Source organism: Choloepus didactylus, chromosome X (assembly GCF_015220235.1).
Source record: "Choloepus didactylus isolate mChoDid1 chromosome X, mChoDid1.pri, whole genome shotgun sequence".
In the NCBI taxonomy this organism is placed as follows: domain Eukaryota; kingdom Metazoa; phylum Chordata; class Mammalia; order Pilosa; family Megalonychidae; genus Choloepus; species Choloepus didactylus.
The window spans coordinates 172,693,350-172,765,438 of NC_051334.1; the positions used below are offsets into that span (position 1 = coordinate 172,693,350).

Genomic DNA, 72,089 nt, shown 5'->3' on the forward strand with positions numbered 1-72,089 from the left:
CTCTCTATTCAAAGTTCTATGTAATTATGGTGTTTGAATAAACTGACCATACAAGTTAAATTATATAGTGTGCTACAGAAAATATAGGTTTTGCACCACATAAACATCTCTTCCTTTGGTCTCACACAGAAGTTGAAGTTTTAAAACACCATCAATATTGTCCTTTACCCTTTAGTCTGATTTTCCTTAGTCCTAGCCAGATCAGCTTCATTCATATCTCTAATTGAAGTCTGATCTCTTTCTCAGCTTTTATAACAGTTGCAGTAATACTGACATTCATAGCTGCCAAACTCTAGCCCTGAGTCTCAGGTGACACACAGATACCAAAAGTTCCAGAGACTGACCAGGTTATACACAAAGAGCTCAATATCTCAGAATTTAGAGATAACCATTACAACTCAGGAATAGATGTTACTGCTATAAGAACTTACAATCTAGGGAACTTTACAATAAGCCTTCCCCTGATAGCCTATTTTCTAAGATTGAATTCTGAGAGTTTGCACATTATAGTTAGTCCATATTAGTGAGGCATTATTGTATGCATACCCCACAGTTCACTATTCCATTCATCAGTGAATGTACTCTTAGGCCACCTCCGTCAATTGCAAATCGTGAATATTGCTGCCATAAACACCCATGTGCAAATGTCCATTTGTATCCCTGCTCTCAGTTCTTCCAACTATATCCTTAAAAATGGGGCTGCAAGACCTTATGGCAACCCCATATTTAGCTTCTTGTGGATCCAACACACTGCCCTCCAGATGGGCTGCACCATTCTACTTCCCCACCAATGTTGAATAGATACATCCTTTTCTCTGCATTTTCTCCAGCCCTTGCATCCCTCTATTTTCCCCCTGCAATTTTATTGAGATATATTCACATACTATATAATCATCCACAGTGTACAATCAATTGTTCACATTATCATCATATAGTTGTGCATTCATCACCTAATCAGTCCTTGAACACATTCATTACTCCAAAAAAAATAAGTATAATAAAAAATAAAATAAAATAAAAAAGGCAGACAACACCACCACCACCAAGAATCCCATGCCCCTGCCTTATATCCCCCTCTTACGTACATTTAACTTTGGTATATTGCATTTTTAACAATTAATGGAAGCATATTACAATGTTATGTTAACTATTGACTCTAGTTTGCACTGATTGTATTTTTTCCCAATACCATCCCATTTTCAACACCTTGCAAGGTTGACATTCATTTGTTCTCCCCCATGTAAAAACATTCTTATATTTGTACATTTAATCACCATCACTGACCACTCTAGGTTTCACTAAGTTGTACAGTCCCAGGCTTTATCTTCTATCTTTCCTTCTGGTGTCCTACAAGCCCCTAGCTTTCCTCTTTCCACCATACTCACATTTATCTTTGTTCAGTATACTTACAATATTGTGCCACCAACACACAATATTGTGCTATTTCCGGATCTATACAATCAAGCCTGCTGAACATTCTGTAGTCCTTCAGCATCAAATGTCTGATCTCTACCTTCTTTCCATCTCCTAGTAACCAGTGTTCTCAACTTTAACTCTCAAAGTTTGCTCATTAATGTTAGTTCATATTAGTGAGACTATACAGTATCTGTCCTTTTGTTTCTGGCTAATTTTGCTCAACATAACATCCTCAAAGTTCATCCACGTTGTTATATGCTCTGTGACTTTATTCTGTCTTACAGCTGTGTAATATTCCATCATATGTATATACCACAGTTTGTTTTTCCACTTGTCCATTGATGGACATTTGGGCCATGAAGGCCATGTTCTTTTAATCCATTCCTGTGGGTGCAGACCTATTGTAGGTGGGACCTTTGATTAGGTTATTTCAATTGAGATGTGACCTCATTCAAGGTGGATTTTAATCCTCCTATCGGAGTCCTTTATGAGGGGATAAAAGACAGAGATGAAGAGTTGAAATTAAGAGAAACTCACAGAGCAAAGCCCCAGAGAAACTAAGAGAAGACCACAGAAAATAGAAAGGAAGCCACTGAAGCCAGAAGTTGGAAGCAATGAAATGCAGGAGAGAAGGACCAGCAGATGCTGGCCATGTGCCTTCCCATGTGACAGAGGTGTTCCAGATGCCAGCAGCCTTTCTTCAGAGAAGGTATCGCTCTGTTGATGCCTTAATTTGGATATTTTCATGGCCTTACAAATGTAAATTTGTGAGCTAATAAATCCACATTGTAAAAGCCAATCCATTTCTGATATATGCATTCCAGCAGCTTTAGCAAACCAAAACACCCCCCTCAATATTATATTTATTCCTATTTCCCATATACCCATATTGTGTATATATTTCTATATATTCTTCTAGCAGTTTAGTAGTTCAGTTTTTAATGTATATCTCTTTAACCTTCATGGTATTTACTTTTGCATACAGTGTGAGAAACAAGTTGAGGTGGGAGAATTAAAAGCAAAGTTTTAAATATATTAACTTTGAGATGCCTATCAGATATTCAAGGAGAGGAGAGGACAGAGCTAGAGATATACATTTGTGAGTCCTAGTTATATAGAAGATATTTAAAGGTATGGGGCTGGGATCATAAAAGGAGAAATTATAGAATCAGAGGAGAGATCTCAGAACTAATCAATCTCTGAGGCAATCCAAGATTTAGAGGACCAGCAAAGGAGAAGAAAGAACAAGGAGAGTCAGAAAAAAACAGGAGAGGGTGGTGCCATAGAAACCAGGAAAAGAAAATGTTTCAAGAATAAAAGGGAGTGACCAACACTGCTAAATTTCTCTGAGAGTTTCAGTAAGATGAGGATAGAGGAGTATTATTGAATTTAATAACATTGAGGTGATTGCAGACTGTGACAAGAACAGATACATTGGAGTGGTGAAAATGGAAGGCTCACTGGAGTGGGATTAGGAGTGAATACAAAGTTGATAAATAGATTTAGTGACCAACCACGGACAACAATTTCAAGAAGTTTTGCTGTGAAGGGAATCAGAGGAATGGAAATGGAGGTGGGGAGGTGGTTTTTAGATGGAAGATATATGGGGATATTAGAATGATGTTGAAAATGATTCAGTAGAGATGGAGAAATTTAAGCAGGAGAGCAAGGGGGATAATTGAGGTGTAGGATAGACCTCTAACTTTATTCTTTTCCAAATGAAGAGCCAATTGTCTCAATATTGTCAACTGAATAATCCACGTGTTTTCAAATACTGCCTTTTAAAATATAAAATTTCCATGACTTGGGCTTCCAAACCAGTAAGACAGTTTTCAAGTTGTGTCCATTTGCCATTTATCCATTTTATTGACTTATTTCAGCAATTTTGATTTCAATTTGTAAGAACTGTCATTTCTCTGAATACTTCTTTTTCATAGCCGATTAATCTTATTCTGTAGAAGCAATATTCTCTTGGATATATCTCAAGATACTGATTAGAGCTTTTTAAACTTCTCTTCTGTTTTCTACATTAACTTTTCTTTCAGAAGCCGTTGTTTTGCTTCTTCATCTTAGTGTTTCTCTATCATGCTGTTGGTTTTCCTTAAATGTCTGGTAATTGTCTATTCACATGAGAGACTACACTGATCCATTTTGGTTTCTGGCTTGGGGTCCTCAGCAGTTGTGAAGGTCACTCACTATTCACATGGCAGGCCTCCTCTCTGAATGTGACAGAGCCATGCAGGTGAATGGGTGGGGGTGTGCCTACAGGAAGGTTCCTGTTTATGAAGCATGGATAGGGAACAGGCATGCAGTCTGGGTAGCTAGTAGCTCAGAGGTTAGACAAGTGTTTTATTGGATGTATAATGCTTTAGAGAACTTAACTTCTGTGCCAAGATACCTTTCTCCCTTTTGTATCTTCATATCCTCATGGTGGCCCCCAAATTACCTGGGCACCCCCCACTTCTCTCTCCAATACAAAGTCCATGCTAGGTTCCCTTTCCCTGCAAATGAAGAGCTTTATTTAGAAAGTGGTTCTCACTGACTATATAGCCAAGGATGACCCCTACAGCAAGACACTGTGCACAGAGTTGGAGAGTGGCCCAATTGCTCTGGCAGACCTTCAACTAACTTTTAGCTCCATGACTCACTCTAGTTCATAGCCCAGGCTAACTCTGAGCTTTTTCTAGGGCTCTGTTTGGAAGATTGATAATTATTTCTTTAGTATCCTTCTCCTATTTCTGTGTTGAGTGTAGGTTCCACATTATACTTTCCATGCATTTTTTATTGCTTCTGAGAGGTCACATAACATAATGGTTTAGCATGCAGACTCTAGAGTCAGACTGCTTAGCTTGGACAAGCTACTTAACCTCTCTGTGCCTCCATTTACTCATTTTATAAATTGGATAATATTAGTATGTCTTATAGAAGTATTTAAATGGTTTATTACATTGTAATTTGTTTAAAACATGTACCTGGCCCATTAAAAACACTGAATAAATATTAGCCTTTATATTCTTCTAGTCTTCTGGTGATACCTTTTCTGGTTTTTAACAATGCTCCTGGATTTTTTTTCTTATTTTTTATATTTCTTTCTGCATTTTAGTGGGATTTTGGAAGGAAGGTGACATTAAATACATTGGCTTATTCTATCACCTTTAACTGGGAGTGAGCAATCAAAAACAATAAAAATGAACATTCAATGCTGTCAATTTTCTACCTTTTGTACCACATTCTCATGATTTACTTAAACTTAGAATAGCATAGCTATAACTTTAGAGGTTACCTTATAGAGCACCCTCACTTAATAAATGGGCTAAGAAATGAGAAGTTCTCCACAGTTGCAAATCTATGTGGTGGTAGATCCCAGATGAGAGTCAAGGTCTCCTGCTTTCTAATCCAATTCTTCTACCATTAAAAATAAGTAAATGAATAGTATCTACCATATGTACCAAGGTTATAAACTTAATTTTGTCTATTCCCATCCTATGCTCCTTTCCTCCTCTTACAAGAGAAGAACGGTCCCCCCCTCCTATCCAAAGCCAATCCCTTCTTCTGGACTTTGATCCTATCCTCACCTTCCACGTTCTCCCAAATTTTATATTAATAATAGCTTCTGTTTTAGTTTCCAAGTTGCTAAGACAAATATCACACAGTGAGTTGGCTTAGCAATAGGAATTTGTTGGCTCACAGTTTCAGAGGTTAGAAAACTTGCTTCCTTCCAGGCTCAGTAGTGTTCTGGCTGGCCAGCAATCTTTGGGTTCCTTGGCCTTCCTATCATATGGTGATGCCCACTCCTTTCTCCTCAGGGTTCCAGCTGACTGCTGACTGCTGACTGCTGGCTTCTGGCTCCTCCATGTGGCTTTCTCTTTGTAAGGCCTCCAATTATCTGGATTAAGACCCACCCTCATTCAGCTGAGCCACACCTTAACAAAAATAATGTCTTCAAGAGGTCCTATTTGCAAGAGTTCACACCCACAGGAATGAGATTAAGATTAAGAACATGTTTTTCTGGGTTGCATAATTCAATCTACCATACCTTCTTTCTGTGGTATATTCAACCTCTGTGCTTAACTGGATCCTTTCTGTTGTCCTTTAAACATGTCCAAAACTATCCCATTAAGAAAAAGAAACAGCAACCTCACTCCACCTCTCCTACTTTCTCCCCCAGATTCTGCTCTATCTCTCCACTCTTTTTCACCTCCAAGCTTCTGTGAAGTACTCCCTACATTGTCAGTACCCACTTTCTCCATTTCCTCTTCTCCCATTACTCCATCAATAGCTTATGAACTCCAAGCTACTAAATTCAACAGAACTTTTTCAGACATCAGACTCTCTCACATATCAGGGGCATTTGACACAGGTGTCCAAGTCTTTAGCATTCTAGTGCTGGCTGATGGCAATCCTTGGGGTTCCTTGGCTTGTATCTCTGCCTCCCATCACATGGCAATGTCTTCTCCTTTCTGGCCTCTTTGACTTCTGGGTTCTTTTTATAAGGCTTCCAGTAACATGGATTAAGACCCACCCTGATTCACTTGGCCACACATCAACTAAAAATAACATCTTCAAAAGGTCCTATTTACAATGCATTCACACTCCCAGGAGATGCAGGTTAAGATTAACATGTGTCTATTGGGGTACCTAATTCAACCTACTACAGGAAGACAAACTGTAAACAAGTAACTATATGAAGTGGTGAAAAGTGCTGTGAAGACGTATAAAGTGAGGTGATGAGTCAGAGAATTTGAGAGGCTGCCATCTCAAATGGATGGGGTGGTTCCAGAAGTCTTCTTGGAGGAGGTAACTGAACAGAAACCTAAAAGAAGTGAGGGAGTAAGCCATGAGTATGTCTGGAGGATGAGAATTCCAGAAGAGGAAATGGCAAGGGTAAAGACTAAGGGATGTTTAGCCTATTTGAGAAAACACCAGGAAGTCAGTGTGGCTGGAGTGAAGTGAAGGGGAGAATAGTAAGAGATAATGACAGAGAGAGAGGCAGGGGCTCGGCTAGTAGAAGCTTTTAAACAAGTGAGTGACTTGATTTTATTTGTGTTCTAAAATGATCACTGTGGCTCTCTTGGGGTGAATGGATTGAAAAGGAGTTAGAGTGGAAGTAAGGAGTCCAGTTAGGAGGCTACTGTGATCCAGGAGAAATGCTTGGGGCAGGATGAGCATGGTGGAGGTGGTGAGAAAGGATAGATTAGAATGCATTTTATCTTTTTTATTAAAGCAGTTGTAGGTTTACAGAAAAATCCTGCAGAAAGTACAGAGTTCCCATATGCCCCACCCCCATCCACACAGTTTTCCTTATTAATAACACTTTGCCTTTGTGTGGTACTTTTGTTACAATTGATAAAACAATATTATTATAATTATACTACCAACTGTAATTCATCGGTTACATTGGGGTTCACTGTGTGTGTTGTACAGCTCTGCTTCTTTAAAATTTTTATTCTGGTAACATTTACCATCAAACTTTCCCATTCAACCACATTCAAATATACAATTTGGTGGTGTTAATTACACTCACAATTTTGTGTGGAATGCATTATCAAGGTAGAGCTTATAGGACTTGTGGATGTGTTCTTCTAAACCCTCCACTGAGTACTGTGCTGGTTTGTATATATTATGTCCCCCAGAAAAGCCATATTTTTTAATCCAATCTTGTGGGGGATATTGGGATTAGGCTGTTTCCATGGAGATGTGACCCACCCAACTGTGAGTGACACCTTTGGTTAGGGTGTAACCTCTTGATTGAATGTTTCCTGGAAATGTGGCCCCGCCCATTCAGAGTGGGTCTTGATTAGTTCACTGGAGTCCTATAAAAAGAGCTCACAAACAGAAGGACCTCAGAGCAACTGAGAGTGACATTTTGAAGAGGAGCTGCAGCTAAGAGAGGATAAAATGCCCCAAGAGCAACATTTTGGAGAATGCCATTTTGAAACGCAATCTGGGAGCAAGCGGACACCGGCCACATGCCTTCCCAGCTAACAGAGGTTTTCCGGATGCCATTGGCCATCCTCCAGTGAAGGTACCTGATTGCTGATGTGTTACCTTGGACACTTTATGGCTTGAAACTGTAACTGTGTAACCAAATAGCCCCCCTTTATAAAAGCCAATCCATCTCTGGTACTTTGCAAACAGCGGCATTAGCAAACCGGAACAGGTACCCTTCTCACTTAGAGTAAAAGTCAAAAGGCTCAGCATGGTGGAAGAGACCCTGTGTGATCTGGCCCTCTCTCCCTCTCCTGCCCATCTCTCCTCACTCCCTCCTCTCTAGCCACACTGGCCTCCTTGCTGTTCTATCCACAGAAAAAGCAGGATCCTACCTTTTGCATATGATGTTGCCTCTGCAGGTATCCACATGGCTTTCTCCCTCGGGGTTCTACACAAATGTCGTCATATCAGAGAGTCCTTTCTTGACTGCCTTCTATAAATATGCATTCTCCACCCCGGCACTCCTTATTCCCCTTCCTTGCTTAATTTTCCTCATATCACTCATCACCATCTGACCTTGGACTTATAATGTATGTGTGTATGTGTACACACAAACACATAATGTGTCTGTGTGTTTATTCCATGAAGTCAGGGTTTTTTTTCTGTTTTGTTTCTATAGAATGGAACTCCCAGAACTGTGCCTGGAATATAGTAGGTGTTCACTAAATATTGTTGAGTTAATGTGGCTAATCTAGAGAGAGAGAGGCACAAAGTGTGACTACAGGGTTCTGAACCTGAGTGATGGCACCACTTACTGAGGTGAATTTGAAGGTTTTTCAAAACAAAGGATTGGGACTTCCTGCTCCAGACTACCTGCTGGAATCCCTGAACTGCTTCGTCTATTGTGGGATCAGAGAAGTCCTTACTATCTCCAGGACCCACGTAAGCCTGTGACAGGTTCAGAAGCAGAGGACTCTGGGCTCCCCTCCTCTTCCCACGGGGAGAAACGGAGAAACTAGAGACGAGGGAAGAGTGGTAAGAGGTGGGAACGGACTCTCCCTGAGTCATCAGTTTGATCTAAGCCCTGTAATTGATGTTTTAGATGTTATTGACTGTGTATTATTTCTAGGCAAACAATTGGCCTCGAAGCTCAAGAGACAATATCACAAAGTACTTGTATTAAGGTAAAAAGAAAAAGAAGAGCGCGGGGGTGGGGGCGGGGGGAGAAAGGCAGAAAGAGAGGAAAAAGCTACCCATTTTCCTCATTCCTGCCGGTGCCCAACCCGGTTGACTTGCTGGAGTGCATTTTCTGAATTCTTAATAGATAGCTAGCAGGAAACGCCTTGTACAGCCCCAGCTAGAGGGGGAGAAAGTAGCAAGGGGAGGGTACAAAATCCCCAGTTCCTGCCTCTGCAAGCACCGAGCTGCTCTAAAGTGGACTAGGCAGCTCTGACCATCATTAACGCACCCTTCCTGCAACCATAGAATCTTGTTCTGTCTCAGGAGATAGTCGGAAATTAAGGTAGGAGAAGCTGGGGCTTTTTTGTGTGTTGGGGGAGGGCATTGGAAATTCATGTGGGAAGGATTAGGGTGCATCACGTGCTTTGCTCAACTACAAGCACAAACTGGTCCCTTTGGGGCTTTTGTTCCAAGCGATCTTTGCAATAACTCCTCTTACCCTCCACCCCAGCTGCTAAGAATGCTAGGTACCATTTTGCAGAAATGTAGTAAATGGGTCCATGCAGGCAGACTGTGGTGGCGTTGAGGGCAAATTGCTGATTTGGAATTCTGTGTTAAAAGATTTTTGCAGAAGCTTGGACACCATTTCAAGGCCCACTTGGAGCACTTTGTGTCTATATTTTGTGAGTTGGGGAAGTTGCGAACTGTGTGTACATTTTATAAGTTACACTGTTCTGACTGCACAGGTAGTAAACCTTGGCCCCGGGGCATTGTCTGCAAAAGGCTTTTGCTACAGCCAGGCATTAACATAGTAACATCTTCTCCAGGAGAGTCTCACCCTTTCTTCAGTCTCACTCACATCCCTTAGATCCAACTTTGCAGCATCCCTTTCTCCTATGCCAGATCCACCTCGATGATTCAGCGAATAAAGGGACCCAACCCAGAGGCTCATTTGAGGATGAAGCAGCTGAAGCTTCTCCAGCAGTGTAGTGAGATGCAGCTCTGCATAGGAGTAAGCCATGTGACCCGTTCTCAGACTTTTAAAAGCCCTCAACAGTCTCCACTGGGATCAGAGTGCAGCCCAGGGAATCACTTGAGAGCTGGATCCCAAGAAGTAATCCACAGCTTTCTTTTTCAAAGTTTGTCTGTGTGTTTGGGAGGGAAGAGACGGGCAGAAATAGAATATGTGGTTTATTCAGGGTCCCCTGTTTCCCAAGTTCTGAGCCCTTCAAGGTGATGGGGATGAAATGATACCTGTGGCTTTCTCTATCTCTAACCTTTCCTGGCCCTGGCCAGTCAGCCTATGGTCTCTTGGGTCTCTACCCAAGGAGACTAGGAGTGTGCTTCCAGGCCCTAATATTCCAAGCATACACCAGCTCCTTCCCTTATGGCTTCAGGGGGAGTTGCCAAAAGAGATTGCAAGCTGTCTCATGCCTGAGCCTAGAGCAGTAGCCACTGGCAATTCTGAGAGTAAGAGGGTGTGTGCCATAAAGATGCTAACCAGCCCTTGCAGCAGCTGGTAGAGACTTCAAGGAGAAGCCCTGAGGGAGTGGAGTGGGCTAATGTTCTGCCTGTTAGGGGTCCTGGCTTGTAGTCCCCTAGGGATTAGAGGCCACGCTCCAACATTTGACAGATGAAGAGACAGGCCCAGAGAGGGAAAGGGATTACTAGACCCACAGATAGTGGCAAAACAGGGACTTGTCCAAGTCCAGTAAGAGACGAAGGGAAGAGGACAGACTTTGGAGCCAGGGAGTCCTGGATTCAAATCCCAGCTCAGTCACTACCTAGTGGTGTAGCTGGGGCAGTTTATTTCACTTTCTCAAAGCCCCATTTTCCTCACCTATAAAATGGGGATAATAAAACCTACTTGGAGGGTTGTAAAGATTGGAGAAGATATATGTATAGCTTCTGGCACAGAGCAGGTGTTCTGTAAACTGTAGCTTTTTAGAAAAGTGCTGCCCCCACACTTGGAATTTTATAACTCATAACACCTTTGCTTTATTTCTACATCCCCAAGTGTCTGAATATATCATGTGCTTTCTTAATTGTGGGGTAATTTACCTACCATGGAATGCACAGATCTTAATCATACAATTTGATGAGTTTTGCCAAATGTGTACTAATATTTAGTTCACCATCACCCTCATCAAGCTTGGAGGACATTTCCAACACCCCCGGAAGTTTCTTCTTACCCCTTCCCAGTCAATCTCCACCCCACAGGCAACCACTTTGCTGACTTGTATCGCTATAATTTTTTTGTGCCTGTTCCATAAAAGTGGAATTGTACAATATATGGTTTCTGTGTCTGGATACTTTTGCTCAACATACATACTGTTTCTGAGATTCATCCACGTTGTGTGGTTTTCAGTTTAGTCCTTTTCATTGCTGAGTAGTATTCCATTGTATGAATAAGTCACAGCTAGTTTCTTTATTCTCCTGGTGATGGGCATTTGGGTTGTTTCCAGTTTTCAGCTTTTACGAATAAAGCTAATATGAGCATTCTTGTGCGAGTCTTTGTGTGAACATATGATTTAGTTTCTCTTGGCTATATGTACCTAAAAGTGACATTGCCAGGTCATATTGTAAGCATATGTTTAACTTTGTAAGAAACTGCCAAACAGGGCACTGAATTATATATTTGAATGTGATTAAAAGGGGACATTTTAGGTTGTATATATGTTACTAGAATAATTTTTTAAAAACCCATAGGACTATGCAACATAAACAGTGAACCCTAATGTAAGCCATGGACTATAATTAATAGTACAATTATAACAAAATGTGATTTCATCTATTGTAACAAATGGAACCACATCAATACACAGTGGTAATGATAGAGTTGTATCTGGGAACCCTGTATTTGATGCATGCTTTTTTTTTTCTGTAAACTCACAACTTCTCCAATTAAAAAAACCTGTCAAATAATTTTTTCAAAGTAGTTGTTCATATGTTTCTTGAAGTAAGAACACAAGGGATTCCTTTTTGTTGGTAAGGCCTGATTATGCTTAGCATGACTTGTCAACTAGTACAAACAGAATGATGGTGCTCAATTAAAAAGTTCTCTAAACAACATAATCCAGTTATAACTGGAGCTAGGATGATTCTGAAAGGGTCCTCTGCTCCCTGCCAAATTCTTTCCTAATGTCCCCATCATAATCTGTTGACTCTTCTAGGTAGAATCATAAGAGACTAGGCTGCAGAATTCATATACTCTGTCCCCTTCATTTTATCCAAGAGGAATCTGAAGCCCAGAGACCTTGTGGTTCTCCCAAAGATACGCAGCTGGTTTGTTTTGGAGCCAGGAGAAAAACCCAGGTCTTCTCACCTGGTATCATCTGGTATGTTTTTCCTGCATTGTGCTTTCTTTCCATGAAGTGGCATTCGGCCATCATTTACTGAATGCCTACCTTGTGCTAGGTGCTAGGGAAAAAGAAATAAATAACAACTTGTCCCTGTCTACAAGGATCTCATAGGTTGGAGAGGGAGACGGTCTATTAAACTCTAGTCATTTTCATTATATTCACAAGAATGAATAGTTTAAAGATGTATTTAGCCAGAGCACATGGGAGGTTAGATTGGGGAGCCAAAGTTAGAGAAACATTCATACAGGCTATTTCAGCATTAAAGGAAGGCCACAGAATATCTTGAATACCATTGTGTGCCAGGTGGAAAAGCACAGCCTCTGTCCTCAAGGAGCTCAAAAAGTAGGATATGATGATGCCACTGATGGAGGCCAAGGTTAAGGCAATTCATCAAACAGCTACTGAGCATCAACTCTATTACAGGCACTGATCTAAGTGCTGAGGACACAGTGGTGAACAAAGTTTGCAATCTTACAATCTTTCAGGAGCTTTCCTCTAAAGTTGCCACAATATACTTAGTGTTTAGAAAATGTTTTGTGTTTTTTTTTTCTTTTTTTGGTTGAGAATATCTGTCTGGAGGTCTTAGAACTTGTGTTGTTTTTAATTGTTAGTTTTTAAGATGGGGCAGAGGGTGGGTGGGTGCAGGACAGTGTCATACATAGATTAGGGCATCAGGGGAATGCGAGAATTTGATGTGTTTTATTCTGTTGCATGTAAGTGGTCAAGATGGAAATCGGCGCTTATTACCAAAGGTGAAAATTTCAAGTTCCCGCTGGATGGCTTAGGCAAACTCTTGAGGGGAGCCTGTGCCTTTTTCCAAGGGAATCTACACACAGTTCCGGGCTGAGCTTGGCTCATTCGTTTTGGAGGAAGGCACTTCCCAGAAGGCAGGTTACTCTGGTATTTGGCCTTACTGGTTCTTTTTTTGTTTGTCTCATTTCATCATGCTGTTCCAGTCATGCTGCCAGGTAATTCTTCTCATTTGTAAGAAAGGTCCCTATGATATTTCATAGAGCTCTGTCTTATTGTTCCCTGAACATTAATTTGACGAGGCTCCTTGCTGGTCCTTAGACCAGCACAGCATTTTTGTTGAGCTTCATGGAGCAGCTCAGGAGCTTGGTGGCTCCCTGGAGCCTTGGTGAAGGCCTGCACTTGATAGGGAACAAACAGCTTGTCCCCAAGGTCGCTTATCTAAGCCATAACTAAGCCACTTGGAAAACTAGTGTCAGTGACATTTTGCATTTTCTCTGCAGCTCTCACTCGTGTCGCCCACAATGGAAGAAATGAAGAAAACTGGCGTCCGGCTGCCCAAGGGTAGACAAAGACCTATAAAGACTGAATGGAATTCCCGGTGTGTCCTTTTCACCTATTTCCAGGGTGACATCAGCAGTGTAGTGGATGAGCACTTCTCCAGAGCTCTGGGCAATGTTAAGAGTCCCCAGGAATTGAGCCCCTCGAGCCAGAGTGAAGATGTGATCCTGAGGAATGGTAAGCACGCTAGGCGAGAGGAGGCTGGAATTTCTTGTCAGGGCTTTAACTGAAAGACCAGTTCATTGATGTGCTTAGAAGTGCTCACCCTAAGAGCTCCAAAACTGTTCACTATTATCGTCATCATTATTACTATTGGCCTGATGGGACTGGAACACCAAAGAATTCATGATAAGAAAATCATGTCCCATGTAGGTGTTCCCAGCCTCCTCTCAAATGATGGTGGATGATCTGGTGAGCAAGAGCAGGGGTTGGAGGGAGGTAGGGTTTGGGGTGTCCACTGTGCACACTAATTGGTAATTTTTTAAAAAGTAAGCATTCTTACATCTCAAATCAGTTACTTCAAGGGTGCTGTGTCAAAATGTGTACATCAAAATATCCAGGTTTGGAGAAAGCGATAAAAATTGAGCTGGCAGGGCTGCAGTATGACTTTCACTAGACACTTTTACCCTTGTGGGTACCTTTCTCCATGGAAGAATATTTAAAAAGCATATTTTATGACTGCATTGGTATAAAGATGAATTTAACCCAGGCTGCTGGATTCTTTTTTTTTTTTTTATTTTTTTTAGTTTTGCCTGTTTTTGAAATTTATTTAAAGAAAATCATACTATAATTCTAGGAATTCTGCAATTTGTTGCCCAGTATTACATTTTTGAAATTCATCTTTAATAATGTGTGTAGTTCATGTTTTAAATCATATTTTTATTGTAGAATTCCACATCTGTGGATTCATTTTTATATATTCGGTATCATTATTATGTTCATTTTTTCTTTTGATTTAAAAAAAAGTTAAACCCGTTCTGGGAATGCCCAGGAATGACTATGGTCTGTTAATTTCTGATGGGTATAGTAGGAACAAGTTCACAGAAATGTTGCTATATTAGGTTACTTTCTTGGAGTAGAGTAGGAACATGTTGGAAGTAAAGTAGTTATCTTAGGTTAGTTGTCTTTTTCTTACTCCCTTGTTATGGTTTGTTTGAAATGTTTTTTTACTGTATGCTTTTTTAAAATTTTTTTTATATAATTGATTTTAAAAAGTTAATTAAAAAAAAACAATAAAAAATATGCAGAGCCCCCTTGAGGAGCTGGTGGAGAATGCAGGGGTATTGGGCTCCCCCACCTCGATGGTTGCTGATGTGCTCACAGACAGGAGTCTGATGTTTTGATGGATTGAGCCCTCTACCACAGGACTTGCCCTTGGGAAGACTGTCGCTGCAAAGGAGAGGCTAGGCCTCCCTATAATTGTGCCTAAGAGCCTCCTCCCGAATGCCTCTTTGTTGCTCAGATGTGGCCCTCTCTCTCTAGCTAAGCCAACTCGGCAGGTGAAATCACTGCCCTCCCTGCTATATGGGATCTGTCATCCAGGGGAGTAAATCCTCCTGGCAACATGGAATATGACTCCTGGGGAGGAATCTAGATCCAGCATCGTGGGATGGAGAACATCTTCTTGACCAAAAGGGGGATGTGAAAAGAAATGAAATAAGCTTCAGTGGCAGGGAGATTCCAAAAGGAGCCAAGAGGTCACTCTGGTGGGCACTCTTACGCACAATATAGACAACATTTTTTAGGTTCTAATGAATTGGGATAGCTGGCGATAGATACCTGAGACTATCAAACTACAACCCAGAACCCATGAATCTTAAGACGATTGTATAAAAATGTAGCTTATGAGGGGTGACAATGTGATTGGGAAAGCCATAAGGACCACACTCCCCTTTGTCTAGTTTATGGATGGATGAGTAGAAAAATGGGGGAAGAAAAAAGAAAGGCACCCAGTGTTCTTTTTTACTTTAATTATTCTTTTTCACTTTAATTATTATTCTTGTTATTTTTGTGTGTGTGGTAATGAAGGTGTCAGGGATTGATTTTGGTGATGAATGCACAACTATGTAATGGTACTGTGAACAATCAAATGTACGATTTGTTTTGTATGACTGCGTGGTATGTGAATATATCTCAATAAAATGAATATTAAAGAAAAAAAAGTTAAACCATTTTCGTGGGTCCCTAAAAGTATCCATGGGCCCTAGGCACTGTGCCTCCAGTGCCTAACAGGGAAGTTGCCCCCTGCCAGCTGGATGTGAAATGTGCAAATAGACCAGGGTATGGTTGATTTTAATGACTCTTTATTGCTTTTCCCGAGAGCACATGTTGAATGCCTTATTCCCATCGGAGGGCGTGCATCATTCCAAGTGGGGGCACTGTGCAAAGCCAACAAGGGGACTCTGCCTACAGGGGAAGAGCTCACTGGTTTCCAGACACCACCGCTCTGACTTTGCTCTTTGTGTCATGACAGGGAGTTGGTGCGTGTCCGATGTGCTCACCTTTGCAGACTTTACTTCTCTCCTGGAAATTACATTTCCAGTCAGGTGACATGCTTTACTCAGAGAGTCTTTTAGGTTGGGTAAACATGTGAAAGTGTGTGCAGTGGCAGCAGATACAAAAGGAAATGATGTAGAGCTTGTGAAAGTGGGCAGGAGGGTGTGGGTGGAGAATGAGGAGGTGATGTCCAAGAGGGTGTTGAGCAATCAGAGTGGGAGCAGGAATGACTGTGATTGTTTGTCATTTGAGGGATTGACATGTGTTAAGAGCTGAGAAATGTGTTGTATGGGATTCAGAAGATCTCACTGGCTCTTGGAAGGGTCAAAGTCTGATGACTTTGGCTATTTGACTCTTTGATTTCTTATTTCTGAACACATTGGCTTGGATTCCTGTGCCTACCTTGTAAGCACCATCAATCCATGGTCCCTCGCTTCCTCTACTCTACTCACCCGGTAGAACCCAGCCTGAAATAAAACAAACTCTTGGTTGATTGTCTCATTTGTCTGCTTCATTTTGCAGCAAAACTCAAACGTGGTGTTCAGGCACACTATCTCCTCCCATGCTCTCTTGAATCTGTTCCACTCAGGCTTTCATCTTCATCGCTCCTTGAAACTACTCTTAAATAGGTTAGCCAGTGACCTCCATTTTCCAAGTCCAATGGTCCTTCTCTGTCCTTATCTCATTTGACCTACCAGCACCATTTGCTGCAATTGATTGCTCTCTCCTCTTGGAAATGCTCCCTTCACTTGGATTGCATAATATCTCATTCTCTTGGTGTTCTTTCTACCTCGCTGGTTACTATATCTCAGTCTCCTTTGCTGGCTCCTCCTTCTCTCTCCAACTTCTAAATGTACAAAGGCCCCAGGACTCGGGCCTTAGACACTTTCTTTTTTTCTATCTACACTCACTCCCTAGGTGATCTCTTCCAGTCACTTGGTTTTAAATACCATCTATATGCTGATCAATTCCAAATGTATATCTCAAGCCCAGACTGGATTCCAAACCTGTAAATCCAACTTCCCACTTGACACCTTCACTTCACACATCTAATAGGAACCTCAAACCAAACAGGTCCAAACTGAACTCTATATTCCTCTCAGTACCCATCCTGTTCTTCCCACAGTCTCTCCATCTCAATAAATGACAAGTATGCATCCTTCCAATTACTTGGAGTCATGTTTAACTCCTCTCTTTATCTCACACTCCACATCTACCTTCAAAATATATCTAAGATCTGACCACTTCTCCTCACTTCTGCTGGTCCAAGCAGCCATCATCTAGCCTCTGGATTATTGCTGTAGCCTTCTAATTGGTCTCACTGTTTCTGTCCTCACTCCCCTTCAGTCTGTTCACAATCCAGCAGTCAGCAGGATGCCATTAAATGAAAATCAGATCATGTCACTCTTCTATTCAAAACCCTCTAATAACTCCCCATGTCACTTGGGATCAAATCCAAACTTCTTTAATGGAGCCCTGCCTCATCTGGGCCCCTGTAATCTTTCTGATCTCATATTCTACCACTTCCCACCTCATTCACTCCACTCCAGCCTCCTCACTCTTTGTAGAACATTCCAAGTACAATCCTGCCTCAGGCCATTTGTACTTGGTCTCCCCTCTCTCTAGCATACTCTTTCCCCAGGTGTCTGCATGGCTGACCCTTTCTTCATTCAAGTCTCCATACAAATGCCACCTTTTTAGAACAGGGCTTCTCTGAATAGCCTTTCTTTAAAAAATAGAAGCTGTCACCATGTCACTCTCTGTTATCTTACCCTGTTCTATTTTTCTTCTTAGCATTCTTTTCTCCTCCCTCTCTCTAGATTGTGAATTCCATGGGAACAGAGATTTTGGTCTGAAACTACTGCTTTCCAAGTACCTAGCCCAGTGCCTGTAACATGGAAGGCATTCAATAACTATTGGTTAAATGAATGAATGAAAGAATGAATGACATTGTGATTTGGATCACAGGGGGTTGATGTCTGCTACTAATAGGGTCACCCTAGAGAGGGAGTGCAGTAGAGCATACAGCTTTAGAGCCAGACACCTGGGGCAAGGTCAGCTCCACCTCTTACTAACAATGTGACATCTCACCTCACCTCTGCGTGTCAGTTTCCTCATCATGAAAATAGAGTACTATTTAACTTTAGAAGGATGTTTGGGAGGGGTCCATGAGATAATGTGTTTTAAGTGGCACATGGTAAGCACTATGTAGGTGCTAGTTATTTTAGGGGTGGTGGTGGTGGTGCCATTCCCTGACGTGATTTTGCATGGCTATGGTAGAAACGAGGGCTTAAATTCACAGCATTAGGATCACGGAGCAGCAAGCTGCTTCTGTCAGCCTCTAGTTTTCCAGGGGTTTCTTCTGTATGGCAGCTGCACTGTTTCCTATGCCCTCCTACTCAACCCCCCCCACACACACACACACCATATCATTCTGTGAAGCCCCTACCCGCCAAAGGAACTTGGACATGGCCCTGTTTCTTGCCCAAGCCAGCACTAGGGCCACTTTGCAGATGCCACTCTTTCCAGGCCAAAGGGAGAGACAGCTTTCTTTTCTACTCACCTTCTTGATTGTTGTATTTTCCCCGAGAGAATCTCACAAATCACTCAACTGTGAAGATGTTGCCTCCCTCACAGAGCGTGGTGTGGGCTAGATAAATGTCCACTGATTAAGCAAATGAAAGGAATACTGTCTCCCTCAAGGCTTCTCTTATTGCAGCCAAGAGTCAAGTTTCTCTTAAGGCCTGCTACCTTGGGGTGGCGGTGGGGGGTGGGGGGGAGTGGGGGTGGGGGAAGCATGGAACACCCGAGGCATTAGGTGAGATGTGCAGCTTCGAAAATGGTGGGAAATCCATAAAGTGGCCTTTCAGGAGTGACTGTTAGTGGCTTCTCAATCCCAGCAGGTCAATACCAAGCTGCCCAGCACAGCCAAGCCATGCTGCAGAGAACAGGTTCCCATTCATGGGCTCCCAGCTCGACTCGCCTATATTTCAAGGGCATTCTGGGAAGCCAAATATGCAAGGCCCAAACAGAGACCCACGTGGCTAGGAAATGCAATCGAACTTCCTGGTTTCTTGTTTTCCAAGTCAAAAGTTATTTTTTTATTTACTTAGGTATAATTTAGACTGGCTATACTTCAGAAAAGAAAACATAAGTTGCAAGTATCTTTGAATTATCTCCCTTTTAAAAGGATGTTGGAGATTTCAAACTGGTCTTTCACAACTGTTTCTCACCTTTTGGGAGATTCACTGTTCAAGTGGTTTTCTTAAGTTTTAGTTTAAGAATAACATTTTCTAATCAAAAAATGGTTTGTGGTAATTTTTGAAAGTTTAGAAAACAGACAAGAATTCAGGAAACAAAAACCACATGTGTATCTATGCACACATACTAATCTTTACAAGGTAGCATCATTTTGCACATGATGGGTTATAACCTGATTTTTTTTTTTGACTCAATAATAAGTCTCACTCCATGTCATTATGTGTCCTACTAGAGCATCATTTTAATGGCTCAAGAGCATCTTTTTATAGATTACCAAACTTATTATAGATTTGGGACATTTAGGTTGTTGCTAATCTTTCACTATATTATAAACATTCCTTTAAATATCCTTGTAGCTAAATTTTTGCACACAGTAGTGATTATATCCTTAGAATAAGTTACTGTAAGTGGAATGACTGGGTCAAATAGAATGCACAATTTTTAGGTTTTTTACATATACTAACAAATTGCTCCCCAGATATGTTATGCCAATCTGCCACCCCCTTCCAACCCCAGTAGTGTGGGAAAGTGCCCAGCTCACTGCATTCTTTGCAATATTGGGAGGCATGCAGCTAAGAACATGAGGTTTGGAATCAGACAGTTCTATCACTTCCTAGCTGTGTGACCTTAGGCAAATTCCTTAACCATGCTGAGTCTATTTTTTCTTCTGGGTTGCTGTGAGGAGGATCACATGCGATCATGCGTTGGAGTGTTAAGGGAACTGTTAAGCCCACAGTAAGTGTTCAATAAACAAAAGCTATTAGATATTTACAATTGTTCCTGCCCCCTCTCATGTATTATTCCATGGGAATGGACTCACATTGATCAAAAGCTTCTGGAATCTCTCTTTTATATCCAATAGCTGCTCTATCCTCTACATTAGCCTTGAAGTGCTGCTGATGCCAACTTCTGGACTTGGTCCTTTCCTCCCATCCCTTCTCTGGCACTATGTGAATGATGGCAGGATGGATTCTCAGCTCCCACACATTGCCATTTTGCTTTGTCCTGGGTTGGTTACACTTAGTGCTGCAAACCAGGAAGGAGACTTGTGAAATGTGAGCCCAAACTGGGTTTATAAACCACAATAACGATTAACAATAACAGCATCAGCTACTACTTATTGAGTGCCTGTTGTGTACCAGATGCTTGTGCTAAGCCCTTCACATGGATTGCCCCATTCAATCTCACAACAGCCTGCCCAAGAGGCTCTGAGAGAGGAGGGGACTTGCTCAGTGTCACACAGCTAGGAAGTGACAGAGCTGGGAATCAATTCCAGGTCTGTCTTGATAAAATCTGTGCCCTTACCCACTTTGCATGTTGTTCTCCTCAATAAAGAAAAATTCAGTGGAGAGGGAGGTGTGTACGTGTGACTGTGCATGTGTTTGTGAGTGTGTGTTTGCATGTTTGTGAGTGTGCATATGCATGTGCATGCATGTGTGTACATGTGTGTGCAGCACGTGTGTGGGGTGTGTGTGTTCATGTGTGTATGCATTCAATAGAATGGTATTTACTTGAAACTGCTATGTGCCAGGCACAGTGCAAGTTCCAGGGGATGTGATGCTGAACAAAAAAGAAGTGATCTCTGCCCTCTCAAAGGGCTAGTGGGGAAGACCAACAGTGAATGAATAAATGAATGAGTTGATGAAAAATGAACAAAGAAATAAATAAATTCAGATTATGATTACTGCTATGAAAGAAATTAACAGATTGTAGTCACAGAGCATAACAGGGCAACAAACGTTAGACTGGAGAATCAGGGAAGGCATTTCCGAGGAGATGACATTTAACTTGTGTGTTAAAAGACCAGCCTGGAATAGGGAGGTAGGGCCACCATGCAGGGATAGAGTGGAGGGGTTTCCAGAGTGGACGCAGACTCTTCAGGGCCTGGAGATGCTTTCTGGAGGGTTCTGGGGCTCCCAGAAATGTATAGTGTTTGGGTATGGGAGGTGGTCCTGGGTTTGCCTGGGAGACAGAGGAGTGGCTTGCCAGTTTTGCTCTAAAAAGGCAGAGTGAGAAAAGGAGATTAGCACTCCTAGGACCTGGTCTTAGGACCAGGGGTCTCCGGAATTCTAGAGGCATGGATGTGAATAAGAGGTCGGGTCTAGATGCCTGGGGTTGGAGTATACAGGGTGGAAGCCTTTTGTATTCCCATTGAAAGAAAAATCTACCCTGTCCCAAGTGTCCTCAAATAGAAGGGTTCCTTGCCCTCTCTCCATTCATTAAAGTGGAGTTTGAGAAGGCATCGAAGTCTCCCCTGGGGTTCCCTCCATTACCTCCAGAGGTAACCAAGAGGGGGTACTTGGGTAAGAAAGTATCACTGGGGCCACTTCTAGTAGTAGCAGTAGCCTTGAGCAGGTCCAGGATGTGGTCTAGGAAACTTTCACCCACCCACAGGGTAGACAGATGTGGTTGCTGAAGCAGGAGGCCCAAGAAGCCTGAGAAAGTGTGGTCCTTCCAAAATTCAGGGTCTCCATTCCATGGGACACAACACAAACCTGGTCTGGAAAAATGGGTTTCCCCCAGCCACCTAAGGCCTACCATTGGGTTGCTGTGAATTTAGGATTGAGATACCTTGTGCCTCCCCACATCCTCCCATTCAAACTCTATTCTGGTACACCCAGTGACCAAATGGGACCTTGGAGAGTGACACAGAGCCCACTCCCCTTAGCATTTTAGCCAGAGAATCCCAGAAGAGAGGCAGTAAACACTTTGGAACCCTGCTTTCCAAATTTCCACCATTCAACTCCTGGGTCACATGTACAAGAGATCTGTAAGGCCACTTCATGTGGAAACCACCTGGTTCTCAAAGGCTATGCATTGTTTCCAATTTGTACTTAGGACATGCAGTACCCTCATTCAATATGAAACATGGACAGTGATTATACCAAATAAGCTTAATCACTCTATTTTTGCCAGGCAGTGTCCTGAATTGCAACTGGTTTGCAGATATCAAGTTTCAGAAGTAGCATTCACTGCCCACTGACCCCCACCTCCAACCTGGAGAACAAATCTTAATGTGTCTGCTTGCCCTTGGTTTCATTAGAAGAGGGCAGCCATTGCCCATTGCTTATTGTACAGGATGTGAGATGTTAGGCACAATGTTTCTGCCATGTGGGTTAGGGCTTATTTTGTTCTTATCATCTGTATCACACGCAAAACTACAGCAGTAGATGGGGGCGTGCCAATACGCCTCTCACTCAGGAGAGCCAAGGGAGATACACAGGGAATGGAAGGGGGCCAGGGTGCCAGACAGCCTCTCCAGTCCTCCAATCTTCTTTTGCTCTCTATGCCAATGCTCAATGCCTCCCTTCATTAGCTGGCATATATGAGAGGCTCCAGGCTTTAAGCACCATCTGGCAGAGTTCTTTCCCCTCCTCCCCTCTTGTCTGAGTGGGCGCTGAGAATGGGGAAAATATCCATCCATGACATGAGGTATCCTAGACTTTTGGAAACGTTAGATACAGCCATTATTATAGGCACAATTAGAATAATGACTATGGGGCCAAAAGAGGTCCTATCCCCATTAGCCAGTCCATGTGAGCTTTACAAGGAAAAATGGAGTCACCTCTTGACCCTGAGTGTTTTGCTTTTGCAGGATGAGGTCCAAACAGCTACTCTGCTGCCCATCACTTATGGCTCCAGCTCAGATCCCTACTTGGCTAATCTGCTTTGCTACCTTGGTCCAGCCTTTTAACATACCCGTACCCCAGATTCCTCTTGAAACACCTAGAGTTGTGTGAGGGACCAACATTAGGCAGACTTTATACACTTTATAAAGTTCCATGGCATCCTCCTATTTGGTGGATTCAAAACACCAGCTATAAAATGAAGCCAAACAACTGCAACAACCAAACACCAAATACACTTGATCAAGCAATTCTACTTTTAGAAAATTTACCTTAGGGAGCTAATTGAACCAGGGTGCCAAAGATGTATATTCAAAGATGCACATTGCAATGTTGTTAGTATAGTTGAAAAAACAGAGATACCTGAACTGCCCACAAATATGACATTTATTAGTCACATTACTGCCTTATGATGGAATACCATGCAGTCATTTAAAAGCTGGTGTTCAGCTCTATTCATTGCTGTAAAGGGATATTTGTAATATTTTAATGATGAAAAAGCAGCTTAAATAACAATATGTATTGTGAAGACAATGCATGTATGAATAGAAAAAGTTCCAACAAGAAGTACACCTAAAGGGGAACAATGGTGGCTTCTGGATATTATGATTAGGGTGCTGGTAAATTTTCTTTTCATCTGTCCTACATTTTCTTCACATTAAAAAAAAATAGTATATCTAACCAGAAAAATTAAGCTCCTTCCACTTCTTTGAAAGCAATAAATAAAACAAATACTTGCTATGGCTATCTAACGTGTCTTCTAAATCTCTCCTTCTCAGATAGCGACATGCCTCCAAATCAGTGGCGTTTCTCTTCTCAGTGGACAAGGCCACAGCCAGAAGTATCTCTTGCCCATGGTGCTACCAGCGGCAGCTTGAATGTGTCTGGTCCCGTGGCTATGGATCAGTACCCACTGGCCCTGACTGCGAGCCCCTCCACTCAGCCTGGTGAGCTGTGGCATTTCTCTTCTCTAGCCAGCCCCAGCTCCCCAGAGCCTGGCTACCCTCATGCCTTCCCTTATGGGCACATGGTTCCAGACCCTGAGCCTGATGGGAACTGTGAGCCCTTTCTAAGTCTCCTCCAGCACGAAAGATGCCTAGCCTGTCCTCAAGGATCTGCCACGAGGGAGAACTGCAACTCTGCCCTGATAGCCGGAAGCCCGGGATTGTTCCTCAGCCTGCCTCCCAGCTCAGCCCACTGTAAGGAAATTCCTACAGATACTTGGAGGATTGCCTCTGATTAGTTGCGGTTGAGAGTTAGTTGGCATGAGATGGGGTGCCAGGACAAATTGCTGCCACTCCGGACATGGGGCTGTTGAGGGATGGAATGTTCGGCTTAAACTTTCCATATATCTTCACTAGGCTTCATTGACATTCAGTTTAATGGCTAAAAGCTTACATAGATAGCCAGCCAGCCAGACTTCGCTCAGAATATTCGCCCCAGTCTGTTGACTTGGCCTTGCCCTAGACAACTGATGAGCTGTTGCCTAAAATCGTAGGGTCCTGTCTTCACCTCATTGTGAGCCACCAAATAATCCATGTGCAAAGCTGAACTGTGGCATACCTATAGGCTCAAACTCTATTCTCCAAACAGGTTGGTGATTTGCAATGATGCCAGGCTCCTGGGCAAAAACAAGGTCAATCTATACCAACCATCTGCTCCACACATTAAAATTCCAAGTGAATGACAGGCAGCCCATTGCTGTCTGGAGACCATAACAGTGCCTGGCAGTCTGTGCTTTGCTCCTGTGCACTGGTCTCTTCCTTCTCTGTTTCCTTTGGGTTCCTGCTCTCTCACCACCACTCCCCTTGAACCGAAAATGTCCTTGAGACTCCCTCGTTCTTTCATTCACTCACTCACCAGATATTTAATTATCGCCTCCTAGATGCAAAATACCCATCAAGAAATAAGAATCCCTTCTTTGCAAAGGACTAGGGAAGAATTGGCCTGAATTATAATTTCACTTTAAAAAGCAACCCACTCTGACACTTGTCTTTCATATGAAATGTTAGTGATAATATATATTTTATTGTTTCATGAGGCCAAGTCTGCATCCTCTGTCATTCTGTACTCTGGATCCATTTTCTTTTGCAGCACCCTAGTCCATGCATAACTGTGATTCTAATCTTCCATGCCTGAGATAAATTACTGGAAGCTTCTTTACTCTGAACCATACATATAGTACACAAAGACCCTGTTGAACATAGGCTACCAAAGTCAGGCACCATGTTTCATCCTAACATTGAAAAGAAATTTCCTATTAAAATACCACTCCATCGTTTCCAAAGTTTGATTAGGAATGTACTTAAAGAGTAAATCATAAAAATGTCATCTTGGGAAAACCTGTGAAAACTACCATTCCTGAACTCTGTTTTTTAAAAATCTGCTCCTACTGGATTCAGAAGGGAAATTAGACCAACTGTGTTTGTATATATGCTTGTGCATACCCAGATTAGAATCCTGTTGCAACAGTTGGTTAGAACTCAGATGGCTCAGATCATTGCCTCCCAAACAGAACAAGTCTATACTGTTCAAATTCAATTCAGCAAATATTTAGTGAGCATCTACTATATGCCAGGCACATCATGGTGCAAATATAATGCAGGTATTATCCTATTCCTGGAACTTCCAGACACATTCACAAACAGTGTTTATCACTCAAGTCTCAGCTGCTGCGAACTCTCCTGCTAATGTTGACATCAGTTGTATTAATTGGTGACTGACTGTCAGGATCTGTTGAGAATTCAGCAATTCTTACTCAGGAACACTGCCTATAAGATGAGAGCAAGGTCCAAGGGGCTTTAAAAAGAGAAGCTTCACTGTTTTTATAGCATCTAATAAGAGAAAATAGGCCAGACTTCCATAAACTGAGGGGAAGGCAATTTCTAACCCAATCCCAAAGAGTTCATTTCCAATCATGTTTTCTTCTTCTTCTTCTTTCCTAGATAAGAAAATATACTTCCCCCCCAAATCGTGGACCTGCCAGTGCTAGCCTTGCAAATGAAAGTAGGTAATCTGGTTCTGCCTTTGACACTGTGTCTCTGAATCTTGAGAACAAACTTGAGCAGAAGCCTGTCATGTAAAAGCCAGGTCCTCCAGCAGCTAAAAGGCCCTTAGATTTTATTGTTTCATATTTTCATATTTATAGAGTTTGTTTTATCTTAGTCTCAAAGAGCTCATGCAGTTTGTATCCTGTAAAAATTGCTTGAAAATGTTCTTATTTTACTGTAGAAGCAACTCAACTGAGATCCTTTACCTGAGCCTGACTTAACCAAGGTAACCAAGGTGGCTCAGAAAATGAACAAATTCATGAGGATTAGCTTGCTCTGCCTCAGACCCCAGATGTTTCATTTTCAGCTTGGCACATAGGGCCACCTCAGGACACTGCAATTTGGGACAATGCTGACTGAGGTCAAAGGCCAGTCCTCTGGGCTCCATATTTAATTTGAAAGTGGTGTCAGGAGGAACTACCAAATGAAGATAATCTGGGTGGAATGACAGGAGGAGCTACGCGGTCTGGGTTTGAATTCACGTTCATTATTTGCTAGCTTCAGGATCCTGATCAAGTTTCTTAATCTCTCTATGCCTCAGTTTTCTCATTTGTAAAATGAGCATGGGCCCTCCTCATAGGGTTTCTGTGAGGATTGCATGAAATAATATATGTAAATGCTTAGAACAATGCCTGGCACACCATAAGTAATCAAAAAGTGTAAGCCATTTTTGGAGGGCATCCTGTTTGCCCCACGCTGTGCTCTGAGCTGTGTGATTAAGAAAGGACCAAAAGGAAGAGCTGCCACAAAGGCCCCTAATCACAAGTGTTTTACAACATAGTGGGGAAATGGGGGGTGAGTGTAAAATATAGACTAGAATGTCAGCTCCACAAGGGCTGGAGGGCTGAGGCTCTGCGGGGTGCACCACTGTATCCCCAGCACCTGCAACAACACCTGGCTCAGAGATCAATTTGTATTGTTGAATGAATGAATGAATGAACGAATGAATGAACAAATGCTGGTAACAATAAAAGAGCATTTAAAAGGAAACGTTAAGAAAATATCTGCCAATATAGTAAAAGCCTCAGGGCTGGTTTGAAGGCCTTAACATGGCTGATTCTGTCCTCAAGCCCCTGCCTGAGGGAATGAGCTCTGCGGCCTTTCCAAATCAGAAAACTCAAGCTCGTAGGTCTAAATATTTGTTAATAGTCTATTCTTTAAAAAAAATTGTAAGCCTTGGAATTGCTAATAACGTGACATTCGTAATTGTTCATAGGCCAAAAATTGCAACAATGTCTATTAGGGTTTAAGTATGAGCCAGATAATACCCAGGCACATCCAACTCAGGCCCCACAATGACTTTGCGATATGTGTATGAGCATCCTAAGTGTTTAACACCATAGATATTCAGTAAATAGTGATTGAATGAATGAATAAATAGCCCCATTTTATAGATGAGAAAACGGAGTCTCAAAGAGGTGAAAGGACTTGCCTTAAGATTACATGGCAGCAAGTGGCAGAGCTAGTGTTATCTCCTTTCTCTCACAGGGTAATAAAATCATCATCAAAAAAAAAAACGATTCAAACTTAAATCAAGGGTACAACAGTGAAAATTAGCTACTGGTGAGATCATTGCACTGCACATGGGGTCACTGTCTATCCGTGTTCAGGACACTATCCTAGAATAAGTGTGTATGTGTTGTGGGGCGGGGGGTGGGGGGTAGATGCAGAAAGCTCAGAAAGCATGCAAAAGAGCAATGTTACCTTGTGAAAGGGGTCGGGGGATCAGCTTTCCATAAGGAGAGGAGTTGAGAGGAGGTGGGGAATCAGTACCTGCCTATGCCAACCGTCCCAGGTCAATGCTTCTACTACCATGGCTCCAGGCATGAGAAAAGTGGGGATGGGAATGTGGGAAGAGGGGAAAACTTTCTAGGTCTCCAAATCAATGGACCAAGAAACTCAGCAAAGCCCATGTTCTTAGCACTACACCAATGTCCCAGTCTTGCCTGGTAAGAACCACTGGGGGGCTTGTTAAATGCAGACTCCACACCCCACTTCATGGTTCAGTAGGTTTGGCATGGGACTTGGTCACCGTGTCACATGTTTTATTTTTTATATATTTTATATTAAGCTTCTTTTGATGTGAACTGAATGAGCCTTTCAGTAAAAATTTAGGTAGTTCTCAGTGATTTCTCACGTGAGATCCTAGATAAATATTTGTCAAAGGAAGGAAGGCAGAGCCTCTTCCTGCTCCTCTGAAATGGGCCTAGTCCCCTTCTGCGGCCGTCACTAGCCTGTGAGGCCAAGGCTGTGTGGAGTGGCGGGCAGGCAGAGAGACCTCAGAGGAAGACATTCTGGAGGCGAGTTCCACAAACTTTGGTGTCTAAGTTTTTAGTAAGTTTTGATTTTTTTTTCTCTCATCTGTAGAAATGGACACTGGTTGTGTATTGTCTCAATGCAGATGATAATAACAGATAATGTTACTGTTCGCCAGACACAGTGCCAAGTGCTTCCTGTGCTTTATTTCATTTCACTTTTTTAAAAACTTTTTATTGTAGTACAGATATACAACTCAAATTTTCTCATTTTAACCACATTCAAGTGTACACATCAGTAGTATTAATTACATTCACAGTACTGTGCCACCATGACCAAGATCCATTACCCTTACTTTTTCATCCCTCAGAAACTCTGCACCCATTAAGCAACAATCCCCTCTTCCTGCCCCTGCTTCTCCCCCACCCCACTGGCCCCTGGTAACCTATAAACAACCATCTGTCTCTATAAAGTGTGCTTCCTCTAGGTATTTCATACAAGTGAGATCATACAATATTTGGGCTTTTGTGTCTGGCTTATTTCACTCAACATGATGTCTTCAAGGTTCATCCATGTTGTAACATGTATCAGAACTTCATTGTACTCTTTTAACCTATGTATTGAGCATCTACTATGTGCCCAAGCACAATGCTGGACATTGGGGATATAACAGTGAATAAAACAGTCTTGGTTCCTGCCTTTATAGAGTTAATACTGTAGTGGGGAAACAGAACACCTCCCCCTCTCCAGTAAAAAAAAAAGAAAACAAAAGCAAAATGTTTCCAACTTGTGATAAGTGCTGTGAAGGAAACACACAAAGTATTGAAATAGGGAAAGATGGGGACCACTTTAGATAAGGTGGTAAAGGGAGGCCTCCCTGAGAAAGTGACATTTGAACAGGGACCTGAGTGAAGTACTCTGTCCTAGGTTGAGCACTGAAGGTGAAGGAATCCACCCCTGCAAAGGCCCTGAGGTGTGTGTGAGGAATGGAGAAAAGACCAGTGTGGCCAGAGTGTAGTGAGAAAGGGAGAGTATGGCACAAGGCAAGGCTGGAGAGGTAGGCAGGGGCCAGATGACACAGGGCCTATGGGTCATAGTTGGGAGTTTGGGTTTCATTTTCTAAGTGACTTGGTAAACCATGGAAGGATTTTAAGTGGGAGAGTAATATGATCCAACTTGCATTTGATAAGGTCTCCTAAGCTGCTGTAGAGAGGATGGATTGGAGAAAGGCAGGAACGAAAGCAGAGAGACCAGTTAGGGAGCAAGAAGTAAGAGGAGATAATAGCCTAGATTAGTTGGCAGCAGTAAAGATAAATAAACAGATATTTGAGATCTATTGGGGAAGTTTAGCTCTTAGGACTTACTTATAGATTGGATGGGAATGGTGAGGAAAAGGGAAGAATCCAGGTTAGCTCTTAGGTTTCCTGCTTGAGCAACTGGGTAGATGGTGAGATGAAGAAGATTGTAGAAAAACATACTTCTTTTGGATATGTTAAGTCTGGCATGCCTATAAGACATCCAAGAGGATCTGTCTTTCAGACGGTTGTATATGTGAGTGGGGAATTCATAAGAGAAGTCAGGGTTATAGATAAATATTTGGGATTCATCAGTATATAAATGGCATTTAAGGTCATTGGATTTGAACACCTAGGGAGAGGGTGAGACAGAGAAGAAAGGAAGACAGAGGACAGAGCCCTGGACACCAATATTTAGAGGTTGGGGACACTTGGAAGCAGCAGAGGAGACTGAGAAGCAGCAGCCAGTGTGGGAAGAGGAGAACCAGAAAGAAGTGATACTATAGAAACTAAAAGAGGAGACTGTTTCAAAACAGACGGAGTAGTCAACTGTGTCAAGAGCCGAGAGGTCAAATAAGAGGACAGAGAGATTTCCATTGGAAGTGGCACCACATATATTAACAACCTTGGTAAGAGCAGTTTTCATTACGTGGTGTGGACAGAAGCCAGATTGGAGAGGGATGAAGAGTGAATGGGAGATGATAAAGTGGAGACAGCAAGTGCCAGCAGCTTCTTAGAGATGTTTAGCATTGAAGGGGTGAAGAGAAGTGAGGCAGTAGCTAAAGAAACTATTGGGGTGTTGAGAAGGCCTTTTGTAAGAAAGCAGTTATTAGAGCTCATTTGCATGGCAGTGACATTTAATAGGAGGAGGGGCCATTCTGCCATTGAAGGAGACTAAAGACTCAGATGCAAAAAGATTTGCTGGTTGTTTAAGGGAAGATTAAGGAGAATTAATCCTTAATTAGTTAATCCTTAATTAATCCTTCCCCTTAACTCCAGGGCAAGATCTTCAACTGAGAGTGAGAGTGTGGCATGTTTGAAGGGAGTAGGAAAGCATGAAAAAGTCTTCTTGTGCATTGGGAAACATACATAGGATTTCTGAGTGCCCAGCTGCAGCCTGAGACCATGAGTTTCAGGTGGAAGGTCTCAGCAGAGTTGTGCAATTTTCACCAGCAGTGTGACCTTACAGTAATGAGCAAAGAAGGCAAATGGTGATGCTCAGCCAGGGTTTAGGTTCTGGCAGGTGAGAATGATGGATGCAGAGAAGGGGAAAGAAATTGAGGGCATTGCCAGTGAGTGATTATAACGAGGGACCATGGACTCTAAGCTGCACAAGGAAGAAAGTGGAGGCAGATGGAGTTTGATAGGCTAGTGGAGACTGATGGATTGGAGGATGAGATGATGTAAGAAATGCAGTGGCTGACATAGAAGGTGGTGGCTGAAGAGTGGATGTTTGAGATTGGCATTGCAAGGGTGCCACCTGTGTGGATGATGACAAAGACTAGGGTGTAGCCATGGGAATGGGTGGTTGAGGTAGAATGAAAGACAAAGTCATTAGTGATGAGAAGAATGACAAGAATCATGGAAGTGAGGCAAAATAATAGCCAGTAGCTACCTATAATGTAGGTGCTATTATCTTTATTTTTCAGGTGGGAAAACTGAACTTTAGGGAGGTTAAATAACTGGCCCAGAGTAAAAAAGTAAGTGCCAGAATCAGGTTTCTCTAATTTAGTCTTGGGTCTCACTGATTAAGGTAAGTTGTATCTTGACCACACAATAATTCAAGATAATTTCACCACCTATAGAGATACTGCCTCTAACAAAATCATAGCTAACATTTGTTGAGTGTATATGTGTCAGACACTGTTTTTAGGGCCTGACATGTGTTATAACTCATTTAATCCTCACCAGAATCTTAGGAGGTAGGTATCATTATTATCTCCACTTAATACATGAGGGAAACTGGAGCTCAAAGACGTTAGGTAACTTGCCCAAGTAGGGAGTGGTAAGGCCAAGATTCAAACCTGTGCTCATCTGACCCTAGAGCCAGCTTCTTAATCATCATACATACCTTATTTTTCAGGAAACTGGTCTCCAGAAAGAAGACAAGATCTGTTCTTTTACTGAACTTTGGCTTGAAGAAGAGAATTCTTTGTTTGCAAACCTGCTCATGATTTTCCACTGTGAATCCAGAGAGTCGAGAAACATCACCATCCTTTTCTGTTTTTTTTGCCACTAAAGAGCATTGAGTCAGGAGCAAGCTCATGCTCTCTCCGAAATTGTGCACTTCTCTTCCTTGTCACCTATGCCCTAGGGCAGGGATTTTCAAACTTCTTAAGTGGATTCCCAGCATATAAAAATGGTTAAAAGAGCTGTTCTGAGATGGGGAACATAGAGGCCAACCTGCTTGTTCATCCCACCTCCCACTGCACCCATCACCCTATTTCATAGAAATCATGGTCCCCTTACCCCCATCAGTCAGAGTCCTTCCATCCATCACCAACCACATGGTATCCGATGGGGTGTCCCATTTTCAAACTGGAGAGAGATGACCAGGAACAGCTTGAAGCTTTCCAGCCTTAACCAGTCTGGCCAACTTCATTCCTGCTTCTACTAAAAGCAAAATGAAAACAGGATGGGCAAGAACCATTGAGAATGGGTTGGGACTGGGGGTTCCCTGCATATACAAAGTCTGAAAGGAAGCTGAAAAGTCTTGAGCTGGCCCTGATGAATGAAATACTTTCAACTGAAAAATTTGGTTCCTCAGTTCTAAAAAAAGTGATTTTAAAGAGAACTGCTGAGGAATCTTTGACCTCTGAGAACTTACTTAATAGAAGTTGAGCAAACTGCCCCATTCCAACCTGGGCCTGTGGCTGGAGCAGAACTTACCTTATCCAGAGCACTTCTTGGATGCAGTTTCTGTCAGTTCTCAGTCTGACGGTGAGGAGTCTGGCAGCTGACACTCCACAGGTGTTGGACGTTGGCAGCATCTTGTAGTTTTCCAGAGGGTCCCACCTGGATTACATAAACAATGTAATTTCTCCCTTAGCTCTTTCCCTGTTAGTGATGGGAAATATTCCTTCTTTTTTTTTTTAGCACAGAACCCTTGGGGTCACCAATGTTGGTCATGTTGGAGAAGAAACGCAAGGCTTGGTCCAAGACATGGCAGCAGGACTCTCCCTGCAAGATTGTTCCAGATAAAATGATGATTTCTCCCAACTCACTCATCTCCCCATTCTGGTAGAAAGCCTTGTTTCCTGTGTGAGCTAGGTGCTTGCCCTGTGACAACCCAGCAGCCTCACCCACACCCTATTTACTCCAGTGTTAACAGTTCAGAGGGTGACTAACAATAAACCTGTTCTTTTTTGGCTAGTGCTATTCTGCATCCTAAATTCCTTCACATCCATCATCCTATTCAAACTTCCCAGCAACCCTGGGATTGGCATTATTATCTTCATTTGACATACATGGACCCCGAGGCTCAGAAAAGGTAAACGACCTGCCCAAGGTCACATAGCCAGTAGCAGAGCCAGGACTCAAACCCAAGTCTTTGAGCTCTGAGTTCTTTTCTCTCCACCATAATACTTAACAAGAGTTAATATCACAAAGGCTTTTAGGTCTTTTTTTTCCCCCTGCCATCTGCTCTGTAAATAAAGACCACAGCTCCTGCATGAGTGAATTGGTGACCTTGGCAGTAATATAGCAATTCTTCTGTCTCAAGAACAGTTTTCCAGTGTGTTACATATCTTTCCTAGATTTAGAAAGAAGAGGACAAAAAACTTAGCCAGTATGTTTTCTCTTAAAGTTGTTTACCTTCAAAAGCCATGCTCAGAGATGGAAGAAGATGGAGGCATACAGAGGAGTGGAAGCTAGTAGTCCCCCTGGAGCAGCTAATAAACAACCAGGAACAACTAGTAAATGATCTGGAATAACTGCTGGGGGATGACTGTGACTGTCCACACATTGTGCATCAACCTGAACTGGGCAGAATGCCTGAGATTGCAGCATGGAATCTGTGAGTAGAAACTGTTGATCTGAGTTGGGAGCCCCCTCCTCCCATGGCAGCCAGAACGGCAAAGCCTCACTGTGATAGAGAGCAGCACTCTCTGAACAAGCGAATATACCTCAGTCCCGCTCCAACTGGGGTCTTAATTGGCAAACGTGGACTGCTCAATGCAAGCGGCAAATCCCCAACAAGCAGAGGCTTTTAGTGATGACTGACTTTGAAGAGGCAGGGGACTTCGCTGTCTCAGGAGGGGGAGCCCAGAGGACAAGGTGCTATCTCTGGCTGACAGGTGAAATTGGGGGCCATGGACTGACCCTGAAAGGGGGCTTTCTGTCCCTTTTTCTCTCTCTCAACCTGAGCAGCTCAGTGGAGAAAGCCTCAGCCATTTTGAGCTCACAGTGCTCTGACTCAGACAAGAGTAGAGATAGCAGAGTCAGAGAGACAAAGAACCTATTTAAATGCAAATAAAAACTCCCTAGGGGGTGTATTTTCCCTAAGAGGAAAGAGGTGGTGCCCAGCTCTACTACCCACCTTCCATTCAGAACCAGAACCCAGAGCCTGGGGGAAAAAAGCCACAGGCCACACCTCCTTACACCTGTCAGGAACTACAGACTGACAGGTGCCATGTGCTGGGCAGGTTAGGAAAAGCACAGCAGCTTGAGGCTTCACAGGGTGTGTCAGTCTTCTAAGACATACCCTCAGGGAAACCAGATACTGAATATTTCCTCCTTCTGGGACCTGAGCCTGTTCTGGTCTGGGAAAACCTGACTGGGATAACCAAGGAAACCAGATGCCTAGACAACAGAAAACTAAAACCTACACTAATAAAAACAAAGTTATGGAGGAGGGGGGGCAAGATGGCAGCATAGAGAGGAGTGAAAGCTAAGTAGTCCCCCTGGAACAACTACAAAAAACCAGAAACAACTAGTAAATAATCCAGAATAACTGCAGGGGGACAAACAAGACCATCCACTCATCATACACCAACCTGAATTGGGAGGAATGCCCAAGAACACAGCATAAAATCTGTAAGTAAAACCTGCGGATCCAAGTCACGAGACCCCCTACCCCATAGCCCAAGCTGCAAAGCCTCGTGGCGCCAGAGAGAAGCTCTCTCCCAGCAAGCGAATACAGCTCAGCTGAGCTCCAACCTGGGGTTTTAAGTAGCGAATGTGAACTGCTCACTACAGGTACGAATCCCCAAAAAACAGACAGAGGCTTTGGGTGATGACTGACCTTGGAGAGCTGGAGGGTCACCTTGGACTGGGTCTGAAGGGGACTATCTGTTTCTTTTTTGGCTCAGTGGAGAAAGCCCCAGCCATTTTCAGTTTCCAGGGCTGTGACTCGGGGAAGGGCGGAGACAGCACAAGCAGAGAGCAAGACCATTGAAATGCTAATGACCTCCACCTGGGGGGTCTGTCTTCTCTAGGAGGAAAGGGGTGGGGCCCTTTCCATTCAGAACCAGACCCCAGAGCCTGGGGGAACATGGCCACACCTCCTCACACCAGTCAAGAATTATAGGCTAACAGGCATCACCTGCTGGGCAGAAAAGCACAGTGACCTGAGGCATCACAGGGTGGAGCAATTTTCTAAGACACACCCGCAGAGAAACCAGATACTGAATATTTCTTCCCTCTGGGTCCTGAGCCTGTTCTGGTCTGGGAAAACCTGATTTGGATAACCAAGGAAACCATGCCTAGACAACAGAAAATTACAACCTACACTAAGAAAAATAAAGTTATGGCCCAGTCAAAGGAACAAACGTACACTTCAACTGAGTTACAGGAATTTAAACTAATGCTAAATCAATTCAAAAAGTTTAGAGAAGATATTGCAAAAGAGATAGAGGCTGTAAAGGAATCACTGGGCATATATATGGCAGAAATCAAAAGTTTAAAAAAACAACTAGTAGAATCTATGGAAATGAAAGGCACAACACAAGAGATGAAAGACACAATGGAAACATACAACAGCAGATCTCAAGAGGCAGAAGAAAACACTCAGGAACTGGAGAACAAAACACCTGAAAGCCTACACACAAAGGAGCAGATGGAGAAAAGAATGAAAAAATATGAGCAACATCTCCGGGAACTCAAGGATGAAACAAAGTACAATAATGTACGTATCATTGGTGTCCCAGAAGGACAAGAGAAGGGAAAAGGGGCAGAAGCAATAATAAAGGAAATAATTAATGAAAATTTCCCATCTCTTATGAAAGACATAAAATTACAGATCCAAGAAGCACAGCGTACTCCAAACAGAAGAGATCTGAATAGGCCTACGCGAAGACACTTAATAATCAGATTATCAAATGTCAAAGACAAAGAGAGAATTCTGAAAGCAGCAAGAGAAAAGCGATCCATTACATACAAAGGAAGCTTAATAATACTATGTGCAGATCTCTCAGCAGAAACCATGGAGGCAAGAAGGAAGTGGTGTGATATATTTAAGATACTGAAAGAGAAAAACTGCCAACCAAGAATCCTATATCCAGTAAAGCTGTCCTTCAAATATGAGGGAGAGCTCAAAATATTTTCTGACAAACAGACAATGAGAGACTTTGTGAACAAGACACCCACCCTACAAGAAATACTAAAGGGAGCACTGCAGAGTGATAGAAGACAGGAGTGCATGGTTTGGAACACAATTTTGGGAGATGGTAGCACAACAATGTAAGTACACTGAACAAAGGTAACTATGAATATGGTTGAGAGAGGAAGGTGGGGAGCATGTGAGACACCACAAGAAAGGAGGAAAGATAAAGACTGGGACTGTGGAACTTGGTGAAATCTAGAGTAGTCAACAATTGTGATAAAATGTACAAATATGTTCTTTTACGAGGGAGAACAAGCAAATGTCAACCTTGCAAGGTGTTAAAAATGGGGTGGCATTGGGGGAGGGATGCAATCAGCATAAACTAGAGACTGTAACTAATAGAATCATTGTATTATGCTTCCTTTAATGTAACAAAGGTGATGATATACCAAGGTAAATGCAGATAAGGGGGGGGATAGGGGAGGCATGTTAGACACTTGACATTGGTGGTATTGTCTGATTCTTTATTCTACTTTGATTTAAGGTTATTTTTCCTTTTGCTGCTTCCTAGCTGTCATTTTTTTTCCCTCTTTCTTTTGTCTCTCTACCTTCTTTGACTCTCCCTCCTGCCTTGTGGAAGAAATGCAGATGCCGTTATATAGACAGTGGTGAAGGTGGTGAACACATAAATGTATGACCATGCAGAGAACCATCGATTATTTACTTGGGATGGAATGTATGGTGAGTGAACAAAACCATATTAAAAAAAAAAATGGGTTGATGACAAAACCTCGAGGGCAATATACTGAGTGAAATAAGCCAGACACATAAGGACAATTATTGCAGGGTCTCACTGATAGGAACTAATTATAATATGTAAACTCATAGACATGAAATATAAGGTACCAAGATATAGGACAAGGCTTAAGAATGGGGAGTGGTTGCTTAGTATGAGCAGAATGTTCAATTAGGATGAACTTAAATGTTTGGAAATGAACAGGGGTGTCGGTAGCAAGATGTGAGAATAACTAACAGCACTGAATGGTGTGTGAATGAGGTGGAAAGGGGATCAGAGTCATATATGTCACCAGAAGGAAAGTTGGAAGTCAAAGATGGGAATGTATAAAACTGAATCCTATGGTGGGCAATGTCCATGACCAACTGTACAAATACTAGAAATCGCTTCCACGAACCAGAACAAATGTATGCAATACAATTAGAAGTTAATAATAGAAGGGCATATAGGGAAGAAATATATACCTATTGCAAACTATATACTACAGTTAGTAGTATTTCAACATTTTTTCATGAACAGTAACAAATGTACTATACCAACACTACGAGTCAACAATTGAGGGGGGTTGGTTAGGGATAGGGGAGGATTAGAGTTTCCTTTTCTTTTTTTCTTTTTTCATCTTTCACTTTATTTCTTGTCTGGAGTAATGAAAAGTTTCTAAAAATTGAACAAAAATTAAGTGTGGTGATGGATGCACAGCTGTATGAGGGTACCCAGGGGCAAGTGATTGCACACTTTGGATCTTTGGATAATTGTATGGTATCTGAACAATCTCAATAAAAATGAAAAAAAAATTAAAAAAAAAAAACAAAAAACAAAGTTATGGCTCAGTCAAAGGAACAAACTTACACTTCAACTGAGATACAGGAATTGAAACAACTAATGCTAATTCAAAAAGTTTAGAGAAGATATGGCAAAAGAGATGATGGCTATAAAGAAAACACTGGGTGTACATAATGTAGAAATTGAAAGTTCAAAAAAGACAACTGGCAGAATCTATGGAAATGAAAGGCACAACACAAGAGATGAAAGATGCAATGGAGACATACAACAGCAGATCTCAAGAGGCAGAAGGAAACACTCAGGAACTGGAGAACAAGACATCTGAAAGCCTACACACAGAAGAACAGATGGGGAAAAGAATGGAAAAATATGAGCAAGGTCTCAGGGAACTGAATGACAACACGACCCAGAAAGGAGAAAGAAGGGAAAAGGGGCAGAAGCAATAACAGAGGAAATAATAAATGAAATTTTCCCATCTCTTATGAAAGACATAAAATTACAGATCCAAGAAGTGCAGCGTACCCCAAACAGAATAGATCTGAATAGGCCTATGCCAAGACACTTAATAATCAGATTATCAAACATCAAAGACAAGGAGAGAATCCTGAAAGCAGCAAGAGAAAAGTGATCCATCACATACAAAGGAAGCTTGATAAGACTATGTGCAGATTTCTCAGCAGAAACCATGGAGGCAAGAAGGAAGTGGTGTGATATATTTAAGATAATGAAAGAGAAAAACCACCAACCAAGAATCCTATATCTGGCAAAACTGTCCTTCAAATGTGAGGGAGAGTTTAAAATATTCTCTGACAAACAGACTATGAGAGAGTTTGTGAACAAGATACCTGCTCTACAGGAAATACTAAAGGGAGCACTACAGACAGACAGGAAAAGACAGGAGTAAGAAGTTTGGAACATAATTTGGGTGATGGTAGCACAGCAATGTAAGTACACTGAACAAAGATGACTGTGAGTATAGTTGAGAGAGGAAGGTTAGGAGCATGCGGGTCACCAGAAGGACAGAAGAAAGATAAAGACTGGGACTGTATAACTCAGGGAAACCTAGGGTGCGCAATGATTGTGATAAAAGGTACAAATATGTTTTTACATGAGGGAGAACAAATGAATGTCAACATTGCAAGGTATTAAAAATGGGGTGGTATTGGGGAGAAAAATACAATCAACACAAACTAGAGACTATAATTAACAGGAACATTGTATTATGCTTCCTTTAGTGTAACAAAGGCAATATATCAAAGCTAAATGCATATAAGAGGGGACATAAGGGAGGGGTATGGGACTCTTGGCATTGGTGATGTTGTCTGACTCTTTATTCCACTTTAGTTTAATGCTATCTTTCCTTTTGTTGCTTTCTAGCTGTCATGTTTTTTTTTCTCTTTCTTTTTTCTTTTTCTTTTGTCTCTCTACCTTCTTTGACTCTTCCTCCTGCTTTGTGGAAGAAATGGAGATGTCCTTATATAGATAGTGGTGAGGGTGGTGAATACTAAAATATGCGACTATACAGGGAACCGTTGATTGTTTACTTAGGATGGAATGTATAGTGTGTGAACAAAACTGTCTTAAAAATGGGTTGATGAAGAAACCTTGAGGACACTATATTGAGTGAAATAAGTCAGACACATAAGGACAAATATTGCAGGGTCTCACTGGTATGAACTAATTATAATATATAAACTCATAGACATGAAATATAAGTTACCAGGATATAGAACGAGGGTAAAGAATGGGGAGCAGTTGCTTATTATAAGCAGAATGTTCAACTAGGGTGAACTTAAGTTTTGGAAGTGGACAGAGGTGATGGTAGCACATTATCATGAGAATAACTAACAGTGCTGAATGGTGTGTGAAGGTGGTGGAAAGGGGAAGCTTAGAGTCACATATGTCACCAGAAGGAAAGTTGGAGGTTAAAAGATGGGAATGTATAAAACAGTGAATCTTGTGGTGGACAATGTCCATGATTAACTGTACAAATATTAGAAATCTCTTTCATGAAGTAGAACAAATGTATGACACTATAACTAGAAGTTAATGATAGAGGGGTCTATAGGGAAAAATATACTTATTGCAAACTATGTACTACAGTTAACAGTATTTTAACATTATTTCATCAACAGCAGCAAATGTACTATACCAATACTATGAGTCAATAATGGAGGGGGGTGGCTAGGGGTATGGGAGGAATGAGGTTTTTCTTTTTGTCTTTATTTCTTCTCTGGAGTAATGAAAATGTTCTAAAAATTGGAAAAAAAAGTAATTGCATTGATGGATGCACAGCTGTATGATGGTACTGTGGGCAATTAATTGTGGGCTTTGGATCTTTGGATAATTGTATGGTATGTGAACAATCTCAATTAAAAAAAAAGCTATGCTCTTTTTTAGGCGATGACTGGGAAAATTCAGGGTGGGGGCTGATTTCTCATGCCCTTGCTCAAGCACTTGTGATGTAAAACTATACAAGTATGTGTTCATCTTCCTCATTCAAGAAGTACTCATCTGTGTTAGAAGGTAACATATAATATCAGAATTGAACACTTACTATGCTATTTAGGGAACAGAAGGAATGATTCCAATAGGACTGACATCTTATATAGCCTGGGTGATCTGATAGTACTTCCCTGCAAATCCCTCATCCTGGAAAATCTCCCTTGAGTAAAGCAGAAAGTGGTAATCAATCTTCCCAATTTCCATAAAAAGGAGGAAAGGGCCTCTTGTTGCCCAGAGACCCTTGCCTCCCTGATAGGCCCGGATAAATATCTGTCCACATAAAATCCTGCTCAACGCCAAACTTAGATTTCTGGCTTTCAGTATCCACCCAGTTTTTCCTTGCCTACCTTAATACACTCAGACACACACATACACCCACAAACAGTGCATACCACCCTTTACACACAAAGGTAGCTTAGCTGGTCCCTTAGAGGGGCCTTAGCTGATAATCTTGGGAGATGCTAGTTTTGAGGGCAGAGGAAGAATTAGCAAATAGATCAAGGTCTAGTAATTGTGGAAAGTCAGGGCCCAATAGAGCTAGAGCCCATGAGCCTCATTCGCATCATCTTTCTCTACAGTTTTGAGAAATTGACAAGTGGCCTGTCATCTCTGATTCATCAGCTACAACCCTTTCCTCCCACCTGGCAAACACACACCCATTCCTGACCTTTACAATCTGGAAGAATGGAAATTGCTTCAAACAGGCTGGAAACTCGCACATACTTGAATGATGCCTGCCTCTGAAAATTCAAAATAGATTATTCCCTTTTTCTGCTAGTAAAGACTATCTTTTAAGAATCCCAAATAAGAATATAGTTTGCAGATCCAATCAACACTTGTGTTTAAACATTTTTCCATTCTAACAAGCAGTCATGTGTAACACTGAAAATAAAATCACTCCCCACATATAAATGATAACTAGAATATAGCAGTTACTTTTCTCTCTATAAACAATAAACTCTGCCCTTTCCCTAATCATTTCCCTAGCTTAACATAATTAATGTGAAATAATTTTATAAACCATTTGTAGTTTGAGAATGTGTTGTAATAATGCAATGGTCCACTTCAATTCCTTTAATGTGCAGGATTTTAACATCATTCTGGTACTGTGAATTTTTACAGACCATTGGTTTTTATAGAAATGAACTAGGCCATAGTATTTTAATAATGATTATGGTTTTGTCACTTTTTCCTTATACATTTAATTAAGATTGAATTGAAGTAAGTCTCAATGATCTTCTCAAAGATAAGTTTGGTTATTTTGTTCATTTTAACGATTCCACATACTTACAAGCAAGTTAGTGAGAATATTTATTTACTGTGGTTACAATTACTCTTTAGGTGAAAACTATAACCTTCTACTAGTCTTTCAAAATGGGAAGTCTTTCTTAATGTTGCTGCAAACCTGGACAGAGAGGACACCTGGGTTCCAGTACTGGCTCTGCCACTAGTCAGCTGTACCATCTTGAGTAAGTCACTCCCCACCCCCGCCACCTCAGTTTCTTCCTGGACCTCAGTTTCTCTATGCATAAAATGAGATGATCTCTAAGGTCATTTCCAGCTCTGATAGGCAATATTTTGAAATAAATATTGTTGTTATAGAAGGACCTATTAGCAGTTGTTGGGATGGGTGTCAAAGAAGAAGGCAGGGTCTGGATAACTGAAGAACAGAAGGGAGAACTATGGCAGCCATGGAGGTGTGCTGCCAGGAATTCTAGAAAGAACTTACCATTCATCTGCAAGGAGTGTTGTTAGCTGAGAGCCTTCACCTATTTGTACCTTAGGATCTGCTTCAGCTATGCTTTTGGGGCCCAGCTAGTGACTGAGCATTATAGGGATAGTAGGGTCTGGCCATTTCTGCCCAATGTGGGACAGACTTTGCCAGATCTACCTCATGGTCAGAGTCTCTCCCTGAGTAATCCTAACTCCTTCTCAGCCCCTGCTTCCTGGAGGATCCAACTGACACAAGGATATATGTATAGCAGAATTTTAAGAGCAAAGGCACAGAAAGAAATTTCAAGACCCATTGAATATATGGTGATTAGACTAGTCTGGCTGGCATGGAGCATTCAGGTTGATGAGCCATTGAAAACAAAGCTGGAAAAGTAGATTGGGGTCAGATTGATGAGATCAGATTGACAGTCACATGGGAGGTAGCATAAAGGTTGGTGCCAGATTGGTGCCCCAGATCAGCTCCAGTCACATCTTCAAGCACCCACCTAGACCATCCTCTAGGTGACCAGGTGACTGTCTGTATAACAGGAGATGGTTACTTCTGTAGACCTATGTGGTCCATGTGAATGATTCTGTAAAACTCCACTGGATGCATTAGCTTGTTGAAAATACATACTCTTGGGCCCTGCCCTAGACTTACTGAATCAGAGTCTCTGCAGGTAAAGAATAGCCCCCTTCCCTATTAGTCCCATGTGTAATCAGGTGCATTTGCCTCCTCTTGCTGCTGCAACAAATTACCACAAACTTGGTGGCTTAAAACAACACCAGTTTATTATTACTTATTATTGGAAGTCAGATATCTGGCATCGGTCTTACTGGGCTAAAATAAAGGTGTAGGCAGGCTGTGTTCCTTCTGGAGGCTCTTGGGGAGGAGCCACTTCCTTGCCCTTTCCTGCCTTAGAAAGAGGCTGTCTGCATTCCTTGGCTCATGGCCCCTTGCCTCCATTTTCAAAGCCAGCACATCTCCCTTTCATTCTCTTCTTCCGCTTTAAAGACCCTTGTGATTACATTTTGCCACCCAGATAATCCAGGATAATTTCCCTGTTTTAAGGTCAGATGACTAGCAACCTTAATTACCTCTGCAACTTTAATTCGCCTTTGCCATGTAACATAACATAGTCACAGGTTTCAAGGACTAGCATGTGGAAAACTTTGAGCAGTTATTATTCTGACTACCACACCAGTTTTGAAAATCACCAACCTATGTGATATAAATGATTCTCCCCAGGCTATCATATCTGAGAACCTCTGGTTCACAAAACTGTATGAAAGAATTGGCAGTGTTTTCCTTTAAATAAGGTGGCTACTCAAATATATGCTGACCCTTTGACCCAGAGATTTCACCTCCAAGAATGCATCCAAAGAAAATAATTGATAAATGCACAAAGATATAAGTACACAGATGTTCAGCACTGCATTGTTTATAATAATGATAAAATCAGGAACAATTTAAATACATAACAGTAGGGCATTGGTTAAATAAATTATGTTCCATCCATCCAATATAATACAATGTGCCATTAAAAATTATGCTATGTATCTATATTTATTCATGAAAATGCATATTATTAAGTACATTTGCTGGTTTGAATGTATTATGTTCCCCAGAAAAGCCATATTCTTTGATGCAATCTTGTGGGGCAGACATATTAGTGGGGATTAAGTTGGAACGTTTGGATTAGGTTGTTTCCATGGAAATGTGCCCACCCAACTGTGGGTGATAACTCTGGATAATTTCCATGGAAGTGTGGCCCTGCCCATTTAGTGTGGGCGTTGATTAGTTTACTGGAGCACTATATAAGCTCAGACAGAAGGAGCGAGCTTGCTACAGCCAAGAGGGACACTTTGAAGAACACACAGGAGCTGAGAGAGGAGCTGCAGCTGAGAGACAGTTTGAAGATGGCTGTTGAAAGCAGACTTTTGCTCCAGAGAAGCCAAGAGAGGACAAACACCCCAAGAGCAACAAAGAGTGACATTTTTGAGGAACTGCAGCCTAGAGAGGAATGTCCTGGGAGAAAGCCATCCTGAAACCAGTACTCCGGAGCAGATGCCAGCCACGTGCCTTCCCAGCTAACAGAGGTTTTCCAGACATCATTGGCCATCCTCCAGTGAAGGTACCTGATTGCTGATGTGTTACCTTGGACACTTTAAGGCCTTAAGACTATAACTGTGTAACCAAATAAACCCCCTTTTACAAAAGCCAATCCATCACTGGTGTTTTGCATTCCGGCACCACTAGCAAACCAGAACAGTACACAAAACTATATACAAGCATACACTGCAAACACTTTAAGCTCATAGTAAAATATACATGTATAATTCAAATAAGTATAATTGTTTATTTCAGCATTGTTAGTAGTAACAAAAAAAAACCCAGAAATATCTCCAATTTCTATTCAAAAACAAATTGGTTAAATAATGATGCATCTATACAATGGGGCACTATGGAACATGTAAAAAGAATCAGGTAGATTTTTTATATACTGATAAAGAAAGATATCTAAGGTTTACCATTAATTGAGAAAGGTAAGTTACAAGATAGTCTGTTTAGTCTTATCCCATTAGTGTTATTTTAAAAAGGAGATGTTGGTGTGTATGTGTGTGGGTATGGCTGTTGCTTTGCACAATGTTGCACAACTCCAGGGGGCATCATTCACCTTATATAACATGATATTCTATGTGACTAAGGCTCCCTGAAGCACAGTGTACATATGTGTGTGCATATACATGTAATTCATGTATGTGTGTGTTTTTATGTATATATGCACAGTATGTGTATGCAGTATATGTATACTTATAAATGCATAGGAAATGCATAGATAATGACTGGAACGATCCCAAACAATCTGTTAACAGTGGTTTCCTTTAGGAAGTGGGATTGGGGTATGTGTGTTTGTGTGTGTGTGGCAGTGGTTGATCATGGAAATTTTACTTTTAACGTTACACCCTTTTGTGCTGTTTGAATTTGTTTACAAACATTTATTGCTTTTATGAGAAAATGATTTTAATATATATTTTATGCAGAAAATGTTTTGAAATGTGGACAGTGGTTATCTCTGAGTGGTTGTGATAATTGTGAAACAAAATGTGCTCTGTTCTTTTGAAGCATCTCAGAAAACCCAGACCAATTCTCTTTTCTTGTCCTGTTCCTTTCATAAGATTGGGAGAGAATCATACACTCCCTTGGGGGGCACACACAGCCTCAAGAGATTTATCTAGACCAGGCCCCTGCCATCAGAAAGCTAAATTATTTAAATGACCCAGGCAAACCATGGCCTACCAGGAAAATGATAATAACCTCTTTGGGAAATACTAATTACTTGCATTCAGTGATTATTTCCTTTCTTGATTAGTTATAACTTCTGTCAAAATAAAAATGAATTAAAAAAAACTTTTTTTGAGTGTCTTATTATGAAGTTACTTTCACACACATTGTCCCAATTGAAGCCTCACAATAACCCTGTGCAAATGACAGGTGAAGAAACTGAGCTCAGAGAGATGTATCCATATTGCCAAAATGGGGAACCAACATTTAGTGAGCAACTACTATGCATTAGTTATAGTGTATAAGTTATCTCATTTTATGTTCATAGCAAATAGGTATTATTATTTCCATTTTGAAAATGAGGAAACTGAAACTGTGAGAAGTTCAGTAATTTCCCCCAAAGCTACCGAGCTCAAAACTTGACAGAGCCAGAATTCCAAACCAGCTCTTCCCTTTTTAAAGGAAGTGTTCCCTCCATTAGCCCACTAGAAGCTCTCTGCAACTTTCCTCTGGTGGGCCTTGAATTCTCTTGATATAACCCTCCACCTTAAAAACGATTTTTAACTTTTTAGTTTTACAGAATACAGGGTCTCAAAACTTCTCCCAGCCCTTGTGAACAGTGATGGTGGCAAACATGAACACAGCTCTGAGATTTAGTTAACAAAAGGTAAGAGCATAACTATCTCAGAATCATTCTTTTGTTCCTGAGGTAGTGGGCAGGGAAAAGGAGAGAGCAGTTTATTTTCACGGCAATTACTGGTTTTGGTAAAAACACTGCCCCATATGAGAATGTCTATAAGTGGTCCATTGATAAATCCTATCAGAGAATTCTGGTAACATTTCAACAATGTCCAAAAAGGGAGAGAAGGAGTAGACGGGGAGGGGGAAGGGAGGAGGAGGGGAAGGAGAAGGGAGAGGGGGAGGGAGAAGGAATGAAAATGTTATGTTCTTTGCTCTAACAATGTAAGTATATTGCTTGCCCTTACCCTTGTAATGAATGTGGGCTTCAAAGTGCAAACCTGAATCCATTATATTCATGACAAGGTGAGGATTCAAGCCACAGAGCTGATAATAATAGCAAAGAGTGAGGGAGCTGAATGTTTCCTTGCACCTATAATCTATATATGAAACAATCAACAATGGCCTGAGCCCTCAAGGATTCTCTTGAACCATTAGCTTAAAAAACATACACGTGCCTATATTTGGATGCACCACTAGATGGTACAAAAACCTAGTTTTCTGGTAATGATTTGCTCATGTTGTGAAGGCAATAACAGAGTATTCAATTTGAAATACTCTGAAGATATTCTTTGTGAAGATGGAAAGTGAAACACATTGAAATAACATCTGGAAAAATAGTATTGCATTCTCGTTTTCTGTTAGTTTGGTTCCAGTGTGCTAATGACTGAAAAGACATTCAGAGAGACAATCAGGACACATTTTCAAAATTTCCCAACCCTTTGGCTGTGATTTTGTGTCCCCAAATCTAATTGAAATGGTGACATGTCCACTCTAACTGGCTTAACTTCAGTAACTTCTAAAATCTTTGAAATTATAGTAGAAACATCTCCAAGTGTAGGTCAGAAGAACTTAATACCTTGAGAGTATATTTTCTCTTTTCTGAAAAGAGAAACATTTGGGAGTTCCAAAAGAGGATACAGCAGCTTTCTGTTTATATAAAGTTCAAAAACAGGCAGAATGACTCTACGATGTTAGATGTCAAGATTCTAAGTTCAATAAAACCAAATCTAAAAATGAAACAAACAAACAAAAAAAACGAAACAGCCCCTTCTACCTGGAAGTGTGAAAAGCATTCTATTAAATAACCCCTGGGTTAAAGGGGAACAAACCAGAAATCATAGATTTCCTGCAAAAAATAGTGGTAATGAAAACCCTACATATCAAAATCTATGGGATACATTTAAAGCAGTAGCCAGAAGAAACATCACAGCCCTGAACAACTACATCAATACAAATGAAAGAATAAAAATGATCCCTGACTTTCATGTAAGAGGCATTGGTTGCTTGGATCAGGCAACGGATGTATATCAGATGTACGTGCTGAAGGTGAGTCTCCTGACGTGGAAATGGTAGCTGTTATAGTGACAATAAATAATGAGGAAGGGACGCATCTTATTCATACTCATCTGGGGTGACTAACTATCCTGGTTTGCTCAGGACTGCCCTGGTTTTAGGCACTGAAAGTCCCATGTCCCAGGAAACCCCTCAATCCCCGCAAATCAGGACAGTTGGTCCTGATATTGCTTTACATGTGTTATCTCATTAATCCTAGCAATAACCCTTTATTATTATTCTCATTTTACTGAAGAGAAAATGGAGGCTCAGAGGGGTTAAATCACTTGCCTAAGGTCATGCAGCAAGGAAGTAGCGGGGTCTCCACTGTAGCCCTGGTTGGACTGACTCCAAAGTCAACATTCTTTCCATGCTACTGCAACTGCAGACAGCCAAAATAGACGGGTGACCTCAGTCAGTGGGGACTGAATTACTGATGCCCTCCTGTTATAAAGGATATCCTTCAACTTGTCCAGAGAATCACAGGGAGAAGTCATGACCAGCTGGGAGAAGTGCAAATTGGGATAACTCTTTTGGCCTAGAGCTGAAAGCTGTGGTTTCATGTAGTCACTCTGGGCAAGGTATTCATTAAAGTCTTCCAATGTGGATAATCTTTGCAGAGCTTTCCTAGGTGAAGGAGTTAATCCCTAGGACCCATTAAACTCATTAGCAGAGGGCTAAATTCCCAGGGGGCTTGGAGCATTTCCTCTGAGCAGTTTCTAGGTAACCTACCAAGCAAGATGTCCAAACTACACCCAGAGTGGAAATTCAGAATCAATGTCACAGTTTGAGCTAATTGTTGTTGGTTTTTTTCCAAATGACCCACAAAGATACAGGGAGCACTGATGCATTTCTTTGGAAAATCAGAATCATGACTGTTTTCTGGTCTTTAAACAGCCTAAGCCCAGATTCCTATTATAGACACAAAGACTCAAGAGGAAATGCAGGGTTGGAAGCTCCAGGATGGAGCTTTTATGAGGCACATGGGCGGAAATAGCCAAAGTTGAACATGAGAACAAATAAACACATGACATATCAGAAATAAGTAGTAAATGCCTTCCCAAACCACTGAAAGAGTATAGGAAACTATGATGGTGGAGCATTCTGGAATGAATGATGAGCACATTGTTTGAACATTTCCTCAGAAGCACAGCTAGGAATGCTTTAACAATATAGCATGTCCTAAGTGTGCTCTGCACCATGGAAGGTGGAGCAAACCCGATTATTAGCATATCCACTCATGTCACTAACATTGAGTTTGATTTCACCCTCAAATTGCTGAAAGATGGTCAGTCTTCAAGACACCATCAGATAATCCTGTACATATACATATGCATATACATATACATATACACATACACACATATACATCATGCCACAGGGTTTCAGAAATTCAGGTGCACTTTCCTGCCCAAGAATCAATGTACTTTGTGACACAAAAATAGCAAATGACCAAGTCGTGTTTTAACCAGGCAGAAATGCAACCAATTGTTACCTGTTACTTGAGACCAATGGAATTCATAATTCTGAATAAAATGAAGAGCATCATTGCCATCTGATTCTTAAAGAAACTAGTTTTCCAAAGGGCAATACCTATATCTGGGCCATCTCTGTATTTTATCACGGCCAGCACAGTGCCAGGCACAGGGATCTTGTTCAGTAAGTTTTGTTCAATAAGTAAATTAATGATATTAACAAAGAAAACAAATGAATTCTGTAGGTCTTTGTGGACTCTTGTATTAATCTGGGTTCTCCAGAGAGCCAGAAAACAGTGTGTGTGTAAATATTAAGAGATTTTATTATAAGAATTTGCTCATGCAACCATGGGGATTGGCAAGTCCTAATTACATAAGGCAGACCACAAGTTGGAAACTCCAGTGAAGGTGGCATTTAATTCTCTAGGAGAAGTAGGCTGGCTGAAGTAGAGACATTCTTCTTTCTGACTTCTGAAATTCTCAATTTTGGCTTTAAGATCTCCAATTGATTGAATGAAGAAATTCCCCTCATTGTTGAGGGAAATCTCCTTTGTTGATTGCAGATGCAATCAGCCATAGACGCAATCAACTGACAAATGATATAAATACATCTACAAAAAACCTTTATAGTAACAATCAGACCAGTGTCTGCTTGACCAAACAACTGGACACCACAACCTAGCCAAATTCAGACATGAACACATCACAACCCCTACCTCCACCCAAGGCCGGATCAGATGCTATCCTTTGGACTCCCATGGTTCCTTGGGTTTCCCCTAAAACAGCACTGGTCACACCATGTTTCTCCCATCGACTGTTTCCCTGCCTGTCTTCCCTACTAGACTGTAAGCCCTGTGAGGGCAGGGACCGGCTCTGCCTTGATCAACACTGCATTCCCAGCGCCATATCTGTGAATGACTAAACACATGAGATATTAATTATACTCTATGCTCCAGAAGAACAAGTTAGAATTGATTGACCATTCTTTCTCTGGGTCTCCTTGTTCAACCAGCTGTGTGAACTTAGGCAAATTACCTAGCTTCCTGGGAGCCAGGAGCAGTGGGCTCCAGGATGGACCTTCAAAGGGACATAGGACATTCCCTGACACTAGGACTCTGAGAGAAAACTGAGGCTGGAGGGAAGAGCAGTTTGACCCCTCCAGGAGGAAGCTGATGGGGAAAGGCTTGCTCTTCTAACAGTTGGGTGTAGGGCCTTTGGTTCCAGACAGACCAGGGTTTAAGGCTCATCTCCAGCACTTTCTAACTAACTTTTGGACAATAACCGCATCCCTCTAAGTCTCATTACTTCCTCAGGGCTTGTTTGGAGCATCTTATCTTTGCCCTTGACTATGCTCAAGGTGAATTCATAATTTTGCAAGTATTGTTTTGTGTTTAGATTTCTGACAATGGCTACTCTTATAATGGCTATGATTTCCTGAGCACTCACCATGTACCAGGCTCTGGCTCTGCGATAAGTGCTTTAGATGCATCAACTCCTTGAATTTCAACAATAACCCTTTGAGGCAAGAATTAATGTTGCCGTTTTACAGATAAGGAAATTGAAGCTTGGAGAGATTAAGTAAGGTGCTCAGATCCTTCAGCTGGTAAGTTGTGGGGCAGGTCTTCAAGGCTGGTTTTGTCTGACTTCAAAGCCCATACCCTTAACCCCAACACTTGACCGCTGTGGAGCAATTAAGGGATATTAAAATGGAAGCCTGTAAAAGCCTAAAAAGGAAGTAAATAGATAGAAAGCTTTCACTTTCTCTTAAAAAGCCATTAGTCCCAGAGCCTTTTGGTGTCAAATGGAAAAAATAATAAGGTTGGCGCATCAGTTAATAGAAACAGACAGGCCACTTCACCAGTATGCTGGGCCCTTTTCCCATTGCTAGCTAAAATAATTGCCATCCATTCAACCACTTGAATGACTCCCAGTCCAGAGTTTTGAGGCTTTCATTTAGCTCTCTATTGACTGTAGGACATAAAAATAATAGGCAGCTAAGGACCTTTGCAAGCACTGCTTTTTCTTGTGTTTGTGTGTGTGTGTTTTAAGCAGAAGTCACCAGTTTTCAGTCTTCTAAAAGCCAGGAACTCTTTCTAAATTTGGTAAGACCTTTTGTCAAATGCATTTAGCTCTGTGTGAAGAAGTGGTAAGCAGGGCTTACACCGCCCTTCCCCAGAGAGTTTCAGACCTCATGGATGCTGTGGCTTAATTAACACTGGGAATGGCCTTGGTGACTAAAACTGTTCCGGTTGCCCCAGTTTCAGGCCAAATTTTGCAAACTGCTTAGGTGTTGGGAAAGCACATTCTAGTCAAATCTAGCATGATTTCCACCCCTTTATAGATGGGCCAATTGCTGGGCCAGATTAGAGAAGAAAGGAGAACTGGCTTGGGGAACAGGGGCTTGAAAGGAGACAGGTCTTGCTTTGGGGTCTCTGCTGCTCTCTGCTGGCCACATGCCATTGCTGTCGTCACTGAGAAAGTGACTCACTGAAAGTGATGCTGCTGGGGCTTCTCCTACTATTGCCACAACCACTATCACCACCTATTATCTAACTAGTATCATTTATCGAGTACCTCCTTGGTGCCAGGTACTGACTGAGCTAGGTGCTATGGAGACAGAAATAAGTCCTGGTCCTTGTCTTTGACAAGCTCAGTCTGGTGGGGAAGACAGATTCCTGAACAGAGACTTGGAATAAAGTGCTATAAGGGTCACAAGAGAGACTGGAACCAGAGCCCTGTGTTCTGTCAATAATCAGTACTGAGCTTCTACTCTGTGTTAACTGCCAAGCAAGGTTCTGGGAATACAATAACACCAGCTGTTGGCATTTTCACGAAGCTTTGTAGTTTTAGCTGTCCACTTAGTTACACATCTCATTTGATCATTGCAACAAGCCTGTGAGGTAGGCAGGGCAGATATTAATATCCCCATCATATAGATTAAGAAACTGAGGCAAAGAGAGGTTGCAGGAGTTACCAAATGTAACACAGCTAGATGTTAGGTGTCAGAGCTTGGACATGACTGGCTGACTTTGAATCAGTGTCCCTTTACTGCTGCACCATACTGCTTTGTGCTGCTTCCTGAGAGGTAGTATAGGATAATGGTTAAGGCCAAGTGCTCATGAAGTCAGGCTGCCTAGGTTAAAACCCTGGTTCTGTTATTCCTTAACTATATAGCTTCAGGCAAATTACTTAGCTTCTCTGTGTGTGCCTCATTTTCCACATCTTTTCAATGGGAAGAATAACAGTCAGCATATACGGTTATTTTGAGGACTAAATGAGTCAATACTCATACCAGTCATATAGTACACACAATAAATGTCAGTTCTTAATATTACTGTCAAGATGTGAGGCAGAACAACTGGGCAAGTGGGAAGAGGAGACGTGTTGTAAATTCAAGGAAGGTGCTAAGTGCTGCGGAAGTAACACCTGATTGGTTACTCAGGCTTGATTAACAGGAAAAACCCTTCTGGCTCACTATGCGGTGATTCTGAGAGTCCTCCAGAGACAGCACCTCTTCCTGTTGTCTCCAAAGTCTAACAGCAGAAATAGCAGGCTACAGAGGGTGGAGAAACTAATTCTGCCAAAGAGAGATGAACTTGGCCTGGCTGGGGTGGCAGACAGGGAGAAAGTTGTCAGAGGGACCCAGAGTTCGAAGTCTATTAGAGAGGATTTATCTTTGAACACAATTCAACTTATCCACATCTTCAAATCAGCGTCAGTATGGACTAGGTACTCGGAAAAGTGGGACGAGATTTAATAATATAATAGTATTTAAATTGGATTTTTACTCTGACACTCTGGAATCCCATGACAGTCCCCTGCTCCCGCTTTGCTGCTTCTCCTCAAATCTCTCTGACTGTTTCTCATTTGACTTCTTCATGATTTCTTCTTTCTCTATCATCCCCTAAATGTTTGTGTTCCTAAGGGCACTTCCCTTGGTCTGAAGCCCATACACACTACACCCTCTTCCTAAGTGATTGCATCCATTCCCAAACCGTCAGTGATCATATCCAAGCTGAGTACTCCAAAATCTCCATCTCCCACAAAGACCTCTCCTGAGCTCCAGAATCGTCATCCAACTGTCTACTGGACATCGGTCCCTCCCAAACGTGTTCCTCCACCTGTGTTCTCTGCATCATTTAATGACACCATCATTAACCTGGTCAGCCAAGGTAAGAACTCAGAAGTCATTCTTTTTTTTTTATTAGATATAACTCACCACAATATTTACTCTTTTAGAGTGTACACGTCAATGCTTTTTAGTAAATTCACAGAGTTGGACAACCAGCCCCACCCAGTTTTAGAACATTTCATTACCCCAAAAAAGTCCCTTGTATCCATTCGCAGTCACTCCCAGCCCTTGGTAACTACTAATCTTGCTATCTCGATAGACTTGCCTATTCTGGGCATTTTATATAAGTAGAATCATACAATATGTGGCTTTTTGTGACTGGCTTCTTTCACTTAACATAATGCTTTCAATATTCATTCACATTGTAGCATGTATCAGTACTCCATTCCTTTTTATGGCCAAATAATATCCCATTCTATGGATATACTGCATTTTTTAAATCCATGGATCAGTTGATGGGCATTTAGAGTGTTTCTACTTTTTTGGCTATTATGACTAATGCTGGAATGAACATTCAAGTACAAGTTTTTGCATGGACATATGTTTTCAATACTCATGGGTATATTCCTACCTAAGAGTGGAATTTCTGGGTCATATGGTGACTCTATGTTTAACATTTTGAGGAACTGCCAAATTGTTTTCTAAAGGGGCTGCCACCGTTTTACCATCCTACCAGCAATATATGCTGGTTCAAATTTCTTTAGGAGTCATCTTGATTTCTCCCTATCCCTCAGCCCATACAGTTAATCAATCACCCCAGTCTTGCCAATTTTACAGCCTGAACTTATGACCGCTGCCAACCTCTCCATCTGCATCTCTCACCCCTCCCTGACTCACACCAGCCACACTGATCTGTACATGGTCTCCAACACAAAAAAAATGTTTTTTGCTTCCTTACTGTCTCCTCTTCCTGGAATGTCCTTTCCAGCTCCCTTCACTTAGGCAGCTCCTACTCATTCGTGAAGACTCTGCACCTCTAGGAACCCTTCCCTTAACATTGCCTTCTCTTCCCATGTGCTCCTTCAGCCCTATTGGAATTGTCTTCTCTAGCAGACTGGGAGTCTCTCACCTCTCTTAGCTGATTCATTCGTCTCTCCCTGGCACCTGGAATTTAGCATGCATTCTGTGAAGAGTTGTTGAGTGAATGAATGAATGTCCTCCAAAAGAGTTGGAACACAGTATTTTGTTATGTGCCATTTTAACAACCAGACCCTAAAGGTGATTGGGCCAGAGTAGACAAGGACTTCAACCATGGAGTTATAGCTCCACCACATCAGCACAGAGCTCCCCTAGCCAGGGGAATCTTTGATGCCACAGAGCTTTTACCTCAACCAGAGAAAGTGGCTCTTCAGAACACACTGAACATGAAACAAACTAGGACTTGCCATGAAGCAGATGTCTTAGCGGATCCTTCCACTAAAACCACAAAAGCTGCCAAAGGAGAGGAGGACCACCGCCTGCACCTGAATAAAGGACCTAAGTGTGGGCAGATTGATGCATCCACCCTGAGCCCATTCCAGTCCTCTATCCCAACTCTGGGAAATGGTTTTATGCCTCTCTGCTCTGTCTCAACCTTGGATCCCATGTGTTCCCTGCCTACTCTGACCTGTCTCTGTGTGCCTGCCTAGCTCTCACACTGGCTCCACCTTGATCACCTGGCAGTGAGTGACTGGCCAACCACACCAAGTGCCAAGCCCATCAGCTTTCAGGAACCCATTTTTCTGAGATGGGCATCAGCCTTGCCAGCCTACTACTTGCCCAACATCTGGCCTCAGACTTGGCTTCCTGATTAGATTTCTTTCTATATACATCTCAGTACTAAGATGACACACCAACACTAACACTAATTGCCCATATTGCATGCCAGCTATAAAAGAAAGCACCATTTGAAAAAACACCAGAAAAGACACACATTAGAGTCCTTTATTACTTCAGCTAATCTTCACTGCTTCTTGATTCATGGTTCTCAATGTTGGCTGCACATCAGAATCACCCAGGGAGTATAAAAAAAAATACTGGTTGCTGTAAGTAAGAAAGTAAGTAGGTAGCTAGATAACTAGCTAGCTAGCTAGCTAGATATAAATAATTAAATAAAATAATAAATAAAAATACTGACTCCTGGATCTTACTCCCAGGGACTCTAATCTAATTCATCTGGGGTATAGCCCAGACATCAAGATCTTTTTGTGTGGCTGTGTTTCAATACAATTTTAATTATGGACACTGAAATTTTAATTTCATATAATTTTCACATGTCATGAAATACTATTCTTTCCTTATATTTTCTTTTTTTTATTAGGGAAGTTGTAGGTTTACAGAAAAATCATGCAGAAAATACAGACTTCCCATATACTTCTCCTTATTATTAACATCTTGCATTAGTGTGGCACATTTGTTACAATTGATGAAAGACTATTATTACAATTGTTTTATTAACTATAGTCAGTGGTTTATATTAGGGTCCCCTGTTGTGTTATACAGCCTTATGTTTTTTTTAAATTTTTATTCTAGTGACATATATACAACCTAAAATTTCCCCCTTTAGCCACATTCAAATATATAATTCAGTGCTGTTAATTATGTTTATGATGTTGTGCTACCATCACCACCACCCATTTTCTTGTAATCAATATTCTGATCACCTCCCACAGTAGGCTCTTGTCAAAGATTTCTTCCTGAATTTGTTTTCAATAGCTTTCCTTTCATTAACACTTTTATCTTTTTAAAAAAATCTATATCCCAGCTCTCCTTGGACACTTCCCACTACCCCATCTCACATATTTCTTTTAGAGATTTTAAAAAGGAATGTTGAAACATGAAAACCAGTTCATATTTACTGAACTCAGTGCATAGCATGGTGTAAGGGGGAAAACAACGATTATAACATTCTACTGTTAAAATACTGCAAGTAACTTCCAAATTTCTCCTTCCTCCCTCCCTCCCTCCCTCCCTTTTTAATTTTTTTATTAAAGAAGTTGTAGGTGTACAGAAAAATCATGCATAAAATACAGGGTTCCCTTATTGTTAACACCTTGCATTAGTGTGGTATATTTGTTACAATTGATGAAAGCACATTTTTATAATTGTACTATTAACTATAGTCCATGGTTTAACTTAGAGTTCACTGTGTCGTACAGTCCCATGGATTTTTTAAAAATTTTTATTCTGGTAGCATATATACAACCTAAAATTTCCCTTTTAACCTCATTCAAATATATCATTCAGGGGTGTTAATCACATTCTCAATGTTGTGCTACCATCACCACCATCCATTACCAAAACTTTTCTGTCATCCCAAATAGAAACTCTATACATTTTAAGCATTAATTCCCTATTTCCTACCTCCACCCTGTCCCCTGGTAACCTATATTCTAAATTCTGACTCTGATTTTGCTTATTCGAATTATTTCAAATCAGTGAGATCATGCAATATTTATCCTTTTGTGCCTGGCTTATTTCACTCAACATGATGTCTTCAAGGTTCATCCATGTTGTCAGACATCAAGATTTTTTAAAGCTCTTCAGGTCATTATAATATGTAGGCAAGGTTGACCAACCTCCACCTGTTTCCTTCGTCTCAGGTCTTTAATTGAGAATTTGTTCCCACTATTCCACCCCTATTTGCATAGGGACCTGAAACCTACTGTCTCCTCTGCAGCTTGGTCTTTTAAAATCACTCTTTCTGGCTTTAACTTTTGGATTTTTCTTTCTTTATCCAAACGGAGAGCCCAAAACGAAAGAAACCTACGCTACAGAGTGATTCGCTGGGGTTTGGTGCCAAATCTTACAACGCCTACTTTCCAATCAAGGGTGACTAAATTATAAAGTAGCACAGCCCCCACCCCCTTCTTTTTAGTTTCTCACAATGCCTGCTATCTCCCATTTTGTAATTAGTAGTTGATTAGCATGAAAAAGACCTTCCTTCTTGAATTAGGCCTCTCAACTGTGTTTTCCCATTTCTGACCCAAATTGCAGGCCAATTTAGGGTTTTTGTTTGTTTGCTTGCTTGTGGTTTTTTTTTTTTTTTTCACTCATCAAATTCTTGAAACACTTTGAACAAAGCAGCTTAAAAGCAGATTTAGACTGTTCTGCACACAAAAAGAAGAGCACCTATCTAAGCGTGTGTTTCCACCAATGGTCTTTTGCGGGAATAGATAAGGGTCAATAGCCATGGGGGACCAAGGCTCAAGTTTCATTTAAAGGAAATAGGAGTCAATTCTCCTACAAGTGGCACTTAAAGTTTGTATTCCAAGAGCAGCACCTACCAACTCAGGGCTGTATTGTTTTCAGGGAGAGTGAATTCTTCACATTTGGATTTTTGGGGTGCACATTGATTGATGGTTTTGAAACCTTTTGCTACCAGAAAGACAGAGGTACCACTGCAGCACTCTCCCTGAGAACCGTTCCTCCCACAAAGCACCCCACTTCCTTTTCAAAATTTACTCATTTTGCTCATCAGCAAGAAAATGATAATGTCTTTCTCACTTCTCTATAATCATCTCCCCACTCAGCAACTTATTGCACCCCTGACACTTTGATTTATTCAAATGATGCAAAATGTCAACGAATTGAAGATCTGTAGGGGGCTGTGGGTAGTGTCACCCACTACCCTAAAAACCATTGATTTCAACTCTCTGAATGGATGTCAGAGAAGGGCAAAACTGAGTCTGTGGGATCTCTTCCTGCCATCCTTCTCAATGGAGTGATTCAAGGTGACTTGGGCAAACTGATTGAGGAAGCCTCATCTCCTGACAGTTTGAATAGCATCATCTAGGCACAAAAGGAATATAGACACCTAGAGGAGACTTTTCCCTGAAATGTGATTCCTTAGAGAACCATGGCATTATTTTGATGCTTGAGGAAACGTAACTTTTTGATCCCAAGCACAGTCTGTCTGGTCTTACTAGATTGGCGATAGCCCCAGCAAACTGGTAATTTAAATGAGGGTACCTCTGGTTGAAGACTTTATCTGAGGGATCATTAATTGGTCTGTGAGGATGTCCTTACATGGTGCTTGGCCCAGAGGTGGGAAGCACTCATTGTATACAGACTATCGCTATGATTATTAAAAGTTCATTTCCAGAAGGTTCCACCAGTGGTTGAAAGGTAGCCAGCCTTGCAGGGTGAGTGGGAGTGGGGTGGGGGTGGGGCTTAGTTTTTAGTGAAGCTTCCTACCCAGCATTGAGCTTTGCTTTACAAGTGCCCTGACAGAGGACTTCCAAGTTCTGCCTGAAACTGCTGGGGGGAAGAAGGAAATCGGGTGTATTTGTTAAATTCTGAACTAAATGAGCCCAATACTTCATTTTGGGGAGTAATTATTAAATCCTGTATTTAAAAATCTAGTGTTTTTAATCCCTTGGATTTTATGGACAGAGCACAAACCATACCATTCTCTTCCCAATAATATATATTCTTACAAACGTGAAAGCCCACCTTTTCCAAGAAAAATTGGTCCTGGGATAAGGATGGATTACACTTTGGCATATGTGTGAGGAAAAAGGACCTTGAACTGCAAAACAGGTCCCGGTATCTAAGAAATGATGTTGCCTTGCTTTGGTGATAACATCTAGGGAAAATACCCACTTTCTCTTTGCATTCTGTGCCTTTTTTAAAAAAAAAAAAATTAAAGGTCAGATTAGCAACCTAAAAATGAAACTAGAATGGAGGTGAGGAAAGAAGAAGTTGTGTAACATTTTACCTTCTGGCTGAACACATCTACGCATCTAGTTATCCCAGCATCCGGGTCTGAAATGAAGGCCTTTGGTGTTACAAACAGAATTAATCCCTTTGCACACAAACTCTGAATGAAACATGGGCTAAGGTTTTTCAGAGGCTTTGAGTTTTCATTTATTCTTTTGTGTTCTTAATCAAGTTTCTTGTTTGCAAGGAACGGAAACCCATCAAGCTAGTTGTGCTGGTGTGAATCTATTATTTCCCCACAAAAGCCATGTTCTTTAATGCAATCTTGGGTGGGCAGACTTAGTCTTTTGACTAGGGTGGGATGTTTGATTAAGTTGTTTCCGTGGAGATGTGACCCTCCCAACTGTGGGTGAGACCCTTTTGATTAGATCATTTCCATGACATGTGACCCCACCCATCCAGTGATTAGTTCACTGGAGTGCTTTAAGAGAGCTCATGGAGAGGAGAAGCTCAGAGAAACTGAGAGGCATTTTGGAGAGAAGCTAAGATATGTAATCCAGAGTTTGCCCCTGGGAGAAGCTAAGAGCCGACACAGACACTTGGAGACACTGGGAGATGCAGACAGAAGGATGTTTGGAGATGCTAAGCTAAGAGATGAAGCCCAGAGTTTGTCCCAGAGAAGCTAAGAGAAGACTCCCAGATGCTTAGAGAGAAATGCCCCAGAAGAACCAAGCAGAGAACTGAGAGAAGCTAAGAGAGACAGAAGCCTGGAGACATTTTGGAGAAAGCCGTTTTGAAACACAACCCAGGAGCAAAGGACCAGCAGACGCCAGCCACGTGACTTCCCAGCTGACAGAGTTCTTCCAGATGCCATCGGCCTTTCTTTAGTGAAGGTATCCTCTTGTTGATGCCTTAGTTTGGACACTTTCGTGGCCTTAGAACTGTAAATTTGTAACCTAATAAATCCCCTTTATAAAAGCCAATCCATTTCTGGTATTTTGCATAATGGCAGCTTTAGCAAACCAGAATACTAGTTCAGATAAAGGATGGGTGGGGAAATGCAATTAATTCAGAAATATTAGCTGAGCATCTACTCTGTGCCAGGTTCCAAGTTAGGGGTCTGTGCTGGCTTAGATGTATTATGTCCCCCAAAATGCCATGTTCTTTGATGCAATCTTGTGGAGGCAGACGTATTAGTGTTGATTAGATTGGAATCCTTTGAGTGTTTCCGTGGAGATGTGACTCAATCAACTGTGGGTGAGACCTTTGATAGGATAATTTCCATGGAGGTTACCCCACCCATTCAGCCTGGGTCTTAATTGAATCACTGGAGTCCTATGAAAGAGTTCACAGACAGAAGGAGGTGCTGCAGCCAAGAGAGACGCTGAGAGTGGAGCTGAGAGAGGAGCTGGAACACAACCCGGGATCAGCAGAAGCCAGCCACGTGCCTTCCCAGCTAACAGAGGTTTTCTGGATGCCATTGGCCTTCCTTCCGTGAAGGTGTACCTGTGTTGATGCCTTTGTTTGGACACTTTTATGGCCTTCAGACTGTAACTCTGTAACCAGATAAACCCCCTTTATAAAAGCCAATCCATGTCTAGTATTTTGCCTAGTGGCAGCATTAGGAAACAGGAACAGGGTCCCTGATAGGCAGTGACTAAGATGGACACAGTCCTCGTCCTCTTAGAATTTATCCTGTAATAGAGAAAACAAACACTAAACTAACAATTCCACAACTAGGTATTTTATTATAAGTGTTGTGTGCCCTCTGAGGAAAAAGAATAGAAGCCGGCAAGATCCCATAAGGGTCACAGGATCCTTTGACCAGTATACTCAAATTGTTTTTCCTAAACAGATGTTTCTGGATCTTCCATTAGCCATAGTTTTATTTTTTGGCTATTCCTGACAAAATGGTGCTTAGCTGACATTTAAAATATGTGCATACAGTGCTATACCTAGAAGGCACCCCAGAAAGTAATTTTCATTGGCAAATACATGGCCTTACTCTTGGGTTTTGACTTGCATTTCAAACTTCACATAGAAGATTTCATGTGCTTTTGACAGTTCCATCGTATTTCCATAGTTACTTCCCATCTGAGAAATTGGGTAGGAGGCATTTGTAGTGTCTCTCACCCATCTACAACCTCAGTCAAACAGGCTGCTAACTAGGGGAAACCACCTAAAGTTAACTTGATCCATCCAGCAGACACTGAGCTGCCAGACAGGCCCCTATTTTAACCTTTCTTACAATCATCTCTCCAGCCAGGATAGCTACTGGATACAGGAAGCATCCTCTTCTCTTCCCACAGCCATTTCTCTTCTCTGGGTTTATGGCTCCACCAGTGGAGACAGCATTTTCTGAGCCTAAGAAAGCAAGCTGACCAAAGATTTGTACAAAACTCAGCAGTTTCAATATTGCAGAAAGCTTTTCTAGTTGTAGTTGCATAAAAGAGCCCTTCCCCTTTAAATTTCACTTTGAACTCTACCTTTACTGAAGCCAAATATCAGAGTGAAACTCGATCAAAACCACAGTGTAGACCCCAAATACATCAAGGCTCACTTTAAACCTGAACATTTTCTCAAAAGCTTTTGAGGGGGTGCAGATAGAAAGGAGCAGCCTCATTCAGATTTCAAATAAGGAGTGAAATCTAAAGCAATGGGTTCCAGGCATTGGCCACTAGAGGTAGGTGGTGAAATAATAGTTATAATAACAACAGCTAATACTGCTACAACAACTACTACTACTACTACCACTGCAACCACTACTATAACTACTACTACAACTATAGCAACTACTACTACTCCATTACAACAACAACTACTACTATTGCTACAACAAAAACTACTACTTCTACCATATACTAAGTGTGCCAGTTTGAATGTATTATGTCCCCCCAAACACCATTGTCTTTGGGTAATCTTGTGTGGGCAGATATATCAGTGTTGATTAGATTGTAATTCTTTGAGTGTTTCTGTGGAGATGCGCCCCCCCCCCCAACTATGGGTGGTGACTCTGATTGGATAATTTCCATGGAGGTGTTACCTCACCCATTCAGGGTGGGTCTAAATTGAATCACTGGAGTCATATAAATAAGCTGACAAACAGAAGGAACTCAGTGCAGCTGAGAGTGACATTTCAAAGAGGAGCTACAGCCAAGAGGGAAATTTTGAAGAAAGCACAGGAGCTGCAGATGAGAGACAGTTTGAAGATGGCTGTTGAAAGCAGACTCTTGCTCTGGAGAAGCTGTCAGAGGACAAATGCCCCAAGAGCAACTGAGAGTGACATTTTTGAGGAACTGCAGCCTAGAGAGGAACGTCCTGGGAGAAAGCCATTTTGAAACCAGAACTTTGGAGCAGATGCCAGCCATGTGCCTTCCCAGCTAACAGAGGTTTTCCAGACACCATTGGCCATCCTCCAGTGAAGGTACCCAATTGCTGATGCATTACCTTGGACACTTTATGGCCTTAAGACTGTAACTGTGTAACCAAATAACCCCCCTTCTATAAAAGCCAATCCATTTCTGGTGTTTTGCATTCCAGCAGCATTAGCAAACTGGAACACTAAGCTTTTACTGTATTCCAGGATATGTTGTACTAAGCATTTTTTAATCCATTGGCTCATCCAAGCAACCCTCTGGGTTAGGAGCAATTATGGCCCCCCACTTTACAGAGGAGGAGATGAGGCTTAAGAGAAGTCAGCACAAATGGCCCACATTACACAGCCTATAAGTGTCAGCTATGAAATTTGGACACACATTTACCTTCTTTCTGCCAGTATCTATATTCTTTACCGAAGCCAGGAAATGTGGGAAACATTTGTACTAATAACAAGCTGATTTCCAAATCAGGGAAGCAGAGTCTTACATCTGGATTCCTGTAAATGAATGACAAGCATCACATCTCTTATGTGCAGTGTACAGTTACCCTTTAAAGTTCAGGTTGAAAAGGATTTTGTTTTTTCTTGGAGTGACTGCAATGGGCAAAGCTGCCCACTTTGGCAATACTATTTGGGGCTGTTGTACATGAGGTAAAGGTTGCATTAGAAAGGTAAGTTATAATAATGGCACTAATACTAGCCATGTATATAGCCTTTCATAGTGTATAAGGGACTCCTAGGTATGCATATTGCTTTTTATGGTTTACAAAGGAGTTCCCCACTTGGTCCTCCAAAAATTTTTTAAACTTTTTCTGTTGAAACAATTCTAGATTCACCGGAGGTTAAAAAGAAATGAACGGGGAAATCCCACGCACCCTTCCCCCAGCCTCCCCAGGGTTAACATCTTACACAACTACAGTGCAATATCAAAGTCAAGAAATTGACATTGGTCCAATCCACACTGCTTATACAGATTTTACCAGTTATACATGCACCATGCATTTATGTATGTGTGTGCGCAAGTTGCGTGTGTAGTTCTATACTATTTTGTCACGTGTAGATTTTTGTAACCATCACCAAGGTAATACGCTCAACTGTACCATCACCACAAAGCTCCCTCATGTTATCCTTTTATAGTCACACTCATTCCCTCCCTCTCCCGTCCCTGGCAACCACTAATCTGTTCTGTATCATTATAGTTTTGCCATTCCTAGGATGTTATACTAATGGAATCATACAGTATGCACCCTTTTGAGATTGGCTTTTTTCTCTCAGCATAATTCCCTCAAGATTTATCCAGGTTGTTGCACATATCAATAGTTCATTCTTTTGCGTTGCTAAATAGTTTCCATGATATGGATTTACCAGTTTTTTTAACCACTCGTTCATTGAAGGACATTTGGATAGTTTCCAATTTGGGGCTACTACAAATAAAGCTGTTACAGACATGCACAAGTTCCTGTGTGCTAATGAATGACTGTAAAGTTTTCTTTATTTACCTGCCCCCCACACCCGCACACAAGCTTTTTCTTTACACCATAGGTTAGTTTTTCCTGATTTTGAACTTTATGTAAGTGGCAGCATACACTGTGTGCTCTTTTGTGCCTGGCTTCTTTTGCCCAATATGGTATCTGTGAGAGTCATTTATGAGTTGTTTTTGTTCATGATTGTTGTTTGTTTGTTTTGCCAGTTTTCAACCCCCAGTATGGGCTATAGAACAGGTGCTATTCCTCGTGCTGGAACCAGTCTCTCTGCTGTGGCCCTCAGCCAACCCGCTATAGGCAGCTTTACCCTTGAACCTTTGGGGCAAGCCCCTAGCGCCTGCATGTCAGAATCCCTGGGACATCTCAGACCATACCTCAGACTGGAATCTCTGGGATGGCAGCAAGGCATTGTATTTTTAAAATTAATTTTATTTAGAAATTTCCCAAATTTACAAACACTCTATACCTACCAGCAACAACCCCCCCCCCCGACCCCTTTCCTCACCCCCTGGTAATCTCTAATCTACTTTCTCTCCCTAGGAATTGGCTATTTCTAGATATTTCATGTGAATGAAATTATATGGTATTTGTCTTTATGGGCCTTGCTTGTTTCACAAAGCATGTCTTCAAGGTTCATCCATGTTGTGGCATGTCTCTGAATGTCACTCCTTCTCACCGCCAAATAATATGCCATTTTGTGTAGGTGCCACTTTGTTTTTTTCCATTCATTTGCTGATGGACACTTGGGTTTTTTCTACTTTTTTGGACATTCATTGTGAATAATGCTGCTATGAACATTGGTGTGCAAGAATCTGTTTGAGTCCTTGTTTTCAACTTCTTAGGGTATATACCAAGGCGTGGAATTGCCAGGTCGTGTGGTAATTCTATATGTAACTTTTTTTTCTTTATTAGAGAAGTTGTGGGTTTACAGAACAATCATGCATAAGATACAGGATTCCCATACACTGTCCCACCACCATTTAGCATTGGTGTGACACATTTGTTATAATTGATGATAGCATATTTTAATAATTGTGCTATTCATTAAAGTCCATGGTTTAACTTAGTGTTCACTGTTTGTGTAGTATAGTTCCATGGATTTTGTTTTCATTTTATAATAGTCTTTTTTGATTAAAGAATTTGCCTGGGGGCTGCACCTTTTCCCAGGTTTGCAGAGACCCAGCTTAGAGGCTCGGGCCTGGGGGCAAGGAGATTTGCCCAGGTTCCCCTTGGAAATCAGGGCCCTGACCAGCCTGGCCTGGGCTACAGTGTGGGCAAGAACAATGGCCCCCGCCTGTCCTGTTCCACGACCTGGAAGCAAGCAGATCAGCACAGGGGAGCTGGCCCTCCCCCCCGAGGTCATGTCAGGGGTCCCAGGGCCAGTCCTCAAGGAAGATGGTGCCATCATCCTCCCACATGGCACCTGGCCTGCCTGGGACACGCCACTTAGCAGCTCATGTGTTTGTGTGGAAGGCCTCACGTCCGCAGATGGCCCTCGGCTCCCAGATCTGTGTGTCGCTGCACCCTGAAGTGGCCATCGGGACCAAGGGTGAAGCTGCCGGGCCCCGAGCCACAGACAGGGGCGCTGAGACGCACGTGGTCCCTGAGGCTTTGCCTTGCCGAGCGCTCCAGCCTCTCCTCAGCCCCTGGGGGCCCCAACCAAGCTTACCCAGAGAGGACCCCTCCCCCCTGGAGGCACAGCCCCTCAGGGAGGCTGTGGAGAAACCCTTGCCAGCCTCAAGTCCCCAGATCAGCTCACACCTCAGAACATTTTGTCCCCAAACAAGCTGGCAGGGGGCAGGGGCAGGGGAGTAGGTAACAGGCTTGACTGTGCAGAACTGTCTTCTGGGCTGGTTTGTGGAATGTTCTTGGGGGGCCCCCCACCCATCCCTACTCCCCCCCTCCCAAGAAAGGAAAATTATTTTTTGTATTGTAGACTTTAAACATGAAAAAGCTGTTTTTAATTTAGCAGAAAAAAAATGATGATTGTACAACTAAGTGAAAATAATGCGAGCTACTGATTGTTTACCTTGGACAGAATATATGTTACCTGACATTAGGATCCCCCTAATTAATAATGTAAGCCTGGATCTTGAGGCTTGCTCTTGTAAAATTTAGGACTGTAAAGGGGAGGCTAAGCCTTCCTATAATTATGCCTAATAGGCACCTCCAGGGAACCTCTTTTGTTGTTCCGATGTGGCCTCTCTCTCTCTAAGCTCAACTCGAAAAATAAATTCATTAACCTCCCCTCTACTGGGACATGACTCCCAGGGGAGTGAATCTCTCTGGCAATGTGGGACATGACTCCTAGGAATAAGCCTGGCCCTGGCATCGAGAGATTGAAAATGCCTTCTTGACCAAAAGGGGGGAAAGAAATGAAACAAAATAAAGTTTCAGTAGCTGAGAGATTTCAAACAGAGCTGAGAGGCTATCCTGGAGGTTTCTCTTATGCAAGCTCCAGCTAGACATCCCAAATGGCCACAGTATGCTAAGTGCTAGCCAACAGTAGTCCTGAAATACCTATGTTCCTATCTGAGACTCTATAAAATTTCATTTGCCAAGTTTATTTTTCAGAAACTTAAATCCGTCAGAGTGTTCCTATGCCAGACAAGTCCTAAAACCCAGAGGCAACAGCCTCTTTAAGAACATTAACCAGATGCGTTCCCCTTCCCCATAATTTCAACACCCCTTTTTAGTATGAACAAGTTAGGGTGGTCACTTGCCTAGACAGCCATGAAGATCAAGAAAGTGACTAAACAAGAGGAACGGGTAGCAACAGATAAGATAGGATTTAACCAAGAATTACAAATACTGAATCTTTATATAATTTTAGTTTCTAGGGTATTAGAATAGCTGGAAGGAAATGATTGAAATAGTGTAACTGTAACCAATAACATTCTTTGAAATTTGCTCTGTAGCTGCTCATTAAATTGTACTTTGAAAGTTATCACATTTCTGTATATGTCTTATATTTCACAATAGGAAAATATCTGAAGCTGTGGAACTGTAACCCGTAACATTCTTTCAAATTACCTATACTTGTTAAACTGTACTTTGAAAGTTATCACCTTTCTGTATATTTGTTATATATCACAATAAAGAAATAACTGAAATTTTGGAACTTAATCCATAATATTCTTTGAAATTTGTTCTCTAACTACTTGTTGAATTATGCTTTGAAAGTTATCACTATTCTGTACATAAAATTTCACAATAAAAATATATTAAAAAACTGTATTGCACTCCTGGCAAAGCAATTCATATCAAACTAAGGATTTTGAGGGTGTGATCTTGACCCACCTTCCCCCACTATCTCTGTCTGTCTGTCTGTCTGTCTATCTATCTATCTTGGCAACCTTAGAAACCCAAGCCCTCAGAACTTCATCTTCAACATCCCTTGCACTCTTCTCCCAAGAACTTGAGTTGGGCCTGGATGGGAGAATTCATATCATTGTTTCACAAACTTTATTGTTTCACAGACTTTAAAAATAAGAGCTCACATTTGTCCCACAAGCGCCTACTCTGCCAGGTACTATTTTAAGAGCTCTGCATTTTGTGAGCTCATTTGATCCTCACAACCTCTGAGGCAATTCTGAGTAAAACATTAACAATCAGGAACCTAAAGGCGATCAGAATGAACCTGAGGGAAATCTGGGGTGAAACAGCCAACTGGGCTCCTGGGTCTTCAGACTGATCAGGAAGGTAGGACTGGGGAGGTGCTGGCCAAATGCAAAATGAGGCTGAAGGTTCTAAACACCAAATACAATTGTTATAATAGAGTCAAAGGCTGTTAAGAAACCATTTACATCAGCCTAGGGCTCAGGGTGTGCCTCCATCTCATCAGATGAGCAGTAAAATGGGTCTAACTCCAGCTGTCACATTGCTACCTCTGACAGAGAATAGTCCCCCAAGCACATGGCTCACCAATGTGGCCAGATCTGCCGAGAAAACCTGTTCCATCCAAACCCACTTCCTTTCTTGCTGAAAACCTCAAACATGGCTGAACCTTAGCAAGTATTGCTTCCCCTCACTGCCCCTGGGGAGGAAGAGGAGAGGCAGGACCTGGCAAGGCCTGAACCCAGCCTGTCATGGTCATGTGACCTGCAGGGCTTCTCCCCCAGAAGTGCCTTCCCTGCGAGCAATAGTCTGTGTAGCAGCTGAAGAGAAAAAAGAAAAAAAGAAAAAAAAAAAAGAATGTGCCCTTTTTTTTTACACTGGGATGTTATATTCCTTAAGTATTTTACAGGGTTACTAGACATTTCCCATTTTAAATATTACCCCAAAAATAACTTCAGAAAAAAGTTTCTTTGAAACTGAATTTGAACTTTAAAAAAATCATACAGACAAGCAATATACAAACAACATTGGATTAATATTTCTTGCCAAATTAACTACATGACAGATTTCTTGTCCCAGTCCCCTTCCTTTAAAAAACCTAATGTGGAACCAAGCTAGAGATAAGAATTTTTCCCTGATGGAGTTAGGAGAAGGGGAGAGGGAAAGGCCAGAAATTTCTTTGGTGAACAATTCCATCCATGGCCGTTACTGAATGACCACTTTGCTTCAAATAAAATATACTCTTTGCAGGGAAGGCCAGATGTTCAGAATGGGAGTGGTACTTTCCAACCAACTAGAAGTACAGGAGGTTCTTTACACCTTTATAGTCATCTACCTTGTCCCACTGACAGTGACTTGTAGACTAACAGTGACTCTTCGCCAACACTATTTAGCGCAATACTGAGTTAAAAACCAGTAATGGGCTGGCTGATACAGTCTTCTCCAATGACAGGTAATGGGTGAGTTAGAGCTGAGAAGCTGAGAAATAACCACCACATGATGTCATTCAAAATAAAAAGGCTTGGGAGAGAAAAGATCAGATAGGCTGGTGAAAACGTTGGGCAGGCTGGAAGGAAATGGGGCATATATGAACAATTCCTACATACCAGTATAATCAGCTGCCTTTTGAAATGCTAAAAACCTGGTGGTGGAAATGCAGTCTCCTCAATAGTTCAGACCAATGGGATTGGCAATAAGACTCATTGAACCCACATTCTCAAAATCATAACCTTGTCTCTGCTAAAAAGGGCAGGAATGATAGCATAGAGCACAACCAGGAAAAAGGAGATGGTGAATTCAAGGACAGTAAATGGATTACAAATACCATAAGCTATTATGTTTTAGATGAAGTACCCAAAACGTGGAGAACTGGAAGCTTGGCTAGCACCAGTTAGCAGACATGATTATCTGTGGATGTGAAATTCCTAACCAGACATAACCATTCTCCTCCCAGACATCGCGAAGTGGGATCTGTGCCACTTGAAAGCTGCTTCTCAGATGGACACAAATGGGATTCATAGTGATGTTCTAACTAGAGGAATAGGCCTGAAATGAAAACAACTTGGCAAGATCATAAGACATCCTTTTCTTTTAACATCTGTACCACCTACCCTTTAGGGGATTCACCTATCTAGTCCAAAAATAAAAAATGAATTAGATCATGGTTTGTTTGTACAAGTCAGTGTGAAGCCCCAATACATCCCAGAGCAATTTGGGTGGAGGATAAAGAAGTATTTGAAAAGCCCCCTTGAGGGACCGAGGGAAAATGTGGAAATATTAAATTTACCCACCTGGGGAATTCCTTATATTCTCACAAACATTGGGGACTACCAGTTTAGTAGGCCAAGCCCACGATCTTGGGGCTTGCCCTTATGAAGCTTGTTACTGCAAAGGAGAGGCTAAGCCTCCTTATAATTGTGCCTGAGAGTCACCCCCAGAGAACCTCTTTCGTTGCTTAGATGTGGCCTCGCTCTCTAAGCCAACTTGGCAGGTGGAGTCACTGCCTACCCCCGTACATGGGACATGACTCCCAGGCGTGTAAATCTCCCTGGCACCATGGGACATGACTCCTGGGAATGAGTCTGGACTGGCATTGTGGTATTGAGAAAGTCTTCTTGACCAAAAGGGAGAAGAGAAATGAAACAAAAGTAAAGTTTCAGTGGCTGAGAGATTTCAAATGGAGTCAAGAGGTCATTCTGGAGGTTATTCTTATGCATTACATGGATATCCCTTTTTAGTTTTTAGTGTATTAAAATAGCTAGAAGGAAATACCTGAAACTGTTGAACTGCAACCCAGAAGCCTTGTTTCTTGAAGATGAGTGTATAAGTATATAGCTTATATGGTGACCATGTGATTGTAGAAAAGCTCGTGGTTCACACTCCTTCTATCCAGTGTAGGGACAGATCAGTAGGAAAATGGGCACAAAAAAGCAAATGAATAATAGGGGTGATGAGGAAGATGGGTTGTTTTAGGTATTTTTTTTAACTTTTATTTTTATTCTTATTTTTACTTTTATTATTATTATTTTGGAGTAATTAAAATGTTAAAAAATTGAGTGTGGTGATGAATGCACAACTATATGATGGTACTGTGAACAATTGAGTGTACACTGTGGATGATTATATGGTATGTGACTATATCTCAATAAAATTGCAAGAAAAAAAGGTAAAAGAAAAAAACAAAAGAACTGCTTAGAAAGAAAAAAAAAGGTCAAGGCAATAATTATTGCCAAAAATAACCATTGATAATGCTTTGGTTATTTTTTTATTCCATTAAGTATCTTTCAGGTATTCAGGTTTTTTAATTTGCAAATATTTTATTTATTATTGTTATTATTGTTTTATTAAAGAAGTTGTGGGTTTTCAGAACAATCATGCATAAAATACAGGTAATTGATTTACTCCTTAAAAGTGATCTGTTGGCTTCTAATGTTTTTTTTTTTAATGTTGCCTTTGACCATTGTAAAAAGAGAAGCTGTATAAAAGAAAAAAATGTTTTTTAGAAGCTTTTTTTAGTAAAATCAATGGCAATTTGAGTGTGTTTTAAAAAATGGATTAGATCAACTTGTTCCAGGAGTGCCAAACAAATGCAATGCTTATATACAGATGATCCCAGTGTTTGATTGAATAGACAGAAAGAAAAAAAAAACAAAGGTAAAAGAAAGGAGAATAGAGGTTTAAAATCTTCTGCAAGGAAACCTTTTTTTAAACAAAGAAATTATAACCATATTTAGGGATTAAAATAAAGGGCAACTTAGGTGAAGGCAGAGAAGGTATTTAACCGGGGGCATTGTCTGGAGAGCTTGCTTTCCTGCTGGGCAGTAAGATCTGCCAAAGAAATCAGCAGCCTTTCCCTTTATGCTTGTGTCATTTCTTTGCCAAAAAAATGTCTCTGTGATACTGAAACATTGGGGGTGAGTTGAGGGTCCTTGCGTGTAGAGAATCGTGCACTGTATCAGGAAAAAAAAAAAAAAAACGGGTCTCCAAATGGCTTGTAGGTTTGGAAAAAAACTCTTCAGCCACTGTTGGCTTCTTCTTTATTAATTTTAAAATTTTCCTTTTTGGTTCCCTTTTCTTGGTATTACGGGATTTCATACTTAACCACTAGGAAAGTGGTCTCCATGGAAAACCTTACATGGCTGTTTCCATCTTCCTGGGTCACAATGGTAACCTGCATGTTATAGTAATGTTTTTAGAGATGAAGGAAACTTGGATAGGGAAGAAGTCATTGGGCTGCCCAGCAATGCTGAACTCCAGGCTGCCACTCTTATTTTTGGCATCAATCTCTGGCAGGCACCACTCCAAGGTATTTTGTCAATTGTCATGTCAATAGTCACCATCATCTCACCAATCACAGGTGCACCAGCACGAGACAGGAGTCAGATGGTGATAATCATGTCATTCAGTTCTAAATTATCTTCTTGTAGTTCAAGTTCTATGTTGACATCACAGCCATTTTCACTTTCCAAGGGCCAGCAATTAATTTTCAGTGGAATAAAAGATCCTCTGTGGTTTGTACTCTCCTCTTTAGCACCCAGTGTCACTGTTGACTGGAAATGATTTCTCTGGATTCTTCAGGCCAATTAGAGATTCTGCAGTGAAAAGTTTTTTATCCACATTTGGATGGGTTTGTAGCTGCACTCTGTTCTTATCTTCATTTTCCCATATGAAGACAAATTTGGCAAAATTTATCATCTGAGATTCTAAGCACAATCATGCCATGCAACTCCATATTCTGTAATCCTCCATCTCGTCCATAGGTTAGTGTGATCTTTTCCTCAATCTTCCTATGCACACTTTCCATATTATTAGGTGGAACATGCCACTTTGGTTACATCAGAGGTATGCTTGCCCATAGTGGAGGACATGATTATTTCACCTTCAGATTTCAATTTGTCCAAAAAGTTATCTACTTCCTTTCCTTTGACTCCAAGTTTCAAAGCTTTGCTAGTTCAGGTGTCACTTTTGGTTTATCAGTTTCAATGATGGTCTTTGTGATCATGGCAGCTGTGCTGTCTTCAGATATAGCAGAGCTTCCAAATCCTCCAAATCCTGGTGCTTTCTTGCCCTGTCTCTCTGCATCTCTTTGAGCCTGTTGTAATTCCTTTGCTTTACCACATATCAGCCTTGGCATCACGGTTTTTTTTTTTGTCTCTCTGACAGCTCTGAACACCTTCTCCTCATGAGAATCCATTTCTGTGGAGGTTCTGACCAGTGCCAGGTTCTCCCAGTATCCCAGGGCAACAATTTCATGAAAAGCAAAAATCAAATCAAAGCAGTGTTCAGTATTTCATTCTCCTCTAAGAAGGCTCAGCAACATTCAGGGATCACTCTTGAGAAGAGCCTTAGGGTCTCCAGATCTTCTAAAATGTTGCTGTTTTTGGCAGTGATCAGGACCATGTACACCTTTCCCATAGGCTGCTAGATGCTAGACATATCTTATGCTCTCTGTATCAACACAGATGCTGTTTTCCAGTGTTCATAAGCTTTGGGAAAGCTGAGAACAAGCTCTCAATCTGAGTTTGGGTCATGTCCACTGTCGAGAAACAATAGCCTTTCCTGCTTTTGTGCAGGAAGTGAGGGTGAGGGTGATGGTGGGACACATTCATGCTCCAGCTCCACTCAGGTTAGGGCTGGGGTCAGGGGAAGGGCAGCACTGGTAGCTCAGGACCTGCTGTCCCCCTGATAGGAGCCGCTGCTGCTTTGCCTCCAACCAGGATGGTGGCCCCAAGCCTCCATGAATTTTTTTTAAAAAATTTTTTATCC

General features: G+C 41.6%; 1 protein-coding gene and 1 pseudogene across 1 annotated transcript; one reads left to right on the forward strand and one right to left on the reverse strand.

The window, feature by feature from the left end:
- Nucleotides 1-8,804: 8,804 nt before the first annotated feature.
- Nucleotides 8,805-32,531, forward strand: VGLL1 (vestigial like family member 1). Its single transcript, XM_037820923.1, has 6 exons — nucleotides 8,805-8,869; nucleotides 13,142-13,376; nucleotides 23,362-23,781; nucleotides 24,081-24,100; nucleotides 25,528-25,588; nucleotides 31,267-32,531. The coding sequence occupies exons 2-6, from the start codon at nucleotides 13,163-13,165 to the stop codon at nucleotides 31,308-31,310; spliced, it is 759 nt and encodes a 252-aa protein (XP_037676851.1). The 5' UTR covers nucleotides 8,805-8,869; nucleotides 13,142-13,162; the 3' UTR covers nucleotides 31,311-32,531.
- Nucleotides 32,532-70,404: 37,873 nt separating this feature from the next.
- LOC119522472 lies at nucleotides 70,405-71,928 on the reverse strand (annotated as a pseudogene).
- Between the last annotated feature and the right edge of the window lie 161 nt (nucleotides 71,929-72,089).

What these genes read in the sequence shown, in the direction of transcription:
- VGLL1 (XM_037820923.1), top strand. Translation starts at nt 13,163, where the DNA reads ATGGAAGAAATGAAGAAAACTGGCGTCCGGCTGCCCAAGGGTAGACAA. An exon ending in GCCTCCCAGCTCAGCCCACT is followed by an intron (nt 23,782 to 24,080) that starts GTAAGGAAATTC and finishes CTAAAATCGTAG; the next exon opens with GGTCCTGTCTTCACCTCATT. An exon ending in TGCTAGCCTTGCAAATGAAA is followed by an intron (nt 25,589 to 31,266) that starts GTAGGTAATCTG and finishes CTTATTTTTCAG; the next exon opens with GAAACTGGTCTCCAGAAAGA.